The sequence below is a fragment of the Antrostomus carolinensis genome, unplaced genomic scaffold (genome assembly GCF_000700745.2).
Source record: "Antrostomus carolinensis isolate BGI_N321 unplaced genomic scaffold, ASM70074v2 scaffold7339, whole genome shotgun sequence".
NCBI classification, from domain to species: Eukaryota; Metazoa; Chordata; class Aves; order Caprimulgiformes; family Caprimulgidae; genus Antrostomus; species Antrostomus carolinensis.
The window spans coordinates 114,960-187,048 of record NW_010340583.1 but is presented as its reverse complement, the minus strand read 5'-3'; the positions used below and the strand labels follow the sequence as shown (position 1 = coordinate 187,048).

The window sequence follows — 72,089 nt, the reverse complement described above, 5'->3', positions numbered from 1 at the left end:
GAGAGATTTCACTGCTTTATTAAGTCACTTTACTTTCCTGTGATTTTTTTTTTCTATTCTAGTACAGCAATTTTAGTCTCCAAAGTGGAAAATGTAAATCTCTAATTGATTTTGTTATAGAGCTGCAGGCAGGCGAGTTGAAATGTGTCTTAAGTGACGGGATTTATTATACATTGATCATTCCTTCATTAAATTTGTTTCAGATATTCTCACCAGCCTAAGAGTAAAGCATTTTTCCTTGGAACAACTTGACCTTTCAGAGTAATCTTGATGTTTTATTGATTTTCATCCACTCAATTTCTTCTGTTTACATTAAATAGCAATGAGCAATTCAAAACCAATATAAATGTTTTCATGAATGATCTAAGAACCACACAACTCTAAATTACACATCTCTAGCAGAGCTGAGCAATACAAGTTTTTAAACTTAATTCAGCCTTGTATTTTTCCTGACAATTTTTCATAATGCTCCTGCTTTATTTAACTACTTGGAAATAAACCCCACATTTTAAACATTGATTTTTTTTTTTTTTTTATGCCTGGATATTAGTTTTACTTATTTTTTAATGATTTTGTAGTTTACTAACATACTCATACGTTAAACCTTTCTATAGTTGGAGATTATTCTTTTGAATTGTTGCATAACATAAGCATGAAGAAAAGATATTTTAAAAGTGCCACCTAGACTGGTGGTCTGAAGTTCAATACTGGCTTCTTAAATAAAACCTTTCTGATGGACCTTGTCTGAAGCAAACTAATTTTTTTTTTCAGTTTTATGAAAAACAAATATTTACAGTATTGTTAATATGTCATCTGGAAATAACAGAAGCATTAGAAGGGCTTGTTTGCAGCTACTCCTGTCTTCCTTCTGTTTATGAATTTCTTCACTCTTCAAAACTTCAGCTGCCTTAGTGCCATGAAGCTTATCAAAACACTTCCAACACTGGAGGTAGGGAACAACATGTTGTGATTGCTTTGTTTATGAAGGCTGTTCGAGTTCTACCCAGAATGACCTTACTGTATCAAAGGATCTTTTAACCTTTTAATTTAAGGCTAGATCTTGTTTCTACAGTGCTGTTTTCAGAGCTGCAGGCTTTCTACAGAACAGTAAGAAATTCTTCCAGAGTTGAACCATCTATTAGGCAAGACTCAAAATTCATAATCCATAGAAAACAATATTAATTTCCTGTTACTTCCCAATTTAGTCTCGCAAACATTGTAACTTTAAGAAAAATTACAATGACTAAGAGGCAGCCAATGTTTTTAAATCAAATCCCGTTGTTCGTGGTTGCAGGGTACTTTAGGTAACGCTCATACAGCCAGTGGGTGTTTCCCTGCGTGTTCCTTGTTATCTTCAGCGTTGCAAATGGTTGGAGGGGGAGGAATCAACATTTTCCTCAGATAAAGGCAAAAATCAGTGGGAAAGGAATTTAATTTTTGAGATTCCATACAGATAGTACAAACAATGGCAAACAAACAAGTAGCTCTTGGTGTTTCTTTAATCAGAGGGTTAGTGTGCAGGTGCCCAAACAGTCAGATCTGTTTACTAAATTGAAAATGGCAAAATTAGTAGTGAAAGGGTTTCTCTGTTCAGATTTTTGGAGATTATCATAAAGGCCAGCAAGGAGTTACAAAGCAAGCCACAAAAAATGAGTCTTTAAAATCATTGTTTGCTTGTAGTGGTGTAAAACCTCATAAAATTATGTTTAAGCTGTGGAGATAAATATTTTGTCATGAACTTGGTGGAATAGCCAGGAATGCTACTTTGATACAATCTCTAATGCTGCTTGTAATCGGGTAACTGGGGGAGTAATTTGCATGTTTAATGAATGCAAACCAGACATTCATGCTACAAAACCTATCAAGCAGATACTGTAAAGCTATCATCAGGAAGTGTATTTATTTATTTGACAACCCACTAATTCATACCAAAGCCTGTTGTTGAAATAATGAGTTGTGGGTGATTTGCAAACAAACTCTGTAATTCTTTATTGTTCCATTAATTTATTTGTTTAATTAATGGGAAGCTTATCTTGTAACCATCAAAATAACTTGTTTATATTTTCCCATCCTAGAAAATGCCTTGAAATTGTAACTTAGTGTGAGGTTGTAGGACTTTTTTCTGATTACCAGGCTACAAATATTAGCTGTATCTTACCTACACTGAAAACATTTTTTTTGAAGCTGCTGGCATTGCAATTGCACTATCAACTCTTCCTGCATTTGTTTAGTTTTGCTTCACTAGCTTAATCCTCTGTTGTATGCATTAGTGTTATCTGTGATTATTAATTTTTGTTGGTTTAGGAAATATATAGAAAACCAACCTTAAATATTGAAAAAAAGGAACATAAATTGAAAAAAGTTAAGTTTATTTAACATAACTTCCTCAAATAAGAATCCTGTCTTATACTGGGTTTTTTTGACCATTTAAAAATATATATTTGACATGCAAATACAGTTTTGTCTATGTTATGAAGAGAAGATGACACAATCTTTCATCCTCTCCCTATCCCTCTATCTCCCCCCATGTCTTGATGTAAGGATACATCAGCAGTTCGCAGTTTTCTGGTGATAAAAGGTGGGGTGATGGCTATTTCTCAAAATGATGAAGTTAAATGTCAGTATAGATATTAGCGTGCTCTTGTTTAGTCTGCTGGTTTTGGTCAGTCTGTAATTTAAATGTTGGGGCTGTTTCTCTTTTCTTTGGGCTACCTTTCTGTTGAATGTTTGTTCTTGTATTATTTGTACTTTATTCTTGCACAAAAAGCCAAGTTTGGCACATTGGCTCCTGATTGCCTGTCTGTGGGATGCCCTCCTGGTAGCTGAAAAAAAAATTATGAAGCTATAAACCCATTTGTCACTTATGAGTTACTGTGTGAGATCTTACTTGGTTTGTTGGCTTTCTTTTCTATGTAATGTTTCTCAACTTAAGAAAAATTAAATTAAAAAAAATCCCAAACTTTGAGAGCAGCTGCTTATGGGATCGCAACATTTGTTTCCTGCTAACACTTTTTCATCAGAATATTGATGGAGTTGCTTTAAATATTTTATTAAATTAACCATACATTTATTTATTTATTTTCCAAGAGATAAATTTTATTGTGACACCGTATAGTGTTTATAGAGAATAGCAGGCCTTTTGTAAACAGACATGTCTAAGAAGGTACAAAATTGTGTCTGAAATACGGATATGCATAGATTAGGCTGAATAATTTTACATTCCTTTGAAAATTATTTTTGTAATGGTAGGAATAGATTTCCCAGGAAAGAGTATTCACAGCTGGGAAAACAGTTGCTACTTTGAAGATGGTTTTCCCAGGCAAAAGGCTCACGTCCCCAACTGTGTTTGGTATAAACAATATGTGGTGTATTTCTTACTTTTGTTTAAAGGAATTGTGAGTTCTTCATTACGTATTAACCAGCAAGAGCTTCATGCTAATTCTGAGTATTTGCCTTAATCTGTATACATTCAAAGTTAATTCCATACCTATTAATACAGCCAAGGTATTAAAGTGATGGTGAAACACAACAGTCCCCTCTTTGCTATGAAGGGAGGAAATTCTTCCTTCTCTTCTTGGAGTACATACTTGATATTTCCTCCCACCTCCTATTCTTTACTCTGTATTGAGACCTTTCCTTGATGGTTCCTGTTAAGTTTCCAGTATAGATCCTTACTTTCATGACTTAGCTGCAAATATCTTCACAAAATTGAAATTCAGCACAGGATTCCCACTTGTGAGCTGAATTTGTTGAGCAAACTGTCTTTGAGCAGTTGTTGAAGTAAGGAGCAGAGGCTAGGTCTGCTCAACCATGTGTCACCCAGCTCCAGTCCAGTGAGAATGCTGTTTTCTGTCCTTTGTCAGTTAAGATTTTTCCTGGTTCTATGTTAATGACTTCTAGCTCATCATAGAGAGAAGCATCATAAATGAAAATTGCTGGAAAAGACCCAGATTGTTGAATATAGAAAATTAGTCACAAAACTTGAAAATATGTACAACTTCAATTTAAAAAAAATAAAAAAAGCATCCCATTACATATTTGAATTCACAAAACACATTCCACTTGGCAAGAAATTAAGTTGTAAGTTTGAAAGGATAAATGTTTGCTACATTCTGATATAGGATAAAGAACACAGAAATGGGCATTCAAAGGCAATTGTGCTTGACAGAGCTTGAAACTTGGACATCTGTACAAGTGTAACATATTAATGCAAGACTGATTCTTGTGGATTTGTTACTTCCTCTTTATTGCTATTCATAATATTTTGTTAATGTTAATTTGTTCAAAAAAACTAAAATGGCACAAATTTGGATATTTAAACTATGTTTATTGTAAAAAGCAGCAGTTTTCCCTGTCCTTGACAGAATGCTACTGCTTTTTTAAATAACATGGGAGTCCGGTACAAGGATTTTTATAAAATACAAATTATTGTGTGTTGATAGAATGGATTTAAAAATAAAATAATAAAAAAGAAACATTTTGGAGCAGATAAAAGGGGGCTGATAGCTGCTTCCACAGGATGAATGACAAACTAGAATTATTTCATCAGAAGTTTTCTCCTCCAAAATACCTTTTGTGCTTAGATGCAATATTGTGAGCCACATGAAAGATTAGTGTATATTCATATATGCAAATTATAAATTACAGCATAGATAAAACGGCTCTTGGGTATTAGATCAAAGCCACACGGATTCATAAAAACTTGTAAAGTGCTTGTTTGTTACATCCAACAGGTAATTAGAACAGAAAATGAATCTTCTGACTTTTAGAAGGTGCCTGAAATAACGAGGGCACAAGCATGAAGGTATTTGACTGGGGAACCTCTCGCTTAAAGAACCAGACTCCGTCTTTGAATGCATTTACCTATTTCTAATTGAATCCATGAGAGTTCTGTAGGACATCAAACAGAAGATCATCAACCAATGTTTTATTAAATTTCTCAGCATTATCTTAATAATTTGCATCTGTAATCCAGGCTTTTGCAAACAGCATATATACACAAAGGAAGACAAAGCTCTGCTCCTAATATCTTACAGTTTGAAACGTTCAAAGCTGTTCAGAGAATGTACCAAAGACTTTGAGCTGCATCGCTTCAAAAGGAGCAGTGATGTTACAGGAAAGAGAATAGAAAAATCTGAAGTATGCGGGGAAAAATACATGCTTTTAATAACTGTCATTCTATCCGGCCTTTACATTATGTACTGAATCATAAATAGGAGTTATTCATATTTACCCACTTGTAAAATAACTAGATGGTTACAGAACTGTTATACTCAACTGTAATACAAAGCTCATTGAAATCAGACATGGCCTTTTGTGGACTCAGAGTACACTTTGGAGCGTTCATGTACCTCATTGGCTGCTTCTTTTTTTCTGTTTACCTTTGGAATAGACGTGTTTTTCCTATTTTATTATGAGAGTCCCATCTTTCATGGCTATTCTTATGTCCAAATCTGTAGCACTGTGATAAAGATATTTTTAATAAACTTGTTGAGGGTTTTTTTGTTTGTTTTCAGGGTAAAAGTTTACCATGCTTCTTTTAAAACATAGTATCTTCTTTACAAAGATCAAACTAGACCATGACTTAATCCTTATCTAGATTAAGTCATGGTCTAGTTTGAGCTTAGAATAGGAGCAGCTGACTGTCCTGATCCTGTACATCTTGTAATAAAATCTTCTGGCCAGGACCCAAAACGTCTCACTCAGTATTGGTGAGAGTCAAGAAGAGCACAAATCTAGCAGGGGACAGGGACAGTTTTCCATGGATCCTCGTGGACCCCTTGTTACAGGCTGAGCATGCACCTAGGTTCTGTGTGATCTGATGTCAACAGCACCTCCATGTGCTTCTGATTGCATGATGCTTCAAGTGTCATGCCTCATCAGCCATCTTTACATTAGAATAAGAAAATAACATGTCAAGTTTCTCACTGTTCTAAGAGTATTAAGCTTTTAATATCAGAAGCTGAGCAAGTTTCTAAATTAAGTTCCCACAGGTGGCACTATCTGTATCTTCTTCCTGTCTTGCTACTCAATCATCATATGGATGTTTAGAGTATCATCACATCGTTTAAGTGAACTCTTTCCTTGGTTTCTCTCTTGATTTGCTGTGTGCACTTCACTCATAACTAAGTACTGGAACACAGGAGTTAGAAGATTTTTATAGTCAGGTAAAGGCTATTTCTCTTTTGTAGTTCTGAATGGCGAGAGAATGAAAGGAAGAAAATCTTATTTGCCATTCTATTACTGTTCCTATTGAGAGAATGCCCAGGAAAGGAAATGTTTCTGCTGCTGAGGCAGAAAACAAATCTATCTCCACCTCTATTAGGCAATTCTACCGCTGAGCTCTTTCTGTAAAAATAGCCTTAACTCTCAGTTTCTACGGGTAATTTAACAGTATTCCAATAATTTTCTGTTTCTCTAGTATGTCTTTTTTACACGGTTTTTGTGAAGTCCTTTCATAAAACACATTCCGTGCAATTGGAAAAGGTTTTAAGCCTTTTCAGTGGGGTTTTTTGGGTATTGTTTTTTTTTTTTTTCTTTGTTTGTTTTGGTTTTTTTGCAGGTCAAGTGAGTTCAGACTTGTAAGCAAAGTTACTGCTTTGGAAAGGCCTACCCTGCTGCATTAAATATTTATTTAGAGTAGGTATATTTTAAAAGTTAGATTTTAATTATTGGTAATGAATGGTTCAGTAGTTTGTTAATTTAGAACTTTAAAACTTCTGTATATACCTGTAGCAGATTATTTGAACAATTGGAGAAAAATAGGTTGGAAACTTGAACATGGTTTTCTCACCAGAGTCAAACAACTTCCAAAGCCATTCTAAACATATAGGTGACTTTGAGACTCAGATAATCATCTTTAAATTTTGTAGTGGAATTCACTGGATGTATGTAAAATAAGTGAAGCAGCATGTAAGAGACTGAGTTGAAAGCGATGAGGTGATCCTGCACTGTCTGAAGCCCTGAGGAGGCATTGCTTTCTTCTTGTCATCTTGGGTGGCTGACCCAGTATACAACTGTTTATTCTCAGCTCCTGGCTGTGTCATGCTGCCATGTGATGCCATGGAAGTCTAAAAGGAAGCCAAAAGCCAAGGGCTAAACGTTTGGTGTATCATATGTCAATGTGGAATAAATAGTTTGGACAATACTGTTGGAGAAAGGACACCTAAATTATAAATATGAATGGAGGGTGTTCAGATTTTCAAATCCAGTGTGTCTTTCTTTAAAACACAACGCACGACATGTATCACAATATACCTCCCACAACAGCAGAGCTTAAGAGTATATAGAAAAAATTGTATTAAAAATTACTTGTTCTCTATCGTCTGGTGTTGCAGATTTAACATACAAAAAAAAAAAAAAAGTCCAATTCCAAGGTAGAAATGGTTTATTGGTGACATATTTATTAAACAGAATGTAATAATAATAATAATTTCTTAAGGTAAGCGGTCTCTGAAGGAGGAATGACTAGGTCTGACTGTGTGCTGATGGGCTGCTGTAGGTGTAATGGGTAATGTAAGCGTAAACTTCCATTGCAAAGATATAATTCAGTCAGTTGAATTAAACAAGTTAATTTGGCCATATGCTCTTTTATGATGAAAGTTTTAAATATTTATCTGAATGGGGAAGGTAAGACATTTGGAGTGGAAGGGAAGGATACTGTCCCTTAAATTAAAATCAAACCCTTATTTTTGTTGTTTTCAATCAAAATCAAATTAATTCATTGGTTCACCTTCATGAATAGCTTTTAAAATTCAAACCTGCCTTCTTCATGCATTCACTTATTTTTCCTACTTATGCAGGAACAAGCTCAAATGGAATTAATGATAATCAGGGTTGAACTTGACATGCTTTTACTTACTGTAAACCACTGTTTAACACATATCCTATGTGACAGTCCTAACCATTCAAAATTGTCCAGACAACCTTTTGCAATCTTAATAAACAGCTGAGAGAATACAGCAAAATCCTTACACAGGAAAAAATCCGGTGAGCTTCTAACATAACTTGATGGCTGGAAAAAAGATTAGAGCCTGCACCATACAGCTGGTGAATTTTGTTTAAAACATAGATACTTTGAAATTCTAAAAGCATTTTCTTGTTACGACTTTATGTTCAATATTTTATTAAAGCTTCCCTATTTGCAAGTTTAGTAGAATGGATTTCATATGCCATGTAAGCCATTTTCACTTGATAGAAACATCAGATTGCATTTTGGGAATGTAAGATGAACCTGTATCTTTTTCATTTGATAAAAACAATCTTGAAGAAAACTATGTTTCAAGAATTATGATTTTTGGTTTTTAAGAAAATTTACTTCCTGATGGATGTTGTCTTTTGGAATTGGTGGATTGACTATTGTGAGTGCTAGTCTGTCTGGTTTTCTGCTCCCCCTGGAGCAGAAGGGGGAAGGGAAGGGTGACTTTTTCTTGCATCTTGCCTGTATTATGTTGATCTTGCACAGAATCTGGGATCGCCTGACTCGTTGAGTCAAATTCCCTGTTCCATGCCCTCACGTCATGTAATGCTTTCCATAAATGAGTCAAGCTTCATCTTTAGACTGACTGTGCTTTTTCTAGATGTGGATGTGTTGTGGTTGCAGTCAGTATTTAGTGTATCGCTGAAAACTCTTAAAAGGATGCAAAGTGGCAGCATCTCTTTAACATGTTAAAATGGTCTATTTTTCTCATCTCTTTCTACACAACAGAGGGGAGGCTACTTTTAGTCACATCAGGTTCAGACTGGTGTTAGTTTGTGCTGTTTGGATTTATTTTGTTTCTAGATATTCAATAATGCTTTGTGCATTCAAGACACTTTTGTGTTAAGCTATTATTTTTCCAAAGCAGTTAACGGCTTCAGGGATAACTTGATTTTTAAATTTTTTAAAAATTTATTTTTTTCCTTTCCTGTGAGCTTCTCCTAATACTAGAATTTTTATTGTCTGGAGAATTGATATAGAATATTATAGCAAATAGTGTAAGCATCTGTGATAAATAGGTTTTTAAATCTCATAGTTGTCTTTAGTCCAGCATTTTAGAAAGGCATATGGAATCCTTTCTTTAAATTAAACAATTTGTGAGAGACCAGAGAGAAAAGTTAAGAGGTTACTCTCATTTCCCTTTTCCTCTACACTCCAGAAAATGATGAGCATGCTTTTTAATTTTAAAGAAAATTACGTAAAGCACAGGTCTTTTTGGTTCACAGATAAAAAATGACAGTGAGTTATTGCAAAATGATGGCCTGTAGAAAGCATGTTGTATATGCAAATACATGAAAGCTGTATGGCATCTCTGTAAATATTACTTTGTACATAGTTGCCTTTACAAGAAAAAGTTTTGGCAAGTGTGCCATTTTTTCACTTAGGAAAGGACTTTTTATTTATTTAAAGTAAGTAGTATGTTTAAATTTAGTCGTTTCAGCCACAGTTCATAATCCTGTACCAAAGTATCAACAGTAGGAAACTCATCAGGTAGTTTAGATTTGTAATTTGGTTTTAAATGTGTAGTAAATTGTTTGGGGTTGAGTAAATACTGCTTTCTTCATACTATAGTAACCTGATCTTTCCTAGATTTCACTGTGATATTGGGACATGACTGAGTATGATCATGTAGAAACTATTTCATAGCAAATGCCTGGTCATGCATACTATTACTGTCTGTTTATTATTATAAGCTTCTGAGCAAAGACACTTTCTTGATTTATTATCTACAATGGTGATGAAAGGGCTTCTACCAGAGCCTTGATCAAAAACCAGATTCCTATGTTCCTATAAAAACAAAATTAGTGACAACTACAATTGGGAAAGTGTATTCCTGTAACCCCAAATAAGTTAGTTATTCATGGCAAATGTCAAGATTACACAAACCTAATATATCTGTAAACTCAGAAAATGTGACTTACTCCATGGAATTGCATTGCCAATGGAATTATCCACTCTTTCAGTTCTGTGTTGTCTGAAATAGCTGTCTTTCAAGGTGTGATTAATCTACCTGGGCAGTCAACAGGATACAGGTAGTTGTGGCTAATTCTAAAAGTGAAAATAATGAGGAAAAAGGGGCTGTGTGTGGTGTAGCACAATAGCGTGAGATTTCTTGCTAAGTGTTGTTTAGTAGCTTGTTCTATGCAGGGAAGACATGGCAGTGCTTGCATCTTTCTTGAGAGAAGATATATTTGGTGTTCTACAGGGAAGATGTGACTAAATGACATTTTTCCTTAGGCTGTGATTAGCAGTGCCTTGCAAATAACCAGCAGTTGCTGCAAACTCCACCCTGCAGTTCCTGTTTCAGCTGCAGAAATATCTAACTATCTATTTCAAATTCAGCCATCGTCTTGTGGCCTTTCTGTTTATAGGTCAAGTCTTTTGTGGCCAAAGCTTCCACTAGGAAACTAAATATTTCGTGAGAAATATGAGTGGAATCATTGTTTTCTGTTTTCTTTATTGCTTAGTAACTTTAGTAATTGTTTTAATTGTGTATGTTTAAAAATCCTTTAAAATCTGTTTGTGTGCTAATTAATTCATATATGACATTTGAAAATAGGACAGAGCATCTTATTCTGCAGAGTTCTGGTGCTTAAGTCAATGAGCACAGAGGTGAAATGAGTTTGTTCACTTCAGAGATGCAGCAAGTGATGTTTTAATGATCTTGCACGCTAATCTCTGGGAACTTTATAGCTTCCTCTGAGCAAGTTCAGCAGCAATGTGTGCTAAACATCAATCAGATTTAAAACCCAATTATTTTCTAGCAGAAAGTGAAAACTATTGTTTTCAAGTACGTGGTGCTAACACTTGTTTCCTTAGTAAAATTAATCCTCAAATGAACAAAGCAACCAACATGCATATTAAAATCTTGAAAGGCCAGTGGTTTCTGGAGGTGAGATGGACGGTGCACTAAGTCCAAATCTGATAATAGCTGATCACGTTCCCCATTACACAATTTCTTCCTTTCTAAATACTGAGGCCTCTGGCGTTTTCATAAGCAATTTATGTACTCTTTTGCAGAATGTGACTTTTTTTTAAAAAAAAAAGCTGCAGCATTTTGTTCTAGCAATCAAAATAGGCCTCTAAATGTAAAGAGATCTCGTACAACTTGCATTTAAATCTGAGGGCAGATATGAATGTATGTATATGGGCACTGACATTTTTGACAAAAGACCTATTAAGTCTGTACTGGGAAAGATTGTCTTGGGCAATCCTTAGAAGACAGAATGAAGCATTACATTTTGCTTCCCTGAAGTTCTTTGAGATGAGCAATACAGTCACAGACTATTTCAGTTTTGATCAAGTAAACAGTAGATTACATTTATGAGACAAAAATTCACCACCACGTACTAGATTATATTAAGATTAAAAAAAGTTAATCATGGAAGACATGCTAGAATACAGTGATGGTAGTACCATGTGGTTCTTCTAAGCAAAGTCATTTGTCTTAATGTATTTGGGTGAAAAAAATCAATGTTTTCTGCATCTCCACATCAATATGTTGTAATGATTTTTCCCCACTGTTAGGGCAACTTCATTATTTCAGTGGAAGTACCTTATATATACCAGCAAAGTAGCATCTTTGATAATCAGGTTACATCTAGAGTCTTCCTAGCTTGATAAGATTTTCTTCTATATTGTCATTCATACATGTATAATACAAAATAAAGCTCCTTCAGGTGCTCAGCTTTTAATAATCCTGTTCGTAATTAAATACAAATCTGACTAAAACACATTCTTCTACGTTAAAGTCTTGTCATAAAAACATTTTGAATATAAACCTTCAATATTTACTAGAGCAATACTCTCTCTTTCTATATATATATATATTTACACACACACACAAATGCACGTTTTTCTGTTAGTAGCAAGCATTTTGTTCACTATTTGCACAACTTCACAGTCATGTTTTATACAGCCACTACTAAATCAGACTTCTGATTGCTCGTTACTGTCAGGAATGACAGATGTTAAGGCAGCCTGACAGAAGCGATGTAATGTTGACATTTTTGTTTTCTGTTCAATGTACAGTCGCAGTTTGTCTCTGAAGGTTTCCCCTAGAAAACTGTAAATTAAGGGGTTCAAACAGCTATTAGAAAAAGCTGCTAGGTTCACAATGTGGCCTGTTAGAGGATAATCGTGTCTGAAGGATGGGCTGCTTGAAGAGCCAGGTTCGCTTTTCTTCTGAAGAAGTTGAACACTAATGAAGACATTTTCAGGTAGCCAGCAGATAAAGAAAACCAAGACAACAACAAAAATCATTCGAAGAGCCTTTTGTCGCCGCAGACGAAGACTCCTATGCTTGTGTGCTTTTATAAGAACTCTAACAATTAACGAGTAACAAAGACCGATGATCACAAAGGGGATAATAAACCCCAAGGTTATTTCTAGCCACTGGATTTCTTTTACATCTGCAAAACAAAAATAGACCTCTCCGGTGTGTTGTAAATGCACAGCTGTAAATGGAACTAGTGCTGCAGAAATAGACGCCATCCATATGAGACCACAGCTTAATCTAGCGTGTTGCATAGTGCGAAATATGTTGGACCTCATTACTTTTGCCAGTGCTATGTATCTGTCAAAACTCATCCATGTCAGAAAGAAAATGCTGCTATACATGTTGATCTGAAGGAACAAAGACATAAAGGTACAAATAATAGTGATATCATAATACTTTTCATCAAGATTAAAAACCTCAATAAGAGAATCGGCAACTAAAATGAGATCAGCTACTGCAAGATTTATGAAGTAAAGGTCTGGAATAGTCATTTTTTCACGAAAGCTTATGTTGACAACCAGTATCAGAATGTTTCCTACAAAACCAATAGGAAAAAGAAATACTGTGTAAAGACATGATAAGAACAGACCAATAACATATTGTTGGTGTTCTGATTTATCAGCTAATCTAGAAGATATGCTTTCGTTACACAAATGTGATCCATTTAGGTTAAAAGTTGTGCTGTTACATATGACAGGTGATATTGAGGCAGAATAAGTTTCCATGGTTAAAATATCTGCAGAAAAGATATTAGTACTCACAGGTTGGTGGTAATGCCAAAAAAACCAGATTTTAGTTTGTTTTCAAATAAGCTTATAGTAAGCATTTTGATTGGAATGGAAAAAGATGTACACTTTTGTATTGGAAATTAAAATTCTTTAGAAGTCAAATCAATTAGACTTACAACTGACTGAAAGGTAACAGTACAAATAGTAAATTTCTTAAAAATTTTTACAGGACACTTATACATTGCAAATGACAGTATTTGCAGTTCCTGTATGCCTTAAGATCATGTAGGAATCTTTTTACCATTATGGTACTGGGATCTCTTTAATGAAAGCTTTTCATCAACAGAGTTTCTTCATGCAGGCTGGAAGGTAGCAGAATTTTAGCTCCATTTGTTTTCTTTTAATAATCAATCAACATCCTTGGACCTGCAATTTGCAAATGGAAAATGATTAATCTCATACTCCAGCATGGTACCACATACCGTATGCTTCTGCTAACTTAACACACACAGCTGAGGCTGTAGGAAACATATTTACAAAGGTTCAGTAAAAAGAATTTAAATTCGTTATAGATGATAATATATTGTGAGGGCAGATCTGTTAAAATTTTATGTACTCCTCAGGGATCCAGTATTGGAAAATGCAGAAATATAGAAAATCAGATGAGTAAGTTTAGCCTACTGAAGAAAAACTTTTTTTTTAATGGATATATATATTAAAAAATATATATTTATTTCATTATCAGCTCGTAAGGCTATTAAGTAGCAGATTCTGTGGCTGAGAAGGCAATGTAGATGAAAAGCAGTTGGTTCCTTCTGCTTTCAGTGGGAAGGAGAAAGCAAATTTTAGAAATGAAGGTAATACGAGCAGCATATTGATTTACACCAACGTTATTATACTCAATTTGCTTTTCTTTGTGATTAATTATGTTGCACTGACTTCCGGATAGGAATGGAAAATAACAGTTATCTGATTTGTTTACTGTTGAATGCTATGAAGTTGAAGTATTGCTAGAAGTTTATTTAAAAGAAAAAAAAAACAAAACAACCAAACAAAAGACACCCCAGGCAAATAAAACAGCAAGAAAATTATAACCCAGGGTATTTTGTGTTAAATTTAAAATATTTTATATCGCTTTAATCTTCATCTTACTTCCAAAACCTTGATTTTAATTACACTAAAACATATTAAAAAGGTTAAATTGTTTACTAGTAAAATTAATGTGTATTTCCACATTTTAATGACTTAAATCCTGCTGATGTACAGTCTGGGGGAGAAAAAGGAGCAGACCACTAATGGAGTAGGAGTGTTAGAATATTTTCAGTCAGAAATATAGCTCCAAGTTTGCATAAATGTATTCAAGGTATCAGAATTAGCTAGCAGATACTTAAAGAAAGATATCTGTTCCAAAGCTTTTATTTCTTAATGAAATAGGCATAAGTACGCAGTAACTGTTGCTATGTTTTGAAGCATTTTCATAATGTAAATCTTTATGCTGAAATATCCATATGAAATTACACTTATTTGAAGAAGGTTCGGTGTTTGTTTTAAGCAGCTATGGAAGTCAGACACGAACTGTCGTCTTTTATGTAACGTGCTGTTATTTTTGATAAGGCAGTAAAACTGCTTTAAATACAATAAAAGATAAGTTAACAGTCTAAACAATTGATTTTAAAAGGTCAGTCTGTGGTCAGATTTTTAATTACATCTGAAAGGCCACCAAAACCCCAAGCAATTACTAGCATTACAGGTAACCATGTACTGCAAAACACTTTATTTTACCTTAATTCCATTTCTCCAGAGCTGATTTTTCCTCCACACGACAGAAGGCTGGTTCTTGCTCAGGTACACGCTTTAATGGATGTGTCAACTCCGACTGTCTGTCAGTAAAAACTTGGATTTAGTTGTGCAAAGCTGCAGTCAATGCCACCTGTTGACGATTCGGCAGTAAAAAAAAAATCATATAAAAGTCTGTTCTCTTTTAAAAAGTCTTAAATAAAGGATGGTTTACAACAGCAAAATGCAGATCTTGCCTGCACGTCCTTGGCAATAAAACAAGCTTTATAGATTCCCAGGGTTGTTCTAATTTGTGTGCAGTTGAAGAGCTGCTGAACAGCCTTATAAGGCTAGAATTAACCCTGTTTCTGCTGGTTTCTTTTTTACTGGAACTAGCCAAGCATCTTTTCTCTCATATTTGTCCATTTTATTTTGCCTAATGTTCATTTCAGCCTCCTTTCTGCCTTTAGCATTCTATCAAATTATACAGTCCATTCAAACCTACAGCTCAGCTGATCAATAATTAAGAGATTTATTTGCAAATTGTAACTAAGCATATCTGACTTAGATTTAAAGCAATAATTACTGTTATACATGGTATTTTTTTAAAAGCTTCTGGACAATCTAAAGAGAAATATTTGATTGAGAGAAATCTAGCAACTGAGAAGGGTCTTTTGCTAAACTGATAATATAAATTTCAATTTTCCTACCTTCAAGTTGATCCTATTTTGCCTGTTTGTATTTAAATTTTCATGTATACATCGTCATCCTCGCACTTCTTAAAATTGCTTAGCTCAAAATCACATGGCTAAAATAAACTTATTTTGCAGAGAATGTGGAGCTTCAGTCTTGGATAAAAACACCAGTATTGCAGGTGGAGGTTTGTATTTCATCTGTAGGGGGGGGGAAAACTACTTGACATTTCCAGAAACACCACCTACTGGTGGCCAGAATGCTTAGAACAGAAAGAAAGTTAAACCTTTCTTTTTCATAAAAGAGAAGTATTTGATTTGCATGGGTTGCTTTTTATTATTCTATCGATCTGATACCTGCATGTTAAGTGCCATTAACGGATATGCTGTGCATCGTTGCATTCTCCTGCTACTGGAATGAGATGAATTGGATCTCAGCATTTAGGATTTCAAGAAGACAACGTTGCAGTTTCAGAAGTGTGGAGTAAACAATTAACATGTCATTATTATGCATGTATTACATCTATTACAGTGGTCAAATATGTTTAGATTACAAAAGATCTCATCTGTAGAAAAGTGAAGCAAAAGTTCTTTACACAAGTGGCTTTGGGAATAGAGGGCACTTTGCCTTCTATGCCATTGAGGCAAATATTACAAAAAATCAGTAAATAATGTGCTGTACATAGGAACACAAGATTTTGGCACTTATTAATTTTTTTTATGATGTTCTTACTTGATGATTCTTCCTAAATAGTTTTGTAATAAATGATTATTTAACTTAAAAGAAAGTCTGTGCAAATTAATGTGTATGGAGTAGCTTTTTGGAGTGTCTTTCTGCAGGGTTCTGAGGACAGAGAGCCTAAAGTGTTTTGCTTTGAGGAGTGTACAAATGTGATTGTGTTATAGAACTGGAATAATTGTAATGTTAGAAAAATCTCATGATACCAGCTTTGAAGGTCTTAATTTTTTTGCTATCCTAAAGAACATGATTATAAAGAGTCTTTATGTTTGTTGATCATGTGGTTTTGCTGTACTTAATTCTGTCCTTCAGAGCTTTCACTGATCTTGTCAGGGCCAGAAGGATTTTTTACTTTCCTTTATGCATCATGTTAGCTTCTGGGTGTTGGTTGTTATGATGGGGGCCTGGATTTGATAATCAGCTGGTCTGTCTGTCCTTGTTTTTCTAGCTGTGAATATCAGCTGATTTGCTATTAAAATCTATAATTCTGAGTGCTAATTTTCTTGTTTGAATTCATGGTAAGAAATAAGTCACTTTGCCATACTTGCAGAATTGTTAAGTAATTATCTTTTGAAAAACCCACGAAGTAGCTGTTTTTCCCCCTAGTAGACTATGAAGCATAAGAGGCCAAATCTAGTGTTATTATATTGTAATTAGTGAGTTCTATATGTCACTAAATATTTTATGAGATGATCATGTGGATTCTCCGAATCTTGCTTCTTAAAAGAGATGAGAACATCTTCAGGCTCTTGTTTATGCAGACAAATTATTGTTACTGATTAATCTATCTTAATCTCACTGTTCGTCATTTCCATATTCCATAAAATGCTTAAAACTAATTTTAGCAGCTGCTGAACATTGTACCCTTTCTCTTTCCCTGTGAGTTGCTGCTATTCCATGGGATTTTATACGGAGTGCCTTAATGATCCGTACTCAGTCACAGTGGTGACAGTATCAAGTATTACAGTTCTGCCTGTCGTACCTTATCTTGATTGTTGCTGAGAACATGCGTGAAAGCAACTGGTGCAATAACGTTCATATAATGTCAGACTTCAATCGTTTAGCATTTAAAGTTTTCCTAGCAGCTTATTTTTACATCTGGAGTAGTCAACTTCTAAAAGACTGTGTGTATCTCAGTAAATGCGATTAAAAAATAAAATTCACAAAGCATCAATCGTTTTTTACTTTAGCAGTTAAGCCTGGCAGTCCTTTGCTGGGCACTTGTACCATGGAAGTGAAACACATTCTTTAATTCTAGCCAATTAATGAATCAATTTGTCATGCAATGTCTAAATTAATATGTGTAAACATTATATAGAATACTTATTTTGAAGTAATTGCTTGAGTTTTCACCCTACCTCAAATCTTCTGCAACTACCTTAAGATCAAGATAAATAATGCTGTAGCCCTTTCAGGGTCTGTAAGTTTGAAGTGAGACTGTAATTAAGGCCAGGCTTAGTAATACATGTAGGGGTGTAGCAGCAGCTTGAGTTGTGATGCAAGTGTGCAAATCCAGTCTCTTTTAGCTCAGATGTTGTTTTGCAATGGGATCAGATCAAATTTGAGCCAGCTGGTTCAGCAAAGATGAGTCCTTCGTCTCTACATATTCTTTTCCAAAACATGTTATCAGCTCAGAAATTCATGCTTAAACTTCAGAAGCCTGCTCATTTATCTTCTTTTACTGAATGGAAGGGGTTTTCAGGCAAATGTCTTAAGAAGATACGAATATTACCAGTACAGAAGTAAAATATCCTTTGAATTTTCCAGTATATCCCTTTAGTTAATTTTGACAGCATGCCTATAAAAATATATACTCTAATTCTTCTGGAACATACTGTTCAAAACTAGGTGAAGCCTGGAAGAAATGTTCAACAAAGCTGTTGCTGGTCTAGGGGAAAAATAATCTCTGAAAGCAGGGAGATTTTTTGTTCTTAAAAATACACTCCAGACTACTAGTAATTTAAAAATTATTACTTTTAATCTTGGCCAAAGCTACTCTTTTCTCCCTCATATCACACTATTTTAGAATGCCTTTTGGGGACTGTTTCTGTTCCTTCCCCTATTACACGTAGGGGTGTTTGCCCTCATATTCCAGCTGGATGCAAGCAGATTTTCTCTAGGACTGCATGTTCATTGGCCTGAATTTTAACGTAAATACTGAGTAACTTTATCAAGAATGATTTAACAAAACATTTCTGTATTGCTATAAGTTATATTAATAAGTATTTGAATTATTGTTCTGCATTTTTCAGCCTCTTCTCTCCTGTTTACCTTTGTTTTCTCCTATTCAGGTACAAAGTCTTTTCATTGTACATAGAGATTTCTTTATGACAATATAACCAGCCATCCAGAAAATAATCTGTTTTTCCCCACGACATTAGCCTTGGACAGGCAAGAGACCAGAGTACATTCACTTGCATCTCGCAGGTGGCAGCCAGAAGTTATATCCAGGAGTACTCACAGACCTACACATAGGAGTTAATTTTTTGACAAGACATACTCATTCCCAAATCCTAGATCTGACAGTAGGCGCCTACAGGTTTTATTTCTCAGAGATATTTGGTTATGGTTCTGCTTTAGCTGTGTACCTTACTAAGAGTATAACAAACCATCCTTCCACCCATGTTGAACCTTCAGACCCCTTACAGGTGCGTTATTGTGATTCATTCACCGTTAGACCAGTTTCCAGGTCCCAGCCCACGTTAACTAGAGCTGACACTTACAGACTAGGTTTTCTTTTAGGCACCTTCAACAGTAACTCAGGACTCGGAAACAACACAATATTTATTCTTTCATCCTCAAATATAAAATATAAGGAAGCAGTGAGTAAAGTAGAATCCTTTGTGCATAATTCCCATACTAGAAAATAACCTACTTATCCATGGCACAGCTGAAACGATGATATTCTGTCTGAATTGTGATAAACAGCTTACATCTTCTGACATACTCTTTCACTCAGTCAGCTTTTTCACTGGCATACAGCTCTTACAACTCATCTCTTCAAACTTCTTTCTGCCAGGCTGACCTTTGGTCCAGGTTGTTTAATCTCCCTGTTCTCAGGTGCAAAACAAAACCTCTGATGCCAACGGAGAAATCCTTTCACAAGTATGAAATTGGCTTTTGTATTCAAAGAGATGATTCTTATCTACGTACTTCCTTTCTGACCAGGTTCTATAATGGTCTGTTTATATGTAGTGTTCTTTAATTATCCATCTGTTCATGCTGGCAGCAGAACAAAATTGAACAGGAAAACAGGCTGACATAATACAACGCAGACATCTTACCAGTTGATTTTTTTACATCTTGCAGAAATATTGGTCCTTATGGTCATAGTTAGTGAGAGTACATATTGCCTTTTATTTGCATGTGATACAGTCACAGTACATTAATTTCAGGACTTGGACGTCCAAGACTTGATCCATATATCTAGATACTAGATCTATATACTGTATTATTATTGAACAAATGTCCTTTATTCTTCTATTTCTGCACTTGGCTGCTGTTTTGTGGAAGATGTTCCTCTTAATCGATCAGTGCTCACTTTCTCTGTCTTAGGCAGCCCGTGTTGATTTGCACCAGCTCTCCACACAAATCTGGACCCCATCAGGAAGACCTTCCAAAGCATACAATGGCAATAAAAAATAATCTTATCAGTTCCGTTAGCATCTGGGTGTCATCCAAAGGCACATACTCAACCATCAAAGTGACTTTTCTCAGAACACTTCAGATCACTTTCTCATCACATCACTGTATTTTTACAACTTTGCAATCTAAGCCTTCATCTTTATCCGAAATCTAGTACAATTACGTGCCTGCCTCGTTGTTTCGGTTCTCTGCACCTCTGAGAGCAAAAGCTGAAACCGAAGCCAAATATGTAAGATGGCTCCAGGCCAGATTTGGTTACAGTACTGATGTGCTCAAAGCAAGCAATTAAAACTTTGCACCTACATCTCAGCCTGCACTGGCTACTGATTCTACAGTACATCTGAACTCCTGTATCACAGCTGTTTTATTCTCTGTTTCAGTTTTTTTTCCCTATTTTGCACCATTTACCCATGAATTTTCATCTAAATATACAATGCTTCTATCTTGTCTCCAGCAGAGCCCAGATTTCAGTTTGGAACTGGGATTCTGCTTTTGTTTGCGTTTTTAAAAACACGCCTCAGTTATACTGTTGTGGGGTGGGTTTTTTTATTATTATTTTTTAGTTAGTATGTTAATGAATATGACTCTTCCAAGGCATGTGGCTTCATACTTCTGAATGAACTCATCAGGAATGGCTTAAATCAGTAATTGCTTTAAGTCTTAATGCAAAGTTGAAGCTGAGAGTGCATCAACAAAAAGCTTTCATTCTTGCACAAAGTTTTAATTAGCCATCCTGTTGATCTTTCCAGTTCAGTGCCTCACAGAGGACCCAAAGTTTTCCTTTATGGACCAGCATTCCCATTAATTTGGATTTTTTGAGGGTGGGCATAAGAATTAGGACAAAAACCTTAAGCATTCCAACAAAAGTACAAGAGGAAAAAGGGAAGAAATGCTCAGTTTGTGTGTGTGTGTGTTCAGTATAAATAAGTGTTACAGTAGACTTAGTATCACATCCTATTTTAGGATTATAATGGATTCTTAAGCTATGCTTCACTGCTGCTGCTACCAGATTTTACTAATGTTATAAAAATAAGTAGTTTGTAGGGTAAGAAGTCAAAAGAGGAAGCACACCTGAGAAAATGCTTTGCCTGCAGATTTTTACCTTTGTTCAAAGTTGCTTTCTGCTATCTTTTTCTTTGGATCTTTGCCAGTACATTGATATTATTACAAAAGCACACTTCTGTGGCAACAGTATTTTCTTTCTACTTGGCTTTGAAGTAACACTTGCAGAAAATAGGTGCTTTTTTTTTTTTAAAAAAAAAAAAGGGGGAAAAAACCCCTCCAAGCAACTCCAGACTCTACATGTTTTCTCATAGATCACTGCAAATACTAGAACCATATATATATATATATTTATTCTAGTACTGCTAGCTGTAAGGTAGTCCAAGTTTGGGTTCTAAAAAAGGAACAATTATCCTTTTTTGAAGAAGTAAAAAAACCAAAACAAAACCCACAAATTAAAAAGAGGATTGACAGTTCTTCAGAACAGCAAGCATTACTGAGACCCGCTTTCATGGGCTGTAGTTGTTTCTGGTATTTCAAGGTGGTTGTTGGCAGTGTTTTCCCTTCGACATTTTTGTATGACTTTAAGTATTTCATCCTTGCATGGTTTATGAAAGCAAAGTATAAATACCAAGCTAGCACAGCTCTCACAGAACAACAGTATTTCTGCAATATTCATCACAAGCTCATTCTTTGGAGTTCCAATGCTCTTCTGTAATTTGAATGTTGTCCTGAAGAGAATCATGATGTTATAAAATAGACGGCATATAAATATTGTTATGCTTATAATGTAGGCAGCAGGGTAAGTACGAATGTGCTGTTGTAAGGCTGGAGCTTCAGCAGGTGCCTCTTTAGCGAAGAGAACAGTAAAAGAGAGTATCTGAAGAAATGATGGGACTCCAAATCCAAAGGTGAATTTAATGATCTCATATTCAGGCCATGCAAATAATGGATCTAACTGGCAGTCTGTTTCCAAGTGATAGTTATCTGTGCCAACCAGTACTGCCTGGGTCAGTGACAAGCAGAAGGTATAGATGAGTACAAATCCAACACACAATATGGGTCTTTGGGTTGCTTTGCTGAGAGCAGTCCTTGGTGGAAATCTCTTGAGTAATAGTATGAGAAGCAACAAAATCAAAACATACTGAGAATTGAGATAACTGAAGTTGAAAAAAAATGACAGTACGTTACACGCAAGGTGGGTTGCTTTTAAATAGTCAGGTCTGGTAATGACAGTAAATGATAAAAAAATCATTATAATGTTGCTGATGGTGAAGTGTAGATGAAATAAGTCTAAGTTTTCCATGACTTTGTGCTGCAGATAATTCTTTATGAAAATGATCAAAATACATATGCCAGCTGTTAATCCTGTTGGTACAAAAAAGGTGATGTAACAGTGCATAAGTCTTGATATGATGTTTTGAGAAGCTATGAAGGCTTCGATTTCTTCTGGAGAGATGAAAGAGAAGTTCTTGCTTGGGTAGCTGATCCATGTCATGTTGTGAGAAGTCATCCTTCCTTCCGTACTGTGCTTATTTCCTGTTCAATGGAGTTTGAAACTGAAATGGAAAAGGAAGGAGAAACAGGTTTTAAAAGTACAGTTTGTAATGTCCCTAGTTTGTGTGTTAATTAATAAGTTCAGGAGTATGAACCGTTTGTTCAGAATCAATGTAGTGATTTTTGGGGGGGGTGAATATTACATTCTGATGTTAATTTCAAGCTAACTTGCATGATGTGTGTTAATTAATAAGTTCAGGAGTATGAACCATTTGTTCAGAATCAATGTAGTGAATTTTGGGGGGTGAATATTACATTCTTATATTAATTTCAAGCTAACTTGCATGATATTTTTAGCCAGAGAAATCTAGCTTTGTATTTTTATCTGGTTCCTGCTTTCCCTGCTGCCCTCTCCCTTTTCCTCCCTTGGTGCAGACAGGACTTCACTGCAGCTCAGCTCTGTAGCCAGCAGCCAGGATCCAGCGCACTGATGTCGCCTGGTGAATAAACGGCCGAGTCAGCCGTTCTGCGGGTGAGGAAGGAGTTGGCTCTGTGTTTAGGTGGAGCTGCTTTTCCTCACCATCTTGCCAAAAAAGGGTAAGGCAGTACGCAGGGCAAGTCCAGTGTGTGGGTTGCAGCTACAGCCGCAAAATAACTTCACTGTACTGGCTCCAGGGTGGGGATTTTGTATAATTTGAACCCAGCTGACAGTCTCAGGGCTCACACCACATACTGAAGAAAATGCAAAGATAATCACAATATGAGGCGAGAGTCACATTCCTTTCTTTGTTTTAATTTTGTTTCCTTTCCTTTATGGAAAAAAAGCTTTTCATAACTGCAGTCTGCACTGAGGAGCCCATATAAAATTAATGTGAATGTTTAAGGACTGTTATGAACAAACTGCTTTCATACTCAAATATCTTCATATGTTAATAATACTGTCGCTTTTAGATGTAGCTGTTGCTGCAAAAAATAAGTTTTCTGCATGCTTGAATTTGAGAAAGTCATTACCAGTGTATTATAAGCTATAGATAAAGTTTTATCAAGGAACATTTTTTTACAGCTGTGTTAAAAATTCCTGAAAACAGGGAATTTTAAGAGTAATATGGATAGGCTGTTAGCTGAAATGACTCTGATATGTTGATGTTATAATTCTGCTACCATATAAATGTTTGGAGGATCCTTTTTTTTGAGCCAAAAAGCTTTGCAGGAGAACATAATAGGTACTCAGGAAAAACTGAGTGTAATATACATATATGCATTTTATAGACCACCTGAAAACATAATTAACTCCCTTTATAAAAGAAAATGTCTGTGTACCTTGTACTGGTTGATCAAAAAATATCATGCTTTTTAGTTACAAAGGATAAATATTTTTAAACATGAGATAATGAAGTCACTATTTCTAATGAGTTTTGTCTGATTAAACATAGTCCTTAGTATTGAAAAATGTTACACATGCAGGCATATTTACAGAGTAGAATGTTTTTTTCTGGAAAAAAACAAACCTCTTCTTTATTCACAAGGATTTTGGTTGTGGATTAGTGTTTGTTGTTTTTACTTTGTTTAGTTGTATGCAAAGCTGGTCTATATGTAGACAGTACATCAGGCAAAGATAGGACAGTGGAATTCTCCTTATAGAAGTTTCTATGCAGTCATATAAGTAACAAGAGTGATATTCTTAGTTGTACATAATGCCTTTTCCATAAAGGGAATCTAGTGATGTTAACTCTTAAAGTGAAAATAACTTTAAATTGGTAAAAGTTCATAAAGATACATTGATGTTTTTAAGCAGTGTTCATTATAGATAAGTCAGTGGCTTAATACTGTTTGACAGTTCATTTATGGCTGTTACCTCTGACACTGCATATTTCTGATATTTCTAATCTCTCCTCAAAATTAGAATTCTAATACAGTTTTAATTAGAAAAGTTGACTTATCAAAGTGGCTTTGATTAAGTGTGTATATAATCTTATATAATTTCATTTATATAAAATTGTGGATTTATGTTTTGATTCAGCTGTGTTCTTTGTCCCCTTTTAAAGGCAGAGTTTCTTCCTTTCTAGGAAAGATTATTTTTGGTGAGGTTCCACTACAGGAAGGACTGATGCAGGAGGGGAGTTTTTGTGTTACATGTAGACTCACAGGAGGGAAAAAGTTGGTCAGTTGGACTCTGGCTGTGTTCTAAGCACTGAGCTGGAGTGCACTGTGTAGGAAAGCATTGATGGGCAAAACTGGAGGAAGTCTGTGATGCAAGTTAAGAGTCAATATAATTTTGAAGATTAAAAATAGATTGTTAAAATGAAAGATCTTAAGAAAAAGGGAGTGAAAGTCTTTTCAAAGATGATGGGTGTTGGGAGGAGATACTGTTGTCTTGTTAATTGAGGAAATGTATCTTAAATGCTTGCAGCAGAGCTTCTGTCTCTGTTCAGCTGATTTTTAATATGAACCATTAAGAAGGACTCAAGCTTGTACTAAAGTGCTCAAACTGAAGAGTGAGAATAATTTAAAAAAAGGGGGGAAAAAAACCCAACACACAAACCCTCACAACTGTAGTCAACTGGTTGGCCTGTTGTATTTCTTCATGCTAGCGATTTCCCTCTTCTACATTTTAATTTTGAAGTATCTCTTTTGAAATAAAACTGATCAGTCTAATTTCTAAATTACATTCTATGCCTAATACTGAAGCACTAGGAGGGGTAAAAATCTAGAAAATTTCTCATTAATCAAGTAGCAGCAATGCTTTCTACTTCTTCTTGGCTCTATGGCTGGAAGAGATCTGCTGTGTTATTCAGTCAACTGCAGCCATGGAGCTGCTTCTGGCTTCCTTCTGCTGCTCTTACTTCTCTTTATTATTTCCTGGAAATCTAAAGACCCTGAAATTCTAACTTCTACAATTAATTTCTTCTTAAATACTCAGGAGAAATCTCAAGGATGAAAGAACCGATGTAAGTCAAATTTTCACCTTCTATTAGAAGAGAGATTTGAAGCTCAGTCTGGTGAAGGATAGATGCATAGAGAGAGAATGTGGAAGCACTTGAGCATCTGCAGAAAGCTTGTTATCATCGCAGTTTCAGGAGGATAAGAAATATTTACATTTTGAGCTCTTCCACCAGTCTCCAGTGTCACCATCAAGGTAGGGCTGAACATTTGAATTTAGTTGTGAAGGGCTCCATTATCTTCTCATTAGCTTTTACACTGTGGGCCAACTAACCATGCTTGCTGTCCTTGGAGACAATCTCAGAATATCTTGGCAACATTAACTTTTATGGTAGCATAATTGCAAAGGAAACAAAGGACATACTTTTGGATTTCAGAGGAAATCGTATGGCCTTACATCAAATTACAGGAAAAACAAGAGGCCAGAACTTGGTTAAATTTGCTCAGGATCTGGCCTTGGTACTGATATTAAGTTCATTTTTGACCATATCAGGGTATTTTGTATTTTATTTAGCTACTCTCGGGGTGTTTAGGACAAAGTAAGGACACTAAACTTAATGCAGCATATTCCACTAGTTGCAACTTTTTCTGTGAAAAAGTGCATCGTCCTTATTTCTTCTTCTGTACCCACCAGTTTGCGTGGTGTGATATTTTAATGATGGACCAGTATGACAGAGGCTATCAATGTGTTTAAGGCTCATTTGTCATAGGTATCAAGATGAATGCCTGAAATAGTTTAAGTTGGGTTGCAACTCTCATTTATAACCACAGAACATTACTTAACACTACTGTTAAATACTAACAATGATGTTAATATTACTCTTACTCTACGCCTAGACATTGTTATTCTAACGTAAGTGTGTGTCTTTTAACTTACCTCATCTGGGGAGGGATTTACACTAAAGTAATCTATTCAACCTACAATTAAAATACTCACCTGAGGGTAAATAACAGTGCAACTGTGTGTGTATAATTATATTCAGTGTAAGTTTTAAAATTCTGACTTAAGGAAAAATTTCAAGGTGTGCTGTTTTCAAGGGAACTTCCAGAAAATCACATTGGGATTAATCTCACAAACAAAATTTTACCAAAACAACAAGCTGTTTGCAACTTTGCTATGGTTAGTCAGTATGAGCATAATGCTTGCTTGAATTCAATAAAGTGTTCATCACACAAGAAAAAAATATCTGCTAGCAGTTTGTAGCTTATTTGGAATTATTTTTGGTTTGGTGAATAAGATTAAAGTTAACGCTGTAGACATTAATTCCACCCCCAGTTTTTATTCTGCTTTAGAAAAAAAAAAATCACAATGATAATGTCAGACTGTTTTCTCATTTGGTTCTGATGTCTCACTAAGTATTTGAAAGAGAACAAATAGCAATTTTGAGTTCAGATTGTGACAGGAAAGGTTGTGTGCAGGTGGTTGCAATCAAATATGTCTAATACTTCATACAAGCCAAAATGTGTGCGTACTTCTCTCTAACATGGGCACACCTAGATGTATATTTCTGACTTACGACCTTATCCTGCAATCATTTTTTTTTCTTTTTGCAATATTTTGTCTCTTCACAACTATTTCAGTGAAATTTGAGGATGTGTAGCACTTTACAAGATGTATTGCTCATCACCTCATGAAGTCGCTGCATTATGGTTTTCTAGCTGAGATTATAAATTGGACCCCGTCAGAAAAGTCTGACTCCTTTGCAGCCTCTGCACCTGATTGATTGAACATAGTCACAGATGGCATAACCCTTCTATACATTTGTTTACATCAGAATGGATCGCTTTAGAGAGTCTTATGACTATAAGGTGCTCATCTATCATGTAAAGCAACTCTTATGATTTCTAAGCCTTTACAGTTTTAAAACATTCCCAAAGCATCGAGTTCATTCCTTGCACTAAAGTAAATGTATTCTTAGAATAATAGTGAGATGAAGGAGCTTACAACTTTTTCTGTAGTAAGATGAACGTATTTGCAAATTTTTATAGATTTTGGTAACACTAATTTAATGTAAAAAGGTATGTTCCATGGAACAGCAGAGCACTGGAGGGTGGTTTGTTTCTTACATCTTTTATTTCAGAATCTCCATGTAGCTGACCACATTTATTGTCAAAATCCTTTGAGTTTCCATCCTAGAAAAATAAGGAATTTATTATGTCATTTTCCTCTGCTGTGAGAAAATCTGATAGTCCCTCAGTTCTTGTCTGGTTCTTGGTTTTACTGCAGGGACTTACATTTTATTTCAAAATGCATGTAAAGTTTATGCTCTGCTTGGTGGGGGGTGCCAAGTCCTTTACTCTTTTACTGAAATCTGTCACCTTAGAGTGCAAACACCTCAGGACTTGAGTTTGTTTTTTTTTTTTTTTTTCAACATACTGTGATGTAAACTGACTTTGTTATTTCTGTTTATTCATTGGTAACTGAGAGTAATATATAGCTTGTCAAAGCTCTCTTATACCGAGGCTATGGCAGAAGCCGGGCCTGTACCTGTTTCTCCTAAGATTAATTAATGATACAAATTTGCAATAAGCTACTTGCATTATCTTTCCCTGTATTATCATGCTCCAGCTCACTTTGTTTTGATTTACCATCATTTGCATTTTGTGAATCCTTTGTTAAATTAATGTGGCCTCACTTTTTTCTTGTTTGTTTGGGTTTTTTCCTCTCTTTCTGGCCCTGTTTCCTCACTATCATCCCCTCTGCCTTTTATATCAGCAGTTAAAGCAAATACATTTGATTTTTTACTTTCTGAAGCACAGCAAATACATTATCCTTCACTTCCAATAGATGGAGCTGAGCAAATGAGCGTCATGTTCAGAAGGAAGTTTAAAAATAGTAAGTTGTGAAGAGACTACTTTCAGTACCGAGAGGACCTAGTTTCTAAAATTTCATTGGTTTTGGTCCCCCATCCCCACTTTGATAGTTAACTCCTGCAAACGGAGAGTTTAGTTTCAAGGAAACTTTTGTTTATTTAAAGTCTAGAAAGAAGGGTTCTTAAAACAGATAGTTTCTCCCTGGCAGCCAGAACTCCTCTTCTATAAAAGGTTTGGCAGGGCAGTCTTTCTGCATTCTGTCACCAGCCTTTGGAAGGAAAATAGTCATAAAGCAATATGCATAATATTCCTTCTGAAACTTGGCTCCTGGTGGGCATGTCCTGCACTGGCCCGTAAAAACACTGCACATAATTTGGGGGGTGAGGGGTTAATATGTACATGAATTTGTTCTTTCTATTCATACTAGGTCTGCCAAGTTAAAAGACAGGGGCAGGTTGTAGTATATGAAAGACTGAAATGTAAAATATTTATTTTTCTTGTATTGTCAACATTCCTATTTGAGGTTGTAAAGATTTAAAAAATCCTGCCCTTCTGAAAAAGTACTAGTTTCTGAGAAACTGAAAGCTTTTATTTTTCCTTTTCCAGAATGTAAATGAATCAGCAGTAACTGGACATAATTTCCAAGCAGTATCGCTGACGTGTTTCCTGTCCTATAGAATTCCTGGAATGTGGTTAGGACTATCCAACAATGCCAATCCTTTAAAAGACTGCTTTTAGGCAATGGTTGGACTCTTTTCTCCAGACTACTGAACGGTATTTCATCATCTAGCTATCGTTGGTTCAATGGCAGTTAAGTACTTACCGGAAAACAGTCTTCACATTTACTCTATTTAATGCTCAGCTTTATTATAAATTCTAGCTTTCTGAGGATGTTTCCCAGATACAGTATTTTACTTTGTGTAGTGCAAATATTGTTAAAGAAGGGAAAATGCAAAACTTTAAATTATAACCTTAGCTTCACAATTTGAGCCTCTTGTGATGAATAAAACATTGTATATTCAAAGTAATATAAAGCACTTACCTTTGCAAGATAATGCTCCACGGATACAACTGGCTGAGACTTTCACTGTGAATAGTCAGATGAAATATAATTATTGTTTGGAGCATATAGCCCTTTTTATTTATGTAGAAGCGGGGTGTATATATTACAATAACTTCTTTAGCTGCTGTACATCACGATGAAAAATCCAGCCGTGCGCCGACTACAAAAACACACAGTTCTCTAAAGGAAACAGGAACTTGGGTTAAGTCATTCAAACCATACACGTTGCATGTTTAGCAAACCTATGGTTTCATCATGTGACTTTAAAGTTCAAATTATCCTCTGCAGTGAGATGTTTTAGAACAGAAAAGTAGTGTTTGTCCCAGACATTTCTAAGTATGTGAGGCCATCCAGTGGATTTTTTTTTTCCTGTTCATGAAGCAACCCTACGCGTATTGGCCAGCCCTCACAACTACATTTTTTTCTAGTGCACTGTTGTAAGTGCTAGAGGTCTAGAAAAGGAAAAACTTGTTGAATAAATACCAAGCAAGGCGTCTTGCTTAGCAGAATAAAAACTCAACACAAAAGTAATGAATGTCAAAAATATTAAGATCCCTTCTTAAAAATAGGGTGTCTTTCTAGTTTTCCGTGGGTCCTGGCTCTTGGAACACTCACAGTATTGTACACATGGAATAAATTATTTTTCCAGATGCTCTGCAGTGACTGTGAGGTGTTAAAAGACAGGATTTTGAGTCTGTAGTATGTTTTGGGTCTGGCTCGGCATTTGTCTTCTTAGTGACAAGGGATAATGGGTGTGAGCTGGAACACAGAAGATTCCGCTTAAATTTCAGAAGGAACTTCTTTAGAGTGAGGGTGACGGAGCATTGGAACAGGCTGCCCAGAGAGGTTGTGGAGTCTCCTTCTCTGGAGACATTCAAAACCCACCTGGATGTCTTTCTATGTGATCTCATTTAGGTTCCTGCTCCAGCAGGGGGATTGGACTGGATGATCTTTCCAGGTCCCTTCCAATCCCTGACATTCTGTGATTCTGTGACTCTGTTGAATAGTGTTCTTAAAACCTCAGATATAAATGAGCAAGAAAGGATTGGCTCATCAGTTTTTTTTATTAGTGCATGCAACCTTTCTATCTGGAATGCATCAGTAGCATCATGTTTTCTTATACCAGCCCATAGTGAAGAACATTTTTATTGTAATCTTTTCATAATCTGCAGTGGCTTTTGTAGATTGAGAAGATAATTTGTGACCAGTGTTTGATCAGCGCTTTCTGTCTCCGTGGCATCTTGTTGCACTTCAACAAGCTTTATGGAAAAACATGTGGAAAGAGCCAAAACACTTCAAAGAAATTAAATGAGACAAATGTAGAAGAGTCTAAATTTCAGAACTAGAATTGTGGGTTACCTGGAGAAAATATTTCATCACTAAGGTCTACATTTCCACCTGAAGGTTAGCACTACTGCTCCAAATACTATTTTGAAACTAGAGATGCATGTGGAGAGTCTTGGGATGCTGGCCCAGAGACATTTCAGCTTTGAGGTTGGAAGTTTATGTTTTTTGAGAAGTAGCTGTGCTCCAAGAGAGCTCTTCAGTAATTCAGTCGCTCTGTGAATGTGGTTTCCAATGAGCTTATACATGTTAATCAGAATATGCTAATTCCCATACTGACTTTGGTTTTGATCATCCTAGTAGTTTTTTGGACTGGGTAGATAGTTTCCCTTTAATTTACAGTAGTTCTTCCAAATTGTTACTGAAAAACTTGGATAAATCTGGCTAGGTAGTGTAGGTGCTTTGTATGTAGCATTTGCTTTTGAGGTGTACCCAAGTCCAGGTTTATTTTGTTGTTATTAATTTCTCATAGCTAAGAATGAATGAAAAAATATATCGTAATTGTGTGCAAGTCAGGTGATTAGAAATTTTTTTTAACTGTTGCTTTTCCATGAAAGATGCAAATTTGAAGTGTCACTTTATTCTTTCTAGGACTTAGGGCTGTGCAGAGAGCACGCTCAACTATGTAAGCGTAGTCAAATGATTGTTTCTGAAATTGCAGTAAAATTTCAGAAAGTATTTGGTCCTCAACTGGTAGATACTATCATGACTTTTTGGCTTCCAGAATGGATCATGTGTGCACATGAGGCGATGCCAAATAGCTACGGCATCGGTTTGTTGCTGTACTTTCTACTGAAGTGGCCTTAATTGGCATTTGATTGATAACCGTGACTCTGCTGAGAGACACAAGCAAACAGCATTGGGTGGATGTATACAAGGATATCTGACTGCACCCTTTGTGATTATTAGTAAAATAAAGGCAAATTAATGGCTGCACCAATAGTTTAAAGGAATATTCAAAGCACTCTTTATAAAGGTTTAAACTGTTCTGAGTTAATTAGCAATTGGTGAGCAAGGAGTAACTCAAGTGAAAATAAGCTACAGTTCTAAGACTGCATTTCCTGTTACTCAGTAACTGCTTTTCTGACAATGCAAGGTGTAGTAAAGCAGACCTCCAAGGGAGCTTATCCTTTAATGAGAAAAAAATATATAAATAGAACTAGAAAAGCAGAAAGATAAAAGCTATTTCTTATGCCTGTCATTTTAAAAATAAAAAAATAATGTATGAGAAAGCACCCATCTTCAAAATTATCTTCACATTTACAAACACGATTTCATACTTTGACTGAAACCTGTATTAAGCCTCATTATTCAGTATATTTAGAGGGCAAGAATATTTATCATACTTTGAATATTTATCAACACACAGTACTTTATTTATCGTATCAGGAGCATGTAGCATATTACAATTTCAGAACGTGTACATAGATTTGGAGAATCACATCAGAAAGTATCCTGATTTTACAGGTGGAGAAACTTTGGCTACTGTGAAATTTGTTCTTCCAAGCTGATGGAATAAATTGAAAACCAGAGGAGAAACGAAATATAGATTAGAAACTCAGTTTCCCAACTCCATATTCTTTATTCTGTGTAGACCACACTGATTCCCATCTTGATAGCTGCAATTCTGCCTCATCTATGGAAATGGGCAAAACTTAGTCTGAGATATCCTAACAGCTATATAGTGTGGTTCTGGCAGCAGCTCACAGTGCTGCTATTGTCACAGCTAAAGCATTATTAAAAGAAAAGTAAGATATTGCTGTTGTGTGACAAGCTGTGTCTTTCCTTAAACAATAAAACAGTTGATTTAATTTGCCTAAATGATCACAGGGTGCAAGTCATATGAGAACAGTGGCAAACACACTAGTGTTTAGTTGTATAAACGTTTCATAAAACTGCAAAAAATGGTGGTTAAATGACTATTTTTGGGGTGATGCATAATTTCACTATTATTTTTATTAGTGATTTGATTTCTTGGTAATTAGTATGTATGCATGCTCTCAATGGAAGAGGTTTATGTATGATAATGATGTTCTGGATCTGGCAGAGGCAGGAAGGGTAGAAGTTGCAGAAGTTAAATTGTGAGATGCTGTGATAATAGTTAAGGACTGGGTGATAACTCCTACAGTTCCACTAGCCGCCTACAGCGAGCTGCCATGGGGGAAACTCTGGGTTATATTTTAACACATCTTATTTTTCTTAAGGCAAAATAAATACATCCAGTACTGAGTGACAGATGTTATTATAAAGAAAGCAGATGTGAACCACTTTTCTTTTGAGCAAATCCAGTAATTTCTCTTAATTGACCTGTATTACTGATGTGTTTAGCAGCGTACAGGTCCCTGACAGTAGGTTTAAATTGAACTGAGGTCTCTTTCTCTCATACATGTGTATGCCAGATGAGAGAAACTTCTCCATCTTCTCTAACAAACATCATTCAGTACTTCTGGTGTGTGAGATGCTGAAACCATGGAGATTTCAGTCTTTTCATTCTCTGATTTAATGCAGATCCATCCAGTAAAGTAGGATGGAGATGGTGATTCTCTCTTGCTCACCTTCCTAATGAATCATTGTGGTCAGTTGTTCAGCAGAGTCTCCATACTCAGTTGAGCAGTAGAGCTCTTGTTTGCTTGGTGCAACGTCAAATAACCTCAAGTCAGCAAGGACTGAGACCAAAGGCTGCAGTAAGCTTGCAGTTAGTCTAAGGGTTGAACTGGGTTGCTCTAGGGTAATGATTATTGTTAGGGAGCTCATCCTGCGTGAGAAGCCTGAAGTCTGTTTTTAGGCTGTGCTGTTGTCTTCTGCACTTGATTAACACATCTTTTCTTGTCTTTTTGATGTAATATTGTTAAGAAAACTGTCCCTGTGTAGTATGATAGGATTGTTTTGGAATATTAAATGGCTGTTATTGCCCATTCCCCAGTGTATTAGGATGAAAAGCAATTGCTGTGTTACTGGAACTTTGAATTGTGAAATAGTGTACAATTTTTTTCAAAGATATTTTTCATAAACTACCATGTATTTCCATATTTTTTCCTCTAGTGTTGTTATGTAAAAAAAAAAAAAAGTGGGGGATATTAGCCACGGAGTTAGTCAAAGATTTCTTTGACTCTATTCAAGGGCTGAGCTTACATATTGGAAGCTTTTCTTGGTGGTATTTTAGCACCTTCAGGCTACTTGTACTAATGCAATAACTCAAGATTCCTGGGGAAAAATAATTTTTGAGAAGAGTGTCTGTTCTAAGGCTTTTGTTATATTGATGCACAGTTGCTAGTCACTCTGTAAAATTGTTCTTGTGAAAGGCCTTGCTTTTAATTGTATGCATGTTTAGTCTCTTTTTCACTAGATAGCAAGCAAATTGGTGTCCTTGATTAAAAGACCATGGAACGTTAGGACTTTGACATAAAGGGGGGAAGGCAGAAGGCAAGGAAATTGTACACAAACCCAAGAATTGCTAGCTTGAAGAAAGTTAAAGGAATTTTTTTTTGTGGATGAATTTTAGGATAAAAAACTTTGTAGGTCTTCATTGTATTATATTCCCTGCATGTTTGATTTGGGGATTTTTTCTTTTTAAATGGAATTCAGATGTTTATGCTGATTTATAAGGTACATGGAGCTATGTGAATTTGTAAACTTTGATAGTCTTACTGTCTCTGCTTGGAACTCTCTGCTTGGATAGGGTTAAAAAAGTAGAAGTTGGAGATGTGTATACATAAGCACTGGTATTAATAATTACCAATGCCTCAGAGGCTGGTTGTAAATCAACATTTCTTCCTTTGGGCATGGTGGTGTTGGGTGGACAGTTGGACTTGGTGATCTTAGAGGTCTTTTCCAACCTTAATGATTCTCTTCTGTGATTCTTTTACAGCCGTGCTCTGCTGTGTGATTGCTGCTTTCACATCTAAGGGTTGCTTGCCCATGATTCAGTGTTAGTGATTTTATATTGGCTTATTTAGTCATTGTTTGTAATGTAAGTTGTTTTATAAACAGTATTTTATTATTATTACTATACAGTAATGTTTCTATCAATCACAAAATAAATTCCTCAGTACGGGTAGATCATCTATGTAATTCAGCTACGAGAGCTCAAGAATTCCCTGTGTTTCCAAATAATACTCTATTTCTATTAAAGGGTGGAGAAAAGCTTTTTCTAATGGCAAGTTTTATAAGAGAGCTGATATCTGCATAGCACTGCAGGTGCTAGAATGATTATTTAATTGCACATAGGCTGACCTGAAAAATTTCAGAAACTTCTGTATTAATTAAGTATGAAATCTATTTCATTGTGAAGTAGTGAAACCATAACTTAATTAGAAAGAATTACAATGCTCCGGAGCTGAATGGGAAGGCACTTCCTTTGATCTTTGAGCATCTTGTCAACCACAATGACTAGTACCAGATGTTTCATAAAACAATACAAGAAACATGCTTTTTTAATAAATATTTCTTTCTTGTGGATAATCAGATCTAATAGCTGGGTTAAATATCCTCCTGTTAGGTTCAAACCCAAAGCTAGCCATTGCTGAGATTTGCATTTTGCAACAGAATTTTCTCTTACCTGCCTCATCTTCACAGCAGCAGTTTGTTGTGGGTTATGGTTAATTTTGCTTCTTCTATCCAGTACATTCAGCAATATCCTTACTGTTTGCAGACAGGACCAGCTAGTACAAATCTGTGTTTAACCAGAAACTGTGACTGATTTTTATTTTTTTTTTTCTAATGATTAACTTAAATCCTTTAATTAGTTTTACTGGTCTTCCTGCTTTAGGAAACTGCAAGAGTATTTTGCTAGTGACCACCAGATGGAGTTTCTAAAACAGGGTTGATAACCTAATACCAGAATTAATTTCAAAATGATCTTTTAAAGGTTTTGGAGATCAGTTAAGAAACAGTTGTGGAAACTCTACCAGCTTCAAGATAAATTTTAGCTTAAATTTGCAAATGTTGTTGCTAAAATTAGGCATTTAAATTCATTTTGTAATTGGTAATGCATAGGCTAACATACAAGTGATGAGCAGAAGGATTTCCTATCAGTATCAGTGAGATTTGAGATAAAACCACTTTAGGAGATTAATTCTGTGTTTTTGAAGGTTAACTTTATCCAGAGTTAAGCACTTTCTCTGCATTTACATAGCAGAATTATTCCTACTGTTGGGCAGTATACTTGCAGGTACAGTTTCTGCAAAATGTCTTTTAATTGGAAATTTGTTTCTTTTTTGTATTAGTCCTCTCTCCAGGTCTCTGAGCTTGGAGTATTTATGCTGTTGCTTATTTATCTTTTCAGATAATGCATCATCAAGTACTTTAAAACTAGATAAGATGGATTATGTTTCTGGTCATAAATTTTGTTTTAAAGAACTTTTGGTAGGCAGGTTTTTTAAAAAATATATTTGTATATTTAATAAATAATCTGATAAGAATCTGTAATTTTAAACATGTTTTGCTGTTGTGATTTGTAATAATACCAGAATTCTGCCTGCTGTGGACTGAATCATTTTAACCATTTTTGTGTATGTAATTAAAAGTTCTGGTTCTTTAGAAGGAAGTAAGGAAATCACATGAACTTCCAAGGTAAGGAAAGGACTTGGTGGGAAGAAAGTAGAATGACAAAATAGATAATAAATCCTCTTCTCTCCTGATGGGAAAAGAATGTATTCAGCATATGTCAACGTGTTTTGAAGCACAATGGAAAGCTAAAGGAAATACAACAGAGGAAACATTTCACACTTCAAATTTGTTGCCATGGCAGGCTGCACAGCTGGTTTTGTACGTTTAGATTGCTTTTACTCAGAAAGACTATTGCATGAGATAGTTAAGAAATACACAAGGTTTCGTTTACCGAGAAACTGCAAAAATTAATCTTAGAACATATGTTTCAGATTCATCAGTGCGTTGAGCACTCTACAGCTGCAGAAACTTAGGCAAAAGTCAGTACTTCTGAAAGTCCTCAGCTAACAGCAGAACTGAGAGCAGCCTTTGGCCAGGTTCTGCTTTTGTTTTCTCTCATCAGTCCTGTGCTGCTGCAGTGAAGCTCATTAGAAGGTCTCCAGCCTGAGCACTGTACTGCTTCCATTATTAATGAGCAATGATACACTGAGTTTTAGCTATGAACTTATCCATAGCACAGAAACAATTTAATGGCATCTTAGTTTTGTGTTGTTGGTTGTTTTGTTTTGTTTTTTAAAAAGGTGTTACTTCCTTTGAGTTTTCTGTTAGAGGTGTCATTTTCTTGGCAACCTTGGGGCCTATTTTCCTATTATATGATAATTAAATGCATATTTTCCATCACTGCTCCAAAATGTAGCTGTCTTCAGTGAAATCTCTTTGTATTGACAGAAAAGGGCAGATTCTGATGCCATGTCAGCCTGGTTCATACTAGGGTAAACCTATTGACTTGGTTGTACCTGATGAACTCTTTTTTCACTGGCATTTATGTAGAAGTTCACCTTTTGCAAACCTGTTGGATTCTTAACTTGCTGCTTATTAACTAGCTCTGTTCTCATTTAAGATCCTTCAAGTCTATGTTGTATAAAAGAAGTTTTACTAATCCAGATGACAAACATAGCCTTTTAATGGTTATATCTTAAAGCTCTGAGGAATGAGGCATCAGAAAATCCCTACTCTGTGTTTGTTTAGAGATGCTGGTTCTCCAGTTACTCTCAAAGAACAACAAAAAAATACTCTTTAAATCATTGTTTGGAAGTAAGGGCATTCTTGTCAGATACTAGGCTTTGACTGAATGATATAATATTGCAACTTCTGTCTTCACAGTTGCCATTTTAATTATTTCTCACCACACTCAGAAGTGCCTTGGATTAAGTTTTTTTCTTTAAGGAATTCACTAATAACCATTTTAGTGTTTGCTTTTACTTGCTGTCTTCCTGATCTTTACAGAAAATTTAAAGGTAACAAATTAATCATTTTGAAAGTATAGCCAGGAAAATATTTTCATATGTGTGTGGGGTAAACTGTTCCATGGTGAGTGATCTTTTGGTTATATGCAGTGGTTACTGCAATAAACATATTTTGAGGTATGTTATATTCTTAAAGCTAAATTTTCTTCAGGATGCCAAAGGTATGGGTTATTACTTTATGTTCTGGGAACCAAGAGAGTATCTGCAGGGAGCTGATTTCTGAGATTGCATTTGTGGATCTCTGTCCTATTGGTTGCAGGAGTCTTTATGCTGAAAAGAGTTGGGGGATGTGTGCCTTTTTGGTTTCATTCCCAGCTAACTTCCCGTTGATGAATAATGAGATTTTAATGATGTCAAAATTATGGCCTGGAAAATCTCATAAAATGTCTGATTTGACATCCAAGTAATGCAATTTGTTATGTTTTGATTTAGTGAAGCAACACAAGTTTAACCTTGTCTACAATAGGTTTTTATCAAGAAGGCTAAAAAAAACCACAATCACACATCTTACTGACCATATACACTTTCAACACTTTTTATTGAGAATTTGCTGAGTCAGTAGTTCCTTTGTGAGGCTTTGAGGAAGTCCATTTCTGTAGTATTTTGACATAATATTGAAGGCCACATCTCTTCATTTTAATAGAACCAGAAATTTTCTAGGGATTGATCACTTTCATTAACTGAAATTTTGTCTTCAGAAACGAACTCAATTTGATTCTCAAATGAAAACTTTAGAAAATAGGACCTCTACTAGGTTAGTCAACAAGGACCTGTCTTGAGCTAGCCATGGTAATAATTTAAGCAGAAGCAGAGAGCAACTTTTTTGTTAGTGTGTTGATTTGACTTAACTGGCAGTTCAGCAAGAGGGCAGTAAGCCACAGATCAACTCAAATATTAAATTTAATTTTGTGAGAAAATAACACTGTTAATAATGGCACTTAACTAGTGCTTACTTTCTAGTATACAGTATATACATCCAGAAACATACAGTACACCTTACTGTTTAGAGGTTTACATTTAAATGTTACACTTTAAGAAATAATTTAATAAATTCTTTGCAAATTCTTTTTACATCAGTAGGCTGATTTTTATCTTGCATATATACAGTATTTTATTCATATTTTTTTAAAATGTGAAATAGATAAGCCCCTATTTACAGTCATCAGAAACCTTCAGGTATGTGAAATGGAAAGGACTCATTCTTGACAACTTTGTCTATTAAAGATTTGTCCATAACAGTTCTTCCATATTTATGATACCATATATTTCCTTAAGTAGGATTTTACTGCACTTGCTCATCTACTGTTTTTTATATAAATATGGCAAAGTTCTCGCTTTTTGGGATACTGCTTTTTAAGAGATACCCATGTGAGGGGCCTGCAATTAGGTTCAGAATTTCCTTAAGAGAGTAGCAGTCAGGCGGTTCCATGGCACAGTTTCTTTGAGGCAACTAATGTATCAAATTATCTCTTAAAAAAATTGAGCAGATATCAGCCTTATTAAATTATGAAAATTGTTTATCTATAGGATTGCCATCACATACATGCAAACATACTTAACTGTGCTGCGATAAAATAGATAAGGGAAAAAATAACCAAAGTTGAGATTTCTAGAGTAAATTATATAAAAACTTGTTCTTTCTCCATCTCTTCAATAGCAGCTTCCATTTTACTACCTAAATCCATTTGTAGTGTCAAATCATTCAATAAGCTTTGGGTCATTGTAAAGGAGTCAGTCTAATGAAGTAAATGCGAGCAGTGAATGATACCAAGTGTACAAGACCAACCATGGATGGAAACAGAGGAGCAAAATTAAAATTAAATCAATAGCACAGAGAAGTGAGAAAGATGAGAGAAAATAAAGATGAAGAGAAATTATGAAAGAGCCATGATCTGAAACCGGGAATTTAACAAGGAGAGAAAGGAACAGAAATAAATGCGATAGTCCTGTTAGAGACAAGGTGAGATGTCTTGGGAGAAGGGGGAGATGGAAGTAAGGAAGCGACATGTAAGTTAAAATTGCACTTAATGCTGCCTGTGTAGCCACACAGCCCTGGCAGTGTCCCAGCTCTGGAAGCCTCTATTCACACCAGATAAGCCAGTTCCTCCCTGCTGGAATTTTTCCTGCATAATGAGATGGAATTTCTTTAACAGATTTTACTTGAGGGATTTAATGTGGTGTATTAGGAAACTTAATTTTCCTCAGACAGGAAGAGGAGGAGCCTATTTTCTTGACAGTTGTAAGGAACGATTTCTTTCTTAAGCACTTGCGTGTGGAAGTGAACTTGAATGCTCAAGATGTGTAGAGATTTGTAGAAAACCTCTCAATTTAAGGGGAAAAAAAACCCCAACCACCCAACAGCAGCCAGTGTCACGTCAGCACAGAGGCGCTGTAAATTGGGCTGTGAATCAGGCACAATGATAAAGAAAGGCTTCATTCCTTAACATGGTTTTAATCAACAGGCTACGACTGTGAAGTAAATTGATGTACTTGCACTGGGTAATTTTTGTGTGGAGAAAAAGCCACAGAAATAGATGATTTACTGTATAGGGTTTAAGGGTTTAAAAAAAAAATCAATAAAATATGAAAGGCTATTTAAAAAGTAAAAAATAATGGAGAGTCTTCAGAAGGACGTTGATAACTTAGCCATCTTTGCTTGTCTTCATATATAGGCATCTGTTATGAAAATAAATTACTTTAATAACATTGAAGAGAAGGGAAAAGATCTGAAAAGGCTGCTTCTCACCTGCTTCCCACCTACAACTTAAGCATGTCTCTATGCTGACAAATTCAGACCAATTATCAGCCAAAATTGTGCTATAAGCAATGGAAAAGGTTCAATTCTAGTTTTGCTTCATGCTTTTTCTACAACAGGGACTTGTAAAGCCACATTTTTAAACTAAAATCATGTTGTATTGTAACAGATTAAGCAACTATATTATTCTGCTGTGTTGCAGGCTGAGTGATGAAGATGTCTTGCTGCTCCCAAATCAGTGGGAGTCTCAGTTTAACTTTGTTAATAATGCAACAACAGCACAGGAACAGGTAGTTCTTGGGTCGATGTTTTGTAGTTTGCTGTTGTGGTAACTGTTGATTTGCTTCCTGCAGCATGATTGTGTTCCTTATGTATTTCATATCCTCACTAAAAGCTGTCAGTCTGGATTGGATTTCTTCATCCTCACTGTGAAATACAGAAACTATACTTTTATTTTGTATTCAAGAATCACACTGGGAGGCACCCCATTTCCGAGAGGTCAGCAAAAAGCTGATGCTGACTGGGATTCCTATGTATTACTCCCATTTAAAAATCTTATATGTATTGAGGGATTTTGTATGGTTTCCAAACCTCCAGTGATGCCCTAAAGATATTTTGCTGCAAACATATCCCTTGAAAATACAAAATGTTAATCATAAACATATTTATTTTTAAGATAATTACTCTTGTTACATGAACATATGTGGACCGTAACACTTAGCCGGGCATTCTTTACTAGTTAAATTTTGATTTAACTTTGTAAACCACTGTGTCCTTCATTTTAATATGTGGAACAAACATCACTCGGTTCCCTCAGAATTAGTTAATAAATATTTTGGAATTCTTGAAATGTTTTAAGATGCAAACAAAGCACTGGAAAAATAAAACACATTTTTGTTAATTGTTACATCTAGAAAAAAATCAATTTACCATAAACATGAAAACTTAGGTTAGTTTGTGTGAGAAAATAATTTCTGAAAATGGTAAATTAGGCTTCTTTTAGAGAGGATTCAATGATGGAGAAAGAAATTAAATAATTTAATTTATAATTATCATTTACTACTTGGACAGGTATAATTGGATAATACGATCTTTAGTAAAGATCATCTATATTGTCTTCATTGAAAAATGCTATTTACTTCATCAAGGATAGCACTGTTAACTTCTTTGCACAGAAAATAAGGTAATACCTTTTTCTATACAAGATACAAGGTGCTTTGTCTTCAGTCAAGACTTCAATATACTGCTCAGTGATTTCTTCAGACAGGAATATTAGAATGATGCAGACAGAGTTTATGTTTTGTAACCAATTCAGTGCACTGAAAGTATCAGATGTCACAGGATTACAGCACACAGGCCAGAGTCTCACAAGATTTCAGCAAACAATTAACTATTTGAAAATTAAGACTGTTTCATGTCACTGTAATGGAAAGCTCCTTGTAGCTTCTTGGTTGGGACTCTCATGTTAATGACTCTGAATGCCAACACAGCAGTATTGGGGTCCCAGTACTGGTATGGCAAGTACTGCAGTAACGGAGCACCAGAGGGTTTTTTCATACCTACGTCATAACTTGCTGTACTACTGTGCGTTCATGAGAACACCCTTGATTCCCACAGTGTATCTTTTTAAGCAAACGTCGTAATTTGTTGGGAAAGTTTTTGTTAATATATCTGTAGAGCAGAGGCATTACAAAGCTGCTTGAGAAAGCCAAGAATTTTGATAAAATCTTGGTAAAATGTAATATTCGAATGTAACTTTCATCTGCAATTCTTCCTTGTGCATTAGTAAATGTGCTTACCAAGAGAGTAACATAATAGGGTGTCCATAACGTGAACTGTGTACAGACTGTGGCAATCAAAAGCCTGTGCACTGATGGATCTAATCGTCCAGTGTCTTGATCCAGTGGTGTAGCCTCTTTGCGTATTCGCAAGATTAACGTCAGTGCATACAGTACAGCGATAGCTGGTACAACATACCCAATAAACACCATAATGGCATCTGCTGCTTCTTTGTTCTGCATCTTGGAACATTCAATTATTTTAGTGGATACATGATTGCAGACATAGAACAGGAGCGATGAAAAACTTGTAAGCATGGCACCACCCCATATGAATCCACAAACATGTTTGGTGTTGTAGACACTTGACATGTAAGTTCTAGGTAGAGCACGTTCAATGTAGTAGTCCAGACTGAGTAATGTAGTAGAGTACATGATAACTAAAGACGAGACGTTGAATAAAATAAGTAAGGTAATATAAACTTCATTGTTAGAATTCCAGATGGCCCATTTTGTATTGGCAAGACCTAGAAGGTATACTGGTGCCAGAGCGTTGATGATGAGACCAGCAATGGCAATGTTGACAAAGTAAACATCTGGCATAGTCATAGTAGCTTTGTTATAGAGATTAACTAGGACCAGCAAGCCATTGTAACAAAGGCCAATTGGGAAACATATAATGAGGTAGAGTAGGGAAAAGATGGAAAGCACAAGGTGGAAGTCATGGCAGAGGTGCTGGTCCTCACTGTTCTCGGTACTGTTGTTTAAGGTTTCACAGCTCCACATAGTGATTTTAGCTTTTGTATCTTCTCCGCTGGTTACCAGCTTTTCTGTAGAGAGAGAAATAGTGAAAGTATTGTTGAAATATTATATTGTAAGTGAAGTGCAAAGTAGTATGAAGAAAACATTGTAAATATAGCAATTATATGCTTTATATAACTGATCCATTTAAGGTTAGTGACTGAAACACCTTTTGATCTCGTTAGTCTAGAAGAAAGTCATCTGCGATTCAAAATTTTGTGATGCTAGTAAATGTTCTGAAGTTTTAAATTAAATTAGTGGCAAATGAGCTGATACAGGACACTCAACAGCAGTAAATTATAACCTGTATATCTTTAAAATAAGTACCGGTGTAATATACATGAAGATTAGTACAACGTTTTTAAAAATTATTAAACAGCACCTTTTATGTAGCTAATGATATATAAGGGTAGTTGCTAAAGAAGGATAAGATGAACCACAAATCTTAGCAATAAGATGAACAGAGTTCTCTAAAGTGCTAAATATGCTTTCTCTCAAGAAGATAGTTTCTTAGGAGGCACATCCAAGGATCACTGGATCCCTGATAAAATTGACAAAGACTAGAGGAAACTGGGAAATGAAGTTGTTGTTTTTTGTGAGGTTTTTTTTGTTTTTTAATAGGTCTGTTTGTATTCAGATTTCCAACCTATAACCATTTAATTCTGAAAGAACAATGGACCTCTGTAGTCTAGGGAACCTAATATGAGGGCAACCTGACTTTCCAAAAAGGCAAGAATTGGCTATCATTTCCTCTCAAAATAGCTCGAATTCTTTAAAAAGTATGCTAGTATCAGTAGTCGTTGTCTAGGTATCTTTGCTTTATCTTCAGTAAAGAGAGAACATTTTAACTGAAATCAGTGAACTTCAAAGCCATCATGAAAAGTCTCATTCCAAAACACAGAAGTAAGAAACAATCTCTAAAGTACAACTTGGAACATCCACAGCCTCAAAATCACAGTTGTTATTACTGCCGGGACAGTGTAGAATTTACACAGCAAGTGATTTCCCACGTCATGTCCTCTGATACTGTCAGATGCTCAACATTATATTGTGTGTATCCCTTTTAGCACGTATAGGAAAGTATAAATACACGTACCAGCATTCCTTCCAGAGCGAGAACAAGATTTAATCAAATCCACAATAAACATTGTGCAATTACAATGAATGTTACTAGACAACATGCTGTACTCCATGAACCATATGGCTACATTACTCACGATGGGTTTTGTAAGCATCCGAAGATATGTGGTTGCATCTCTCTAGTGCTAATCCTTTGACACTTCAGCCATAGTACAGAATTTGTTCCAGAATCGTGTCCACTTCCATTTTTTATTTCCCATTGCAGTTGTTTTGTGTGCATTTTTTTCTAAATACCATAGCCTGAGCCAGATATCTGGCTAAAAATACAGTAATTTTAGCTGGGCAAACAATTTTTTATTCCACTGTCATATGTGGAATATCCTTTAGATAAGTGACTGCAGTGGCAGTGACACGAGATGCAATTCTAGTGTTTTCAAAGCTTTCTTTCACCTTTGTGGAAAAACTTTGTTTTCTGAAACCAGTTCTTTAGCTGTAGTACTGCATCTGAGTAGAAAGTATGGTATCTTTATGTTCTCTTTCAATCCTTCAGCACTGAAAACAACCCAGTTTATTTTCAGGAAGCATCTGTTTTAAGCAAATTTTGGGGTGTTGTTGTTGGGTTTGTGTTTTTGTTTTTTAACGAAAAGCTGTTTTGAGCAGTTGAAGGCAACCAAAACTACATCTCATTGAACTGTTAGGACTTGATTCAACCAAAGCAGCAGAGTGGAACTAGATATTGCAAATACATGCATTACAGTGAGTGCAAGGGCGACTAAGCACAGGCACGGATACAATCACGTAATTCCATTATGTAGGTTTATCCTTAAGCATGTAGCTTTGATTACTCCAGACTAAATTACATCAGCCACAGAATACTTGCCTGTATATTGTCTCTGAAGATCAACAGTCTTTGCTACCATGCTTTATATTTTATAGAGCAGGGGGATGTTTGGTTTCACAAGTGTTTTTAGTAATTACCCTTTTTTATTTGTCCTCTAAGGGCAGTTAAATAAGACAATTCTATTTTAATGACAGAAATTGCAGGCAATTCATTGTGTTAAATAGTAATCTTAGGAAATTACAGAACTCACCTCCAAAATGAGCAAAAATAAGATCTAAACTAAAAATATTTTCTGAATAAATTTTGTTGATGACTGCTAAACTACCAGATGAGGTATTTTTGCTGCTAATGTAGAAATCACGCATTTTTGACTGTCACTTACCTGGGAAGGCACTGAACCTGTTTGTGCTGTACAGGCCCAGCTCGGCATTTCTGACCCAGCTGGATCTTTTGTCATTTTAAATGCAGTTTTGTCTTCACAGACCATGTCTGGGTACGTCCTTACGATGCTTTGGACGTCGCAGTTTTACTCGCTCCATCTCCACTAACCCCTTCTCCAGTCAAAAGGAGTTCTGCAGACCCAGGTTGACTCTTGCATAAGTGAATGCTGCAGTCCTCTTGTTTACCGTGGGCTGACTCAGCCTTCCCTAAAGCTTCCCCTGCTCCTGTCTGCTTTTATACTTGTATCACCTTGAAAATTAAAATCAGAACTTAAAACGGAGAAGGAAGGAGCGTCCTGCCAGTCGCCGCTTTGCTCTCCAACCTGCCTTTCCCACGGCCCCAACCTCGGCAGCGTGGCTGTAAAGCCTCTTACCTTTAATTCACGTTTCACATTCCTCCGCGCTGCCGGATCCGCACGCGTTTGGTCAGCGGCGTTTCCGAGGAAGGAGGCCGGCTGCAAAGCCCTGTCTTGTTTCTCTTTACAAACATGGTGCTCGGCTCTCGCCAGCGCCCGGGCAGCGTGCGGCTCTGCCTGTCTGCCTGCGCTGCACTTGTTTTTCCTCTCGAAGTTACTCACAAGTTTCTGCTTGGCTTGGCAGGCGGCAGGCCCCTCCCTTTCCCTGTTTACAGCCAGTTTCAAGAAGTGAGAGGCTGTGCTCGGAGCTGTTTGATCCAGCTCAGTTTAGTCCCTGGGTTTCAGATTTACTGCTTTAAGATCTATGGGCTGCTGGACCACGCAGGTTTGTTATGGTATTGTCATCTGTGCTGGGGCTCTCCGGGGACATCGGAGAGGCTGTTCCATTCCCTGCAAGTGCAATCAACAGCTCTCGTTCAAAAGCGTGGGTTTTATTTCTAACCTAGGATGAGAATATGTAGCTTTGAGGTTTCATTTTTATAGGCCATACATATTCTAAACAATCAATATTTAAAAGTTACTGGATTATGGAGCACACAAGTGCTTGTGCTGCTTATGAAGGTGAGCTAGCTTGTAATACAAAAAGTTTCTGAGTATTTACTTTGAATTTGGAGACTGTTTTGCTGTTGTGAAAAGGCATCGTGATGTGAGCCTCATTTTGTGATGCTATTATGGATCCTATTCTGTTGCCTTTTTTGAAAAGATGATTTTTCTCAGGGTATTTGCATGTCACTCAAAATTAACAGATGTGTGTGTGTATTCTCTATACCTTTAAAATGGATCATTTCTTAAAAGGGTTTTGTACTGTGGGGTTCTGTTGTTTATATGGAAACTCCTCATACTAATGAACTAAAGTTGCTACCTTTGAAGTACGCTTTTAACTGACACAGTCAAGCAAAAATGAGAGCTACCTTATTTTTTCAAAATAATTTGTCTTATATTTAGAGATTCTGAGGCTTTATTCCATAGCAAATAAACATTAATGAAAAATCCCTTCATTAAAAATTAAGCAGGTGTTTATAGAATAAATACAAGAGAAACACTAAAAATGGTTACTCTGACTGCAGTTTGGTCTTTTTAGGCAAGGTCTGTGCTTCTTAGTTTATATTTAACAATTAATTATGAATATTGTAAAACCACTGCAACTCCCACATGACAGAAAATTCCTATATTCATATTTGATGCATAGCCCACAGACAGAATTGTATGTGCTGTGGATAACTCTGTGGCAACAAGGCTGTGCTGCCTCAAAACTTTAGAAGGAATTTAATCATCATAAGTTCACCAGGGAAACAGCAAAGTAGGAGAGGTATTAGTGTAGAAGTAGTTTTAGAGTTCTGATACTCGGCCAAAAGCCAATTTATTTACATGTCATGAAAGTTGAAGGTTGTTTTAGTCAGATAAAAATTTGCATGAATTACTTAAGAAAAACTTCTTACAGCACTGCACAAAAAATTAAGAGCACTCAGTGGCAAAGATTATTTTAGAAAAGATGTATAAAATGATATTCAGTTAATGGGGAAAAAAAAATAATAATTACTTTTTAGTTGTGTTAGAGTCCATAGCTGCAGTCAGGGTGTTTTCAGATGTTTTCATTCAGAATGCAGCACTGAGTTGCAGAGCAGGTGGGTTAACAGTTTCCAGCATGACCATTCTACACTCTGATTGTTTTATTTGACTTAAAAAACACCAAACTTTTATCCAGCTGGAGCACAATCTCTTAATGTGTAGATTTTTTTTTTTGTTTAGATAATAAATGATTTGTCTGTTTGTTCTGTTATCATCTATATGTGAGATAGCTCTTATCTAGGTTATCTACTTCTGCATGTGTGTTTTCACAAGCTGTAATATCGTTGTAAACCATATGTAGCTAATGAAACTGTTTCCAAGAAGTTAAGTCTCTAAACAGGCCTGAGTCTCCTGCCTTCATCAGGTCTTCTCGAGTTCCCACAGGGTCTCTTTAATTTGTACAGAGACTGAAACCTGAGGGTACTGCATAGAAAGGCTGAGCGCTACATAGAGCTTTGCTGGATGGCACAGGTTTGCTACAGATCAAGACTGAGAAAACTGAAGAGCTTGGTCAGAAGTGTTGTGTATGTAGATAAAACAATTTAGTAGATTGTCAGCTATTCATCAGTTTGTAAGGTACTTTTTGAAAGTGACATTTTAATTATTATTTATGGATTAATTCTTAAAAATGTAAATAATGGATGGTTGGTATTTCTGAAAAATAGCATACCTGCAGTTAGTTGTACCTCAAGGGGAACACGCTCTGAACTCTCAAGTATGAGAGAATGAAGTGTTACACTGCTGTTACCTTGCAGTCTGGATAACATGACATTTTTTTAGGCTTACAAGCTTATGTACATGCCATAGGGATTAACAGAAGACTGGATATACAGAAAAGTAAAAGTAGCTTGCCCAGGTGAGATGTGAGGGGAAAAAAAATGCAGCAGTGCAGGCAAGGAGTTTTCAGAATATACTTTCCTTATGCAGTTGCTGAGTTGCTGCTTTTTATAATATAATGATACAGCTCAGATAAAATACTTTTAACATTAGTGGAGAAGAAAATCCTGCTTGATACTGGGTGCTGGGTTGAAAAACAGGCCCCTTCCAACCCTATCATTTATGTCTTTGTGGTGCAATCATTGACCAGTTTGACAGGTGGGGTGTTTCTCACCAATATTGGTTCCATTTTATAATGTAGTTAATTCAGTGCAATATAATGTGAAAGAAGCCATGACTAAATAACAAGAATAATTAATATAAAGTAGCATTGACTATAACCCTGTCTTGGATGTTTAAAAAAAAAAAAGTACAAATAAAAAAAAAGAGTAGGTCAGGTGGAAGAGGGGTGGTTTTGTCTTTCTACAGTAGCACTGTCTGTCCCTAGTCCTGGGACAGGGAGCACAGAGTGAGGAGTTTGCCACCCCTGCCAAGTGAACTCATGGGAAGAGCTGGCACACAGCCGTCTGGTCCCACTGGTTTCACCTTCATCATTAGGCTCAGTTTTTGGTTTTCTAAACCCATCCCCTTTGTAGTATGAATGTGCTTTGGTAGCAGCATAACAATAAATATATTTTTTTTTTTTTCAGAAGACCTTTGACTCATACCACCCATTGCCCACTTCTGCTGAATTCTGTACAATTTCTGTGCTGTGAGCCCATTTCCAGCTTTATATTTTATTGCCTCCCCTTGGTCCAGTGTTATTCCATGTGTTCCTTCTGTCCAGATATAAATACTTATGTCCATTTCCCCCTGTGGTTTTTCTTTTTTAAAAACCTCTTGTTTTTCACATCTGCCTGGCCTTTATTTTCAGCTTTATTTCTCCCTGATGACTCTATTACAGTTAACGCTGCGTCTCCCATCCTTATTTGTTCATACGACACACACAAGGTATCATATAAGACTTGTAAGAGGGTTTTGAAGTAAGATACTCTTCCACTTCTTACTTCTCTGTTACTTTCCTGTGGGACATCTCAGGCTGTTCTTAGGCATTTTGAATCAACAATAAAAACTGAATTCTCGAGAACTATAAGCTTATATTTCTATCATATGTGGTATGAGTACAGAGATACTCACACTTCTGAAATCCATCTTTGCATTTTACTTTGGTCATCCTTTGAAGTTGCTCACTCTCTGCTTTTCCAGAAATCCTGAATATCTGTTGTCTTCAGAGCACTTCAAATCTTAGCTCCTTCCTGTGGGCCCCTCTCTCAACTTGCTAGGTGACCTTTTTTATTGTTTCACAGATGTGGGCAACCACTGTCACTTGTTTATTCTTTCATTCTGCACCATCTTTGTGGTAAATCGTCTGCATAGCAACTACCTGATCATTCAGATCCCCCTTGTGCCATGATAATCTGCTTACTGCCCATGGCCTCTTGGCAACCTACTAAATAGATGCAATTTCTTTTCTGTTTTAACCTGTTGTTTACATCATTATTATTTTTATACAAATATATATAATTCCATATAATATAAAACTATTAATGTCAGCTATACACTTTGTTTATTAGATTGTTAATCTCTCTAGGAATCCAGGTTCATGTAAGGCCATGTCAGAAGTATGTGTCTGTAAATTGCTGTCACGGATCAGTAAGCATCAATAAATGAGTTCCAATGCTCCTTTGGTTTGGAAGAAAGTGAGGAAAACTTGATTTTAGGTTATGGCAACCGCTTTTCAAGATGTGCGTCTTTGGTGTATTAAATTAGAACTGAAGAACTTCCCTCTGTCTTCAGAGTTCACAGAAGATTGCTCGAAACAATGTGTGTATCCATCAGAAATGAGTAATGGTATTTGCTTTCTTATCTCTTTTTCCCCTCTCAATTTTTAAGCAGATAATATACTTCAATAAAGAAAGACAAAAGAGATCAACTACTCTGGAAACCACAATAAAAACTGCCAAAGGCTTTTTTAAGAGACCATGATATCTGTTAGGGCGTGGCAGTGTGGTAGTGGTCTGGAAGGTTGTAATAACCAAGTATTACGGGTAAAAAGAGACAAATGAAATTTCTGCCAGATGAGGAGAGTAAGTTCTGTGGAGAGGAGATAGTCCAGCATGAAGACCCCTAAAGATTTGTGTGGAGAGAGTCCCATGTTCAGACACAGATGCTATCTGCCAGGCGCATCTACCACTCCAGAAAACTTCTTTTTGATGCTGTTTGTGTTTTTGTGATAGAGCCTCTGTGGGCATTAGGTTGCCGATGGCTGTGCCCTCCTCCCAGCTGCTGAGGAACAGCTGCACTGGAGGCTCTGCACGGGTTAACTCTATGAACTCGATCATGTTTTGTTAACTTCTCTCAGTGTCCCACTATCAGATGAGTGTGACTGCTCTCCTGCTCCACCTCTTCCTGACTTAGCTTTATCACTGGATGCCAAAAGAGCCTCTATATGGAAAACAGGACATATCTTTTCTTTTTTGTTCACCATAGAATGAACAGTACAGCTTTTAATACACTGTAGATGTGTTGTGGCTTAATATTTAATTACTGCAAAAATTGAAATATCTCATTTTTGTGCAGTTCTAAAGATAGTCTTCCATCAGGCAGAATGAATTTACACAGTGGTTACCTATATTAATCTACAAGCCTCAGCTGCCTGAGTTTCTGAAATAAGATCCAATTTGGAGATGCCCAAATATCCACTAGGTGATACTTTTCTTAAGAAACTGAGTTACATGCAAAACAACCCCCTGTAATTTTCCTGGTATTCATATTAACTTTCAGTGACTTATGGTGTGTTAAATAACAGTAACAATTAGAATGAGTGTTCTATTAGAAAATAGGCTTCATAAGATGTTTCAAGCTCCGGATTTTATAAAGTTGACTAACTGGAATAGAAGAAATTATGGCTTTTAGCTGTCAGCAGAGTAGATGGTGCTATTCAGAATGTTGAGTACGAACAACCAATTAGTACTACTGCAGTTCCTGGTCCATGTTTTCAGAGCACTTGGAAGCTGATTTTGATGCAGCTATCATACTTTAAAACTAAGTGGCAACAAACTTAAATAAAATTCATTATCAAGATGATTGAAAGTTGATATATATTTGAACTGGTTCAGTGAAAAAGTCTTTTAAAAAATTTAACCTGTGGTAGAATTTCCACTGTGCTTTCTGTGAGCCACAGAAACCAAAAGACTTAATTAAAACATACAATTTCATTTTCTTGGAAAGCATATAAGCCCATTAACTCTAGCAAATATTTTAATTCAATTTAAAGCTGAATGTAAATTACAGTTTCTTTTAATGTGAAATACTTCAACTCAATGGATCTAACAAAGATTACACACACACTTTCAGAAAGCGTTCTTACTATCACAGTGTTGATGTTCAGAGTAGCTGGGACTTAGTAGATTTACATAGTAGATAAACTTTGTCTCACTGTTTTTAATGAAAGTATTTTAGTTATTTTTTTCTGACTTAAGGAATGGAATACACTAGTTGGGTGATTTCATTAAAGGATCTTTCTTACATGATAAGCATCACTGTTTAACTACAGGGTTTTCTTCCCTCCAGTATCTACAGACACTTAAGCTGCAGAACAAGTCAGTTAAGACTGGTTTTGGGGGAGAAATGTTGACGAAACACATAAGTTCCTTTTTCTGTGTAAAGATCATCAGATCATGGAGAGGAATTTAAAATTTTCTGTTTAGGCCTTTTTAATATTTGAGAAAATATAGAATTACAGGACAGTTTTATGGTAAATTTCTTTGTTTAACTAATTTTTTATTTAGATCATAGGTGCAAACAGATCATTTGCACCTCTTGCTAGGTAGCAAGTGGCTAGATCTCTGCATTTCCAGCATTTTGGAGTTGCTCAGGTTCCAGGTAAGGAATGCATATGAACTTAACATTCCACTTTTAATCTACGTGAATCAGCATCACTCCAGTGAAGATGACCAGTTCTTGCCAATGAAAATCTGTGCAACTTCTCCCTATTCTAGATATTGCAGACTGAATTTATCCCAGGGCTGGAGTGTCAAAGGTGCACTGACTGCTGGAATTACCCTGTAAATGAGTTGGCCTGGTGAGCTGGCAGGGTGGAAACAGCAGCTCTTATCTTAACCCGCTGTTTGTTAGCTTCACCCATGCTTGGGACGTGTGACAGGGAACGCTGCTGGAATTTGGCAGTGTGAAAACATTCCCCACAGATATTTTGCTGCCAGTTGCTAAGACTGACAGGAGGCACAGATGGTGGTTTTCCTGGAAACTATAATATAATGTAATTTCCTATTAGAAACATCAGAGAAAGCTGACCCGGTGACTTTTCAACAAGACATTACTGTTGGCTGTGTAGGAAACTCTTGTGAAACAGACTCAGACTGCAGGGACCAGGTTTCCAGTAAATGCAAAAATGTTGACATAGTTCTTTCGCAGATAACATTTATAAGAATGACTATAAAACTGGTTTGTGTTTGGAGTTTGAAGGGGAAAATCAGCCCTCAGCAGAGCTATGCTATGGCTGAAATGACTTCACAATTTGTCACATCTGTTGCAGATAAACAGGTATCTTTCTGATAATTGTCAGCAAAAGTCTGAGACATTCTTGACACTTCTGCGGCTTTTAATTGCTATTATTTGGTGAAGGAAATACCATTTTCTAGCTGCCTCTTGGATAAACTTGCATGTTTACTGGTTGCATTTTACTCTTCCATTTATAATGTCTGAATAAAATATATTACTTGAACATTTTAGGAGTGCTAGTGTGGTATTAATGCAAGGGTGGCTATTATTAGACTGTAAGATTTGGAGTAGGAATTTTCATTTACCAGGGGCTTGAAATGAATTAAGAGGCATTGTACTGACATGAATGTGGTCTGATTTTTCCATCTACTGCTTGTCATGTGCCGCTTTTGACTCCACTTGATCAGTGACAGGGTTTTTTTTACCTCTTATTCATCAAAATTTTCTACAGTAATCTTGATTTCTTATGAGGCTGCCCATTGCACCTATATATGTATGGAATGACTCTTCCATCAAACTTGAAAAAGTCAGTAATAACCTTTAGCACCTTCTGTTCTAGGAGGCTTGCAAAGTGTTTGACAGGTTTAAGTATCTAATGGTTTGATTGTAGTCCTTGGCCATATTTCACACGTGTGTGGATGGGAATGCTTCCTTAGTTATTCTTAAATGGGTGTCATTTTTTTTTATAGCTTATAATAAGGCTGGGAAAATGTTTCCAAGGACAAAAACCAAAAGTAATTTTCAGGAAAGAAAAGTGCAAAGGAGTCTGGGACCTCTGTAAACCAGGATTTTCTAAACCTAATCTCCCATTACAAAAACATCTGTGAAGTTACTCCTTGCATATACTACCTGTAGCCACCTGTTACCCCCATTCTGTCCAATCCATGATATTTGGGAAGCCATGGTTAGGATTTGTACAAATTCCTGGGACTACAGCCAAATAAATTACATTGAAATAAATACTAGTGCTTACTAATTGCAGTGTATCAATTCACATGCCATTCAGCAATTACTTTTTTGGTTTTTATTTGAAGGGGTTTTTTTAAGGTTTCTTGGTGTCCTTGATAGGTACACACATTTTTAAAAATCCTGCACACCACAGGAAGGAAGCATGACTTCTGAAGCAGATTTTGTTACTGCAGGAGCTGTATAGAGCCTTGATATATAAAATAAATTTATAATCTGCTTCCTGTGCTAATGGGTGGAAGTCTGAGAAGTAATTAGTTTGTCCCAGAGCCAGTTTCTTAGTAATGATTGAGAAATGGTTGTTTCTACATAGCCCACACAGACACAGGGTGCATACCAACAGTAAACTACAGATGGTAGGGAGGTGTCTGCAGCCTACTAACCTGTCTTCACTCCAGTGAGCCTCACGTTTTAGCTGTTGTGGAAAATACGTAGAATATTCTGATAAAGTCTTATCTGATGTTCAGATCCTTCATGCAGAAGTTCAAATGAATCGCTCTGATGTGCACATTACAAACACAGACGTTCACGTGAATCACTTTGTCCAGACATTTGATTAACAACTTTTTTATCACTTCAGAATCAGTCCAATGTCTGTTGAAATCCACGGGATACAGCTTTGACTTAAATGATGGGGCCAGTCAAATACGTTTAGGATGTGATGCTAACATGAGAAATGGGGTGCTGCCTTTTTATGCTGCTTTAAGCATGTATAAAAAGGACATAAAGGTCAGCTGACAGAGCCCTAAAGGAAAGTAGGTCTTCTGCTAAGTACAGTAGAAAACAGATTTGCAAATATCATGGTGATTAGCATCGTTAAAAATGCTTATGGAGGCTAAAAAGGACAACAGTCATTCTGCTTATTCAAAGCTTCTGCTGAAAGCAGTTAGGAGATATTTGGTGCTTTGAAGTTTGCCTTTGGCTTACCTTCTTTTATAATATAAATGAAAATGCAGCTTAATTGTGATTAATTAGTTAATTAGTTACTGCTGTCTTTTAGCTGTTTTGCAGTCATATTACAGTCTGGTTTGCTGTGTATTTTATTCTTATGCTATGAATAGAAGATTCATAGGTATCTCACTTTCATTGAGAACTTTTTATTAAAAAATAATTAGATTAACTTTTGATCAGTTCCTCTGCTATACTTCTGCTATACTGTTATACTTCTAGATTTAATATACAGAAAAATTGAGATCTTGTATTGAGAGTGATTAATAAAAAACTTAAAAGCACATACTCAGTACATAAAGAAACAGTAAATCCAGCTTAATGTGCAAGAACATGGAAATTGATATGCATAAGAAAAAGCCTACTGGAACTTTCTTTTGGACAAACTGATAAAAGTAGGAACATGACAAATTTAAACAATGACGTTTTTCCTAAAGAACTCTTATCTAAAAACTGGACGTTGGTTTCAAACAATGGTGCTATTCATTTGCACTGATCCAAGGTTTATATACATTAAAGTAAATTGCTCTTAAATACCAAAAGCAATCTAAAAGGTGAACTTAAAATCTCACCTGGTAGGCACAGCCTTGTTGTTCCTTGATGGCTGGCAGAAACATTTTGCCCATCAAGTCAGACCCTTTTCAAAGTGAGCTCAGCAGAAAGTCCAATATCTCATTTCTCTAGTAGGAATAAACAACGGGAGAGCTTAGAAAAAGACGGCTGACGCCGCTGCACTGCCCTCGGTGGTGGCACTGAACTCTGTGTATACATGTGACTTCCCCTGCACATACATACACATAATCCTTTAAGCCTCTGCTGCATGCTGGCATTGGTGCACAGGGCTGTTGCAAAAACCGGGGGGGGGGACCTGATCCTGCCATGAGGAACTGTCCTGCCTACCCATGTTCATAATTGTGAAAGGGGTTTTGAGGGGTCGTCTTTGGGAAAGGACAAACTGAAAGGACGTTACTGTGGCTGGAGAACAGTTCAGTCTTTGGTGTAGTTACATAACGGGAGGCGAATAGCAGCTGCATCAAACTGGGAGAGCTTTTTTGTTAGGAGAAAAGGAATTTTTACCATAGGAGTAGCTATTCTGCGAAGCAGTGTGTGTTAATAGAATAATAAACATAGAGCAAAATAAGCCAAACTGGCAAAAATATTATGTTAGCATAATTTGATTTTCTTCAGAGCTACTCATCACAGCTGTGTTTGTCGGGACTCATATCCCTTCCCGCCTTTCCAAAACAATGCTGTTTAGCAAAAGCCTGTAACATCCACTCAGCCTCTGCAGAGTCTCTAGACAGTAATCGACATTAGACCTGAAAAAGAGCCAATGTATGCTTTAAAAAATAATTTACTGTAAACCTCAGAATTATTTGAAGCATTCAAAAAGACAATTTTAATTAAAAGGAAAAAAAAAAATAAGGAAAATGCTACTGCTGTATCATCTGACTTTAATGAGATGGTAGGTAAATGTAAATTTTTTTCCATCTGAATAAAAAGCATGTAATATCATGATTCTGTCTACTTAGGTTGAATACAAATAGTCCTTAAATAATTTGCCTTTTTAAACTGTAATAAAGAATTAATTAATGTGTTTTCCTTCTCCCCAAAGCAGTAAAGTGTAATGTATGTTTTTCATATCAACCAAAAAGGAGTTGACCCCTAAAATAAATGAAGAATTTGTTATTCATGTTAGGCATGTATGTAGCATGTGTATTTTCTTCAGTGTATTTCAGACATGTGTTTTCTTGTTTTATAGCATTAGTTGCTTATTTTTATTCTTACAGTATCTTAAAAGCTAAAACTTCATAACAGGACTCTGACAGACTCTAAGGTTAACACCTGACAACTTTTTTGATTGTCAGTATTTATGATTTAAGTATTTGCCCAGTTCAGGGGTTTTTTTTGTTTGTGTTTTGTTGTGTCTTTTGGCTAAGCTTTTATTGTTTACATTAAAGTAAAAAAACCCCAAGTCTCTATTTACAATCTTTATAACATAGTGGCTCTGTTTGTAGGCCCCACGTTAATATTTTCCATTAGATGCTCTATTGTTGGAGACTGGTTAAACTGTGAAATAAACAAGCACTTCTTGAATCTCAGAAGTAATATTTCTATGATGGGACAATGTGGGGCAGTTCAGGATTATGCTTTTTCCTTTTTTTTAAATGGTTTGTAATATTTCATGCTTATCACTCGTTTGGTTAAGCCGTTATTTGTGGTTTGTATTTTGAAACACAGAGCAAAACCCCCAAACTTTGTTGATTTACATTTGATAAAATACCAGTGACAGTTGGGCATGGAGTTTAAGGTGAAGTGTGCTTTCCTTTTGAAATTCAGACCTCATAAACTTTAGCATATGGGCTTTTTGCAGGAGAAAAATGCAGAGATTGGGAGATGGAATAGTACTCCTTCGGTCCCTAGGGAGAGCAGAAGGTAATAATGTGGCTCCTTCGAGTCTGCTTCTCTCTTGGTTTTATAGAGGCGACTGCTTGCTCTTACAGGCCCCACCAGTCATCACTTATTTCAGTTTGCAGTGCCTACAACCGAATAGTTTTTATGTTATCCTGGTCAGCACACTTTTCCCGAGGCTTGTTTGAATGCAAAGATACATAATCCCCTACACAATTATGCTATGTCACTTGTCACTGATCGTCTGGACTAACTTGGGGTAGTTGGAGCAGAAGAGACTGTTGTGCTTTGACCAAAAACTCCCAAATTTGAACAATACCCATACTCGTAGAGCTTGCCCAGGTATTCCTTGTGGCAGACCCATGGGGCTTTGTGCTGAGCCTTGGTCCTGGCCAGACAGCTGCAAGGGGACTGACTGAAATAGTGAACAAGGATATTTGAGGTTTACTTTAGTGACTTATTTTTTAGCTCTGCCTCATTGCAAAGTAAGCAAGTGCCAGCCTCAGTGAAGGTGGAGCCTCTTCTGTGACCTGCCAGGAAAATTAGCCCAGACTTAAAAACACCTTTAAACACAAGCCAGATATTTTTATTGTGTGCATGGTAGATGTTTAGCTGGACAGGAGTCTAGTATGATTAAACACGTACATAACCTACTGCACTTTTTCTTTACTGCCACTTAGCAGCAGTAATCACAGAAGCCTCAGGGGGTCTCCTCACATGCTTAATTTTCAGATGCAGTATACTGTTGCTATTGACTTGATTAATATGCTGAATTAAATATGGCAGTTCCCTGTCCATCCTCCCCCAAATACAGTTCTCTTTGCTGATGTTTCTGTGGAGTTAACGCACACTCCTAAAGGTCATAATTGCAAGTAACTTTGTCCATATAAAAGTTGAATTTGAGCAGTGCAGGTTTTTCTTTAGAGAATAATTTGTAGTGGTTCAGATGATGAAGTCACCATGTGTTTGAGGTGCTGATGTTTCTGACATGCTGCTGTATGTGGTATGAATGGATAGACAGTTCTGGTAACATTTTTTACTTACAGGAGCTAAATAAGTCAACACCTAAGAAGTTCTGTTCAATTTTGTTTGGCAATATAACGACTTTGAAAAGTTCATTTTTTAGGAGTGCTCTATGCAGTAACTTAGACTTAGGCAGAGTTAGTGATTCAGATGGATTAAACAAATCACAAGGCTAAAGTGAAAGTAGTTCTTTAGGACTGTGGTTGCCAGAATATTATTTTTATGAGCTGAAGTGGTTTTGTTGAAGCATCACTATAGCACTAGTGAATTGGTGTGTATACATTTGGGCCCTTCATACCCATGTGTAAATTGTCTATAAAGAATAGTTATTTGTATAAATGGATTATCAGAAATATTCCGTAGTATACTTTTATCTGAAGCTGAAGTGGTGGTACCTTGAGAGGAGCACGAACAGTTGGTGGTACATGATAAAGAGACTGTGGTGTGGGCCACGATCTCACTCATTGCACAGAATGCAGCCAGTCCCTGCTGATATTTCTTCTTATTTTTTCTATACTGTTGTTTTAAGTGTAGAAGTAAGACGTAATATTAATGGGATTCATTCAGGACTGTTTATTTGTGTTTTATATTAGTGTGAGTATATTCAGCAAGTTCATATTTGGTCATAACATGTCTGAAAATGCTTTGGCAATTACTTTTAAAAAACCCCAAAATTGAATGCACAAATCAGCTGAAGTAAGCAAGACTTATTTGCAAATTTTAGATTGGTTGCTTTAGAACTGCCTTTGATATGAGCACAACTTTTAGTCCCTTTCATTTCTTTTTCATCTGCTACAATATTTCAGGTTGTAAGAACTTTGATGAAAAACTTTACAAAGGCGACCACAATTGTACCAGTGCTGCAACCCCATTAATCATACATTCATTCTTCAGAACCAGCCTCTCTGGTTTGAGAAATTCAACCAGTTTCCCCTAAGGGCCATTCACCAAGGAGCTCTGGTGAGACTGGCTGCAGTGGCTGGATGCAGAGGACGGGATGTCCCAGCCTCCTTTCTGCTGAGGGGCACTGGCCTCGCAGCAGCCTCGGCAGAGGCACGCGTGTGTCTGCGCTCTTGCAGCTTGATTTCTAACATGGACCACAAAGGTGCACCCTTTTAAGGGGTGTTGTAGTGAACTCAGGCTGCTGAGACAGGTACATGAATGTTGTTTTCCTTGTGCTGGCTCCATCACTGCAGGAGTGGGAACCTCCAGTGGGTCAGTGGCAAACAGGATGGGAGAGGAGCGATAGCATCTGGATCCATCGCAGCTCCTTTCTCTGTTGACATGACTCAGGATCCTCATGTGGTTTGAGAGAGAAAATCCCTCAGACCTGCTAACCCAGCTAATTCAGAGCAGCTTTCCAAAAGTATTCAGAGCTTGTGATTCACTTCAGTAGCATGCCTTTTATTTATTTATTTTGAAAAGACCATAATTCTGTTTCAAAAACATGGTTCTATGCTAAAAACACAGGCCAAAGCCTGATAGTTGCATACAAATGGGAGTGATAATAATGAGCAAGGCAGGAGTATTTGTGTCTTTTCTATTCAATAGGTTTTTTTTACTTGGGCTCCTTTGTATTTGACCTGTAATTTGAATGACCAAACTGCTGAAATTCACTGTTAGTTCATTGCTTGTGTAGATGTATTAGAGACATATTATGGTGTGTCTGTGTGCATCTTTTGTCTGCATATTCTGGATAACTTTATTAGCTATTGTTTGAAAATGTCGTTAGACATTAAATCAGTTTATTTAGCTATTGTGGGCTAATCCAAACATACAGAATATAATACACTGCTCCTGACCTTTTCCTGTTAGCAGGCTTTCAGCAGCTCTTTCCTTTGCAGACCTCAGGTGGTTGGGGATGGGGGAAGGACTTTAACCCCCTGGGTGTATTTTGTGAAGACTACAGGACTGGCTGAAGGCACTACAGCTCTCTTCATCGCACAGGAGAAACAGGAGGGGAGATGGATAAGAAGGGAAAAAGTCCAAGGCTTTATTGTCTTCCTTAATATATGCTTGAGTGCAACCTCCCCACCCTTCAGCCCTTTCCGAAAGATGTAAAGCAGCAAGATTGCATGCTCAAGACTGTGGCTAGCCAGCAGGATTTCATAGCCAGCTGACCACAAAGCACTCCTAGCTTCTAAAATCTGCCTGATTGAACATTACTTCTTGAAGCCTTCCAGATTTTGGTGAAAGCTCTTGCACAAAAATCTTTTAAGATCAGGTTGCGTGGTTGAAGAACTATTTCTTTTAAAGGATATGGAGAATGGAAATGGAGTTAAAACATCATTTCCTCTAGCTGTCCATTTTACTATTTACTTTTGATTTATATTCATTTGAAACTATAATTTATTAATAAATCTCTACCCCAACAGGTATTTTAATAGCATAAATCTATTGTATTTTTTGTTAATAGCAAATTTTAAAGGGAAGAAAAAAACAGGAAGAATGCAACAAAAATGTTGACTTCAATGAATAAAAATTGGACTGTTTGTACTATGAGAAAATGAGATAATTATGGCTATAAAATCCTGTGCTCAAAGAATGAAAATAAACAACATACATGCTATGTGGAAATGAGAAAGAGCCATTGTATTAAGACAGATTCACTGAAATCTTTTCTCCATAATAATTTTTAATAATGTGGGAATATTTTTTTAGTTAAGGACTAAAACTGTCCTGGAGAGAGTTCCTGGAGTTTGGCAGCAGTGCAAGAGGATGGTTTACAAACATTCCACACCAGGAAAATATTTGGAAACCAGTAATGTGGTGTTTGGTCACTATTATAAGCAGCATTAGATACATTTTTTGTTGCATTACAGACATCTGGCAGGTAAGTGGTCCATTTGTCTGTTAATAAAGATTTCCTAGCCTGTCTACTTTGCAATCTTTACATATAAAATTCAATTTTGGGCTTACTTTTCTCTTGGGGAAAAAAGTGATTGGAAAAAAAAGGCATGTCAGAACAAAGGGTTAAACCATCAGTTAATACAACACAGTAACACTGCAGAGTTTGACTCTTTGTTTCTGGATTTTAGAATTAATTTTTCCTTTAAGTGATAGCTAAATGGTTTCCTTAGGTTGTCCATATGTTACATGAACTGTATCAGATCAGTCTATAAAGTTCAGCATTTTCTCTGGAGTGTCTAAAATTCTGCTACAAAGAGTATTTGCATTTTAGAGTCTGACACCAAGTAGAAATAAAAGGCTGAAGTAATAACACCGCTAACTTGCTTTAATTAATTGTATGTTTCTGTACTTAAGGTTGAAGGGTGGAAAGTAGTGCTTTACAGACTACCTACGAAACTGGTGAATGAGCAGCTGCTTAGGGAGCCACTTCAAAGAAAAACACCCAAAAGAGCACCAGAAGGGAAGCTGCTTTTGAATTCTCTTTAGTTCCTCCTGGCAGCCCAGAGCTTGCAAAGGAAAACAACCCAGAAAGGGTTATTATTTTTTTTTTTGTGTTAGTTACATAACCAGCTCCCAGCAAATACAACTGGTGGAGCAGCCATACAAAGATCCACTTAATTACCTGTGCCTACCATAGCTGCAGAAGAATCCTACCTGACTTTAATAGTTTTTCCTTCCTGGCTAAGGGAAATTCTTCACGCTGTCTCCAGACAAAAACCTGATGTAATTCAGGAGCCAGTTGGAACTCTCAGTTGCATCAGTGTGTATTTTGAGACTGAAGCCTTCACGGTTACTCCCAATTTATACTTTATTGCTGAAACAGCTGAACAGATCTTGGTTTCTACCATATTTCATTTTTCAGATTTCTCTGTGTGCAGTATTGCTGTAGTTAATACTAAAGAAGTAGAGAAAAGTATCTGAAAATGAAAACCTGATTTTTACAAGAGTGCTCAGTCTTTCCTGTAGGATCAATTGAATCTGCAAGAATTTTGTTTCCATACTAATCATCCTGTGCTATTTTTAAACTTTGCCTTTGCAGTCGTGCTGTAGCACCCAAGATGCAGGCTGGGGCTCTGTTCCTGTAGGTGACACCTCCAGCTGGTCAGCATCCTTGGTTTTGGCAATGGTGCTCTTTGCCTCGCTGCCCGTGTTACCCATCCTCCCAGCTACCTGCCACACACCATGCATGGACCTGATCAGCTGGTGGACAGCTGTCTCTTCTCCCTTATTTTTTTCTTCCCACAGTCCCATTAATGACCTTGTCTTGGCTTTGGGACTTCAGTTTGTGATTTGCTAGTCACAAAATTTTTGAATTACATGTTATTCTTTCATTGTATTCAGCTGTAACACCACTGCAGAGGTGTTATATTGTGCCATCATTTAAAGGATGATAAGGAGACCAGTTTGAGGGTAGCTATTACAATGATACAGTAGGTAAAAAGGATCAAGAGAATTTATGCATTTGGCAGCTCTAACCATTTTTACTTTATGTGAAATTAGACCTGGAAAGGAGGGACTTGTAATAGGTATGAAATTCTAAAATGTCACCTGTGCATAACTTCTACAAACTTTATTATCATTAGCTCTGCAAGAATTAGGAGTCAGTTCATGTAGTCCAGAGCAGCAAATATTGTCAGACAATGTGTAATGGAAATTTATAAGAGCCAATATTTAACATCTTGAAATGAGAAGCATCCAGAATAATTTTTGAAATCACTTCACTGGCATTCAGTATATATTACAACAAAATATGAAGGTAAATATTAAGGTATTTTCATCAGATGGCTTTAAATTAATCTTTGGATTTCCTTTAAAAAAAACCCAAAAAACCTCTGAGTCATTGAGAAACAGGGTACTCTTCATACTGCTCTCACTCTAAAGTATGACACTGAGAGAAAAATTACTTAGAAATAATTCCATTTCCTTGTTTAAAGCTCTGGTTATTTGAATCCAGAATGCTTTTAAATGATGTGTTTTAGGCCCTGATACTGCAAATTAACTTTGGATAGTCAGATGCATATATAGAGGCAGAACAAAACCTCACTGAAATTAATAGTTCTGGTGTGGCCTGGGGTTCTGTCTTGTAGGGCTGTTTGCAGTGCTTTTGTTTATTTTTGAAGTGTTTTAGAATGCTTTTTCCATCTAAATATAATGTTCCATGTATGACAGATGAGTAGTACCAAACTTCAAACCATCTGACAAAGTAGCTTGCCTTCGCTTTGTTTAGGAAGATCTCTTTGATTCTGCTTGTATTTAAAGTGTGCTGTTGGGTAATCATGGAATATGTATCTGTTTAAACCAAATTCAAAGAGTATCACGAACTGACACCTGCTTAAGTCTTTAATTAAAAGTGGCTTAATCTCTAAGAATCTCTACATACATAAGCAGAAAGTATCTGTGTTTAATGTGTACTTTGAACTGCCACTCATTTAGAAATCAAAGATTTGTAAATGAAACACAGTGTGCTAGACATGATGATGTTTGACTGGAATCCCTTCTTGTTGGCATAGCCTAGTTTTCCTGATGCTGTCAGCCCCTGGGAATAAATTCTTATTAAAAATTATGTATAAAGGGAAAATATAGAAAGAAGGCTATCTTAAAAAATGTGTATGCATCAACTACATATAAAACATATTTTAAATAGGCAAATATATACAGTGGGACATACAGTGGAGAACTGCTCCTCCTTGGAATGGTCAGCAAGGGGAATACTTTTTGTATATCCAGATGTATATACCCTATAGAAAGAGATGTATTTTCTGTATTTTTCACAACTGTGTGAATTTTGCTGGGATAATATGTCTTAAAATTAAAGACTGATCTTAGTTTAGTTAATTCTCATAAGTGTTAGTTCATATTCTTTCTCAAATCTCTGAGCTTTCCTCCTCCCAAGACCTCCTCAGTGTTCTTGAAACAAATGTATAGACAATCTTGGGGTTTTTTGGTTGTTTGGTTTGATTTTTTTGTAGCTGGGGATGGTAGATGGCCATAAGTAATAGTAAACATTGATTTTAACTATTGAAGAGAAAGAGAAGAAAGAGCAGCAGCCTCTTCAATTTTTGCAGATCCATGGTTCCAGTTATCCCTACCCACTGGTGGCATCTATAACCATTTCCAGCATAATAGTATGTCTGAGCTCACCTCTGCTATCCTCACAATCAAGTTTAACATGTTGTTTGAGAACCTCAACCTCTCTCCCAAGTAGAAAACATTAGTAATGATTCTTTTTTGCAAAATGAACATGGTCTCCTCTGACAGGAAGGGAGGCTGAAGCTTCGTTAGGTTAAGATAAGCAAGCCCTTAATTTGCGAGCGGAAGGAAGCTGGTAGGAAGAGAGAGAATGAAGGTTTATAATAATCCAGACATGAGTATGGAAGGGACACAGATCTTAGCAGGCAGCAGGAAGGAGACTGGGGGCAAGTGGGAGACATAAAGCTTCCATGGTGATAAATGGAGAGGAGTAAATTGTGGAGGAGACGTGGATAATGAAAGGAGTCCCTGGCATGGCTGTGGCTAGGAAGGTGGCACACGTGGCAAGCGGACAGGGTGGAACAGGGGGATGTGAGAGAACCCTTAGCACGTGTAGTGAGCTTGGTGTGCATGGGCTTAGAGAAGCATGTAACCCTTTTGACATGCTCATCTTGTCTATCTTGAATTATTGTAGATCTGTGTTATATATGTGTGGAGTTGAATTACTAGCAAAGATGTGTGGAAATGCACCCAGAAAGGAGATGAACATTCCTTAAAAACATTTCAGAGCTCGTGTTTGAGAGTACAATATTAAAGGCATTTGCTTTTGACCTCCTGCAGAGCTCACCAAACTAGTTTTGGGTAAGACAAGACAGCACAAAGAACTTTGGCTTGATTTAAATGTGGGTAGTTATGCTTTCTGGATGGAGACTTAAATTCTGAAATGTTAGATTAAAAAAAAAATAAAAATTAAGAATCTTTCTTTTCCCCTTATACTTGGTTTGTTTATATTGCTGGTCTTAAAATATTTCAGATATTGTTTGGGTCACTGTTACCTGCTGTTTATAAGTACATTGGTACTTGCTAGGGCCAATTTTTACAGTGATACACAGAATCCAATGTAACAATCAGAGGATCATGGCACTTCACCCTAGGAAAGCTCTATGAGCTGCATTCAGGGAAAGACATCTGAGGTAATTTACAAAGAAATCTTGCAACTGTGACACAGATATGTCACTATGAAGGTTATTGATGGCTGTGGTTGTTGGCGTGTCCAAAACTCATTAAGGTAGATCTTCATTTGTTCAACTTGCTCCAGTCTATTAAAAGCTTTCTTGTATTGAGGGGCTCAAAATTATACAAACAAGTATATATATTGGTCTTTATGGGAAAAAAAGATCTTTCTAGAATTCTGTTACATGGAGGCTTAGAGAGGTTTTCATATGTTTTGTATCTGACCAATGGGATCAGACTTTTTTAGTTGAGTGTCTTGCAGGTTTGTACCTTAGAGGGGTCTTTTCTAGGTCAACTCTAGGTTTTAGGATAAAGGACATTTAATTTTTTTTTAACAGTGGCCTCTGAAAGGATGGCTGTCCATGGAGCTGCATACCTGTAATGTGTTTGTGATGGAGCTACATACATGTAATGTGTTTGTGATGGAGCTACATACCTGTAATGTGTTTGTGATGGAGCTACATACATGTAATGTGTTTGTGATGGAGCTACATGCATGTAATGGGTTTGTGATGGAGCTACATACATGTAATGGGTTTGTGATGGAGCTACATACATGTAATGGGTTTGTGATGGAGCTACATACATGTAATGGGCCTTCAGTGAAGAATTTAAACTAGGCACTTGTCTTGCTGTAGCTGATCCTACTCAATATATCCTTTCTGTCTTTATACATAGACTCCAAGATTAGTGTGGTTGAGTATATTGAAATAATAGAAAACAGACACAGAAAAATTGTTGCATGTTTGAAAAAAAAATCATAAAATGAAAGAGGAAGTGCATCATTTATTATAACACCATGTAGACTAATGAAAAACATACTGCAGGCTGGAAATTTGTTAAGAGCTGAACTCAAGAAGTTTCCATTCCCAAAAATTCCTTGGGGCCTCTGGCTGTAAGCTTGTAGCTAAAGAGGCCCTATGGTAAACTGACATGAAAAATAACTGCTCCATAAACATTCAGCTCCTGTTTCACAATAGTTGGAAATAAGTTTTTGGAAAGTGTTACCTATTGATACTGACTATACTTTATCAAAGTAAAAGGGAGGCAGTGCATTTATGACTAGAATATTAAATTGGGAATTAAACACTGGGGAGATGGGCACTGGGCACAAAAATGTTATGTTCAGTGCACGTAGGAGAACATGAAAAAGATGAAATGACTTGCTAAAAGCAACAGAATAGCAGTTGGTACTGGCAGAGCTGCTATTAACATTAAATACTTCCTGGCCTGTAGTCCTTTGCTCATTAACTAGACCAAGGTGAACAACTGACCTACTACCCACCACTCTGAGCAGGTGCCAGCCCTTGCACTTGAGCACACTGTGCAGGTACACCCTCAGATTATTGATGGTTCAACTCAGATGAACCTATTGACCAAGACTGTGTTTTGTTGTCTCTTTCATTTTAATGTTTGGCTTTCTTAGAGGTGTGTTCTTCCTGCAGAGTTAGCCCAAGCTGATTGACTAGGTGTTGGCTTTGCCTTTCTCCTTCTCCTTGACTGACCCTTGTCAATATATGAAAATCATTAATGTGGGCTGTGGACTTTCAGGCAGTTTTGACTGTCATGATGGCCTGGTAGTAGAGGTGGTGGGGAGAACATTACAGCCTCCATTCCTTCTTCACGTGGATTGGCAAGTAGTTTGCAGAAATAATGCCAATTAAACCTTCTGAGTGCTGATGTTCCTCCAGTCTGTTTGTGCAGTTCCTCTGGATGGCAGACATTCCCCTGCCTGACAAGGAGCCCTGGAGTGCCTCAGGATCATGAGACACTTCCATGAAGTCCAGATTTCACAAACCTATTAAGATGTGGTAAATTGGATGTATCTTTATATGAGACATCTTAGATGCCCAGTTCATGATCTTTGAGAAGGAGGACTGCATGGGAGTAAATATTGCTTGCCTTAACTAACCTCATGAGGACTTAGTAAATTTTTTCCAGTACCTTTTCACAGCCGTAAATAGCAGGTCTAGAAGTCCCAATTTTGGTGAATATTTTCACTGTTTTTCATTGGTGAAATAAACATATGCAGTAATAGTCACGCTGTATAGCTGTACTTACGTGAGGTGCAGCCCAGGAGAGTATCAGTCTGAGATTGAGCCACTGGGAGGAAAAAAGAAAAGAAAGAAAAGGTGAAACAGGTGTTTGTAGGTGGTTGAAAGAAATTAAATTTAATCATTTCTGAGAAATACAGATCACTTTAATTTTTTTTTTCTTACTGTACCATGCTCTGTGTAGCATTTACAATAATATACAGTGTTTTCATACAGCAATTAGAGAATCTGTAACATAAGTGTTTATGGTGTTTGGTATTGAATCGCTGTGTGTATTGACTTGACTGTAGCTGAAAAGCTGATAGATGTAATTAATGTATCGCAGTGGTGTTGGTTTTATTTACATTTGTGAGGTGAATTGAGGCTCTGGAATAAAAACTGTAGATAGATCTAAAAATAGAGACATAACTTCCTTCTCCGCATTGAAAATGTCATGCTTGGTGGCTTAAAACTGACACGTAAGAGTCCTGATATGAAATATTTGTTGTGTAACGTGATGCCATGAAAAATATCAGTTTGGTTTGTTATTGTAAAAAGCGGTGGTTTTGGCATACTGTGTTACGCTAATTCACTTTGGTTACTGAATATATGTTTGCTCCTTTGCACACTGTCGGGGAGAAAAATATGGAGAACAAGTATATTTTATTAAATTATAAAAAGTATAATATATCTGACCACTCAAAATTTGTAACCAGTATTTCAGTGTGCGAATGTAACTTATGTAAAGGAGAAGAAAAATGCAGGAAAGCACTAATTTTCCTACGTCTTGCAGTAAAAAAATAATAAATATATATATACACATATATATAGGCATTAAAGAGGTTTAAGTGTCTTAGCTTAGATAAATGATTGAACAGTAATATTTGGAGAGCAAGATAGCTTTTAAGAGTAGCTGAGTTTTCACCTAAAAAGAAAAATTAACTAGTTCAAGGGTACTTAATTATGACTGAATTTTGAGGTAAGCAAAATACTTTATTTGGGAAAAAATATTTTAAGACAGCAGCCTGTGCTGCTTCATTCTTTTTAGATTAAAGTTTTATTGAGAGGTGCAATAATGGTCTGGAAAAGATCCGATCTCTTTCTGGTGCACATTTTTCCTCCCTTTTTCTCTACTGTTAACCCTGGTTCTGGTCTTTCCTACCACGTGTTGCAGTCGGAGCCACCCAGCTCCCTGCTCCGCTTGGCCTCTCTTCGCCCTCTGTTTCACATCTTGTGGCTGGTGCTTAAGGACCCAAGAAAAATAAACAGTGCAACCAGTATTTTGCTTGCAATTTTAATTTCATAATTTGATGAAGAATAGTAAATAGAAGCACAAACTGTTGTTATTATGTGGTCTTGATCTTAAGAGAAAGGGATTTTTCCATGGCTAACATGTATTTGTGTGGTGTTACACAGGTGGAAATCACCTAACACCAGCTGGCTGTTTGGTCACAGTCTCTGGCTGACCTCTCTTATCAAACACAAAAATGAATGTGTCACAAATTCATGCAAAGAAACAGTGAATCTTCTGTTTATACTTTCATACAAATTTAAGTCGCGTTTAAGGACCTAGTAAGACAACTGCCCCATGCGTTGAAGCACAAAATGGAGGTTGGAGGGTTCTTTTCCTCTGTGTTTGTTAGGTGGGAAGGAGAATTTAAGTAGTTAAACTGATGGATGTGAAAAGACCTGGCTGAAGTGACCTCTCACTGCTGGAGTCCCACCTGTGGAAGAGCTGTAATACGCTGGAGCTCTGGAAGAGCTCCCTGTAGAGACAGGCTGTAGGAGGTGACTTCTCCTGACTAATGCAATCCTTCAGTGCTTTAGTTGTGGCCTGTGGCCTCGTATCCACGTATGTGTGGCTATGACTAGGATTAGATGTGGGAATTGTCGTTGAATTCAGCTGGCTAAGTTGCACAAACTTGTTTATATGCGTGGCAAAGTGCAGTGCTGAGATCTGCATTCCAAGGATCACTGTCGTGTGCTCACGGAGCTCTTGTGGGTGGGTTGGAGAAAGGTTCTGTCCATAGTGGTCACCCACCAGTCACCAAAGAGAAGCTTTGCTACTGCTGACCTACTCTGGATTCACAAGGATAAGGTGTATCTCATTGCCTTCTTCCTTAGTGACTCAGTGGCTTTCTGGATTGATTTGATTTTCTTGCTTTCTGATCCTTGTTGTTGAAATAAAGTTTCTTTTACGTAGTAAACAATGCTTCAGGATAATTAAATCACAACGTGAATCATAGCTGAAATGCTGAGCTATACACACTGCTCTTCAAATCTATAAACCTGTGGAGATGAGTAACGAGTTTTTTAGTGAAAGCCTTAAAGTGGGTTTGCAGTTTTGCTGGGAGCTGAACCCACTGTTTTTTGTCTTTTAACATAAGCAGCTTGAGTGGAATAAAAAGCTGGTTGATCAGTTTGAAGTGAAGCTGTAGCATGGACAGAATGAACAAAGTATTTCTAGAGAGCTTGAAGAGTGGAGTATGTTTTCAAATGTCATATGTAATGTATAATTTTATTCGTGAGGCTTGTGTTTTATATTCTAACAAATATAAACACTGTATCATATTAATCATATATAATTCTGAATCACAACATAAAATTTTGCAGTGCTATAATTAAGAAAAATGGCAGAGATAAGGAGCAGCAGCTGTATAACTAATGAAGGAGTTAATTTCAATGTGTGTTTTAGACCATTAAGTACTACAAAGCAAAAGGCATCGTGTTGCCAGCACAATCCAAAGGAAGGCAGTTAACTACCACTCCCTTCCCTGCACCAGCATGGCTGGGGATACTGTACAGCTTGGGCTTCACTGAAATTAATTCAGTTTATTTTAAATTAATTCAGTAGTTTGGGCAGTAGCAGGCACTAGAAATGTGGAAGAAGATATATATCACTGTTGCAAATTGTCTTTTAGCAAGGGAAATCTTTTGTATTCGGTATGTGAATATGATTTTTTCTCTATGAAAATGTTTTAATCCCTTCAGGTTAGAATACGCTTTATAAACTTACTTAACAGTTTGAGAGCCAAGAGTTCAGATCTTTTTTCCTGTCTGTCAAGAGTCTCCAGAGGCTGAGATCTGCAGACCATCCAATACATCATTGTTCACATTGTACTTTTTTTTTAACGAGTCTGAAACGTTTTCTTTGTGTGGTTTCGCAACCCCATATTTTTTTTTTCCAAACAGCATGAGTCCTATCACTAGATCAAATTTAGGATTCAGTGCTTCCAACAATTGTCTAATGGATCCACATGTTTACACAGCATGACATTGGCATCCAGATAGTGTCGTCAAATACTCCAATCAGTACTACTGTTTCATGCTTCCTCCTTGCTTTTTTAAAAAAGAAAAAAAGCTACAGGCACAGTTATTCTGATGTTCAGGGAAGCAGTGAATGGTCCCTCTACTTCAGCCACCAGTAGTGTCTCACAAAATTTAGAAAACAAACTTTTTTCATTGGTTATAAATGAAAAACGTCAACTCTCAGGTATTTTATCAATGCTTATTGTATCAATAGATAGACCTTAAAATCAGCTGAATGGGAGACTGGAAAATAACATTTCCAGACGCAGTCCTTTTTCCATCCTGAGTTTCCCAGACTGAATGACAACTTTTTATCTGCCTCTGCTCCTGCTACCAACTTGAGTTCCACTGTCTTGCTAAAGCTCCCAGCTGCTTCCCCCTGCCACCGCATCCCTTTGTGTTGATACAAGCATTTGTGTGCCCTTATGGTGAATCAACTCACCCAATTGATGTGTCTGAAAACTAACCTGCCAAGCAGCAGGCTCAGTCACTTGGCATTTGCATAGCATGGGAAGACCTTTGGTAATTAACTTGTCTATGTATTTTGCAAAGTGTTCTCTGTGATTGGAGGTAAATAAATCAGTAGCAATTACTTGGCAGCAAGCTTCCATAGTCGTTTGCTCTGAAGAAACTTAGTCCCTGGTAGCATTAAGTGAAGGAAGGGGGCTTTGGCTAGGATGCCAAAACCTTTCTTTTTTTTAATGCTCTCATGGGATCTTTCACTTCCACACAAGCCACTGCCTGGACTGGCCAAGTGGTCTTGATTTAACGCTGCTTTATGAACACTACTTGTCCCAGCTGCAGGATGTCATAACCTCTATTTCCTTAGCTTAGATTTGAAATCTGGAGCCCTATGATTCAGATGAACCACAACTGCCCTCGCTTTAACTTGATGTATTTGTTTTGAAAATACTGTTGTTTGCTCCAAGTTTTAGCTCCTAAGCAAATTAAGCTGATTTGCACTCGTAAATTGGGAGTATTTACCAGCTTGATTTAGAAAGAAAAAAAAACAAACCTGCAAAGACAGCTGAAGTAATTTTTAACTCATTATTGCCAATGAAAATACGTCATTAGCACAAACTTAGAAAACACAAAAGTGTTTTTTTAAATAAAAAAATTACAGATTGTCCCTAAGGTACATGTAGCTTGTACAGTATTTCAGTGAAGGACAGTGAGCTCCCAAAAAAATGTTGCTGCAAACAGATTTCAGAACAGAAAATGATGAGCAGAACTGGGTTGGCTTTGCATTCAAAATTTGATTTTATGTGGGCTCCTGTCCTTGTGCAGCTTAGAAACAAGCTTTTGGATTTGAAGTGAAGCCAACTGGATTTGTAAAGATGCCTATCTTATTCTCTGGCCTTGTTCAAATAACCAGAAAATATTAGGGCTGACAAGCCTAACTTGATATGGCTCTCAATTAATATTTTTATGCTAGATTACAGTGCACATGGATATGCACAAATGTGAGATTTGTAGTCACTCAGGCGGTGTTTGTAATTGGCAGATGCTTGCTGCCTTCGCTCCTGTGCTGTAGCCATGTATGTCTACTCTCCACAAATAAAGTCACTGCAAATATTAATGTCAAAGTTTAGTGTCTTTGCCTGTATCTTCTGTTATAGAAATCTTAATTTCTCTGTCAAGGCAACTTTAATATGGCACTAAACTTTTCAGGTCTAGGTTCATAAGTACAATGTGTGTCAGTCCCTCTTGACTACCTGTTCTTTTTGGCATACTGCCTCTCACTGAAATTTATGTGTTTATCAGCTGAGCAGGGGATTATTTGTTGGTTTTTAAATT

General features: G+C 36.5%; 2 protein-coding genes across 2 annotated transcripts; both read right to left on the bottom strand.

Moving 5' to 3' along the window:
- Positions 1 to 11,875: 11,875 nt before the first annotated feature.
- Positions 11,876 to 14,791, bottom strand: GPER1 (G protein-coupled estrogen receptor 1). The gene is made up of 2 exons (XM_010176189.1): positions 14,768 to 14,791; positions 11,876 to 13,411 (listed from the first exon to the last, which is right to left on the bottom strand). The coding sequence occupies exon 2, from the start codon at positions 12,980 to 12,982 to the stop codon at positions 11,909 to 11,911; it is 1,074 nt and encodes a 357-aa protein (XP_010174491.1). The 5' UTR covers positions 12,983 to 13,411; positions 14,768 to 14,791; the 3' UTR covers positions 11,876 to 11,908.
- Positions 14,792 to 41,725: 26,934 nt separating this feature from the next.
- GPR146 (G protein-coupled receptor 146) lies at positions 41,726 to 55,255 on the bottom strand. The gene is made up of 2 exons (XM_010176188.1): positions 54,975 to 55,255; positions 41,726 to 42,774 (listed from the first exon to the last, which is right to left on the bottom strand). Exon 2 carries the CDS (start codon positions 42,728 to 42,730, stop codon positions 41,726 to 41,728), a length of 1,005 nt encoding a protein of 334 aa, XP_010174490.1. The 5' UTR covers positions 42,731 to 42,774; positions 54,975 to 55,255.
- Positions 55,256 to 72,089: the final 16,834 nt, after the last annotated feature.

What these genes read in the sequence shown, in the direction of transcription:
- GPER1 (XM_010176189.1), bottom strand. Translation starts at nt 12,982, where the DNA reads ATGGAAACTTATTCTGCCTCAATATCACCTGTCATATGTAACAGCACA.
- GPR146 (XM_010176188.1), bottom strand. Translation starts at nt 42,730, where the DNA reads ATGTGGAGCTGTGAAACCTTAAACAACAGTACCGAGAACAGTGAGGAC.